The sequence below is a fragment of the Carassius carassius genome, chromosome 3 (genome assembly GCF_963082965.1).
Source record: "Carassius carassius chromosome 3, fCarCar2.1, whole genome shotgun sequence".
Taxonomy (NCBI): domain Eukaryota; kingdom Metazoa; phylum Chordata; class Actinopteri; order Cypriniformes; family Cyprinidae; genus Carassius; species Carassius carassius.
In genome coordinates this window covers 8,549,422-8,610,369 of record NC_081757.1, presented here as the reverse complement: position 1 = coordinate 8,610,369, position 60,948 = coordinate 8,549,422, and the positions used below count along the sequence as shown (strand labels likewise).

Here is a 60,948-nt window from a genome sequence, read left to right as displayed (position 1 = left end):
ACTACCTCTTGGGGTAGGTCACCTAGAACCTCCGCGTCCCCCTGAAGGTAGCGGAGCCTGGTTCGCAACTCCGAGATGGTCATCTTCCCGCAATGGGAACAGGACTCATCCACGAAAGCCACCTCAGCATGCTTAACGCCCAGACACGTGAGGCAGCGATCGTGACCATCACCCGGTGCCAGGAAACGACCGCACCCAGAAACGCACGGGTGAAACGGCATCCTTAAAAGGACGACCCGTCGTCTTTAAAAAGACGCACCCGTGAACCTCTTTTAGAGAAAATTTGCTCTTTTAGGAAATTGCTCTTTTCAGTGCTGAGGCGCACAGGGGAGATGGCCGCTTGCCACACGACAGGGATAGTGCAGCCTGAAGTGTGCAACCCACTCGATACTGGAACGACCGCCGCTGTAGCGCCGTCCCGCCAACACAGAAAGCTTCCCAGAGCGTGCTGAACTCACAGTTCACCGTAGACACAGTTCAAGGTAAGCAGAACGACACTGTCGCTCGGCTTCGAAGCGAAAAGCTGGTATGCATTGCACCTGCTGCTCTCTTATACTCACGCAGTGATCAGCGGCAGCTGGATGCAATAATTGCATGCCAATGTGCATTGGCTCGTTTAGTTTACACTCAAAGTAGATTGGTCTATCGAAGCGATATCCCATATTCGACTGAAAGGGAACTCATTTTACACATCACCCCTCAAACATTATGCCTCAGGTTGTCAGTGGACTCAACCCTTGTTCCTTCATGCATCTCGGTCCAGTTTTACTGCTGACATTCTGATTTATTTCTCTCAACACTGTTCATCACAGCCAATCAAACATTCATGAAGGAGAATTATTTCATAATGATAAATGTTGGTGAAAACCATGCAAGACAGGTCTATCAATCAGTAGTTTCCAAAAAAACAAAAACAAAAAACAAAACATGACTTCGACCTTTGTTGTTATTTTAGGATGGTAACCATTGTTCTTCTGTAATTTATTTTTTTAGAGTTCTGCAGAAACCCTAAATGTGAGTCTTGTAAGAGTTTATCTGGTGGTACCGCTGTAAAGTTTTTGGAAGTGCACAAAAATCAGTATGACAAATTACAGATATCCTGCCGAAATCACAATACTTTTATTTTAAGAAAAAGAAAAAAAGACAAACTATCTTTGATGGCAGATTATTAAAGCCAGCCTAGCCTAAAAAGTTAAAAAGCCTTGAAGTTTGAAAGTTGTAAAGGCCACATGCTGCTTTTAATATTTCAAAATTGTATGGCATAAAAGGGATACTTCACCCAAATATGATTTACTCATCCTCAAGCCACTGACTTTCGTTTGGAAGAATACAGTCAGATTACTGTTAAAAATGTCCTGGCTCTTCCAAGCGTTATAATGGCAGTGAATGGGGGTTGAGATTTTGAAGGCCAAAAAACTGCAGCCATCCACCAAGTTTTAGATGGATAGATAGATGATAGATGTTGAAAAAAAAAAAACATATGCTGTTTAAGTATGTTTTGAAGTATGGCAGCTGGTTTGAGCTACTGGTGCTTATAGTTGGTCCAGAGGAGGAACTAGTTGCTCAGGACCAACTCATAACCATTTTATAACCAGCTTTAACCAGCTGCCATGCTTCAAAACATACATAACCAGCATATAGCTGATGGATGGATAGATAGATAACATAGCATTAGATGGAAGAGTGGATGGATCTATCTGTATATACGGTGCAGTGATCGAATTTTGGATGGATGGATGGATGGATGTAAAGCACTATCTGTATGTGTGTATATATATATATATATATATATATATATATATATATAATATTCAGAGACGGAACATTGGATGAAGGGATGGATGGATTGACTTATGTTGGATAGACTTTGTCATATAATGACAGAACGTTGGATGGATCTATCTGTATAGACTGATACGTTCACGCTATTATTGTGTGGCTGATCAAACTCCAGATGTGAACTTCTGGTTGCTCGGTACGTTCTGCATCATCCAGCTTCACCTGTCAAAGCGTGAATCTCATCCAGCGAGCGTCTTCATTTCACCTTATTAATTTCTTATAATGAGCTGGTGACCGTGCTGTGAGCTGGCATTCCCTCTGATTGATTTTTTTCCCTCCAATGAATCATTCCTTGGAACCTACTGGTTTTGATTAAGCAGGAGGCAGTTTGAGAAGATAAATGCAGCACTGGGCGAGGAAACCTTCTGCTGTAATGAAAGCGTCCTTATATATCGGGGCAAAGAGCAGCTTTATTTTAATCATCACGTCTACTGGGATTTCTCTGCAAATGGCAGACATTCAAAATAAGAAAGTATTACGCAAACACAAAGGGTTTCGCTATTTCTGTCCCTTCCTGACCAGTTAGCCATAAGGTCAATGCTGAATTCAGCGTTTTTTTCTGCTTTGAGCAGCCTGAGGCCTCATCTATAGATGTGAATATATGAATGTACAGTAATGTACAAGGGACCCATGACTCTTTTTTTAATGAATGCTTCAAGTTTTGTGCATGATTCATCACAGCATGCCATAATAAATGATAAAATGCATGGAATTTAGGATCAAATCTAATGCACATGTATTTTAAAGACACTCTATGAATGCACTTTTCAAATGCACTTTCTTGTCTCTATCAAATGGAAGACTGAATAGAGTTTAAAACATTTGTTACATGCTATTGCATATACCTTTTAAAAGGTGGTATACAGTTTATACACTACACTTTGCATTATGACAGTTTTTGAAATTTTTTTGAAATAAATTTCTTATGCTGACCAAGGTTATTGATTGGATCAAAATACAGTTATATTGTGAAATATCATCACAAATTAACTGTTTAATATATTTTAAAATGTCATTTAACCCTGTGAAGCATCAGTGCAGTCTTCAGTGACACACAATCCTTCAGAAATCATTCTAATACATTGATTTGCTGCTCAAAAAACAATTTATTATTATTATCAATGTTGAAAATAGTTGTGCTGCTTCATATTTTAGTGGACATCACATGATACATTTTTTTTCAGGATTGTTTAATAAATGGAATATATTCAAAAGAACAGAAAAATAAGATTTTTTGTAACATGTCGCTTTTTGTTATTTTAATGCATCCTTGCTGAATAGAACTATCAGTTTCTTTCTACAAAATCATACCCCAAACTTTATCATAAATTATGTTATGAATATGGCCTATGTCTTTGGTCGAGACGCATAGGCTACCTAAAAGAAAAAGAAGCAGACAGAAAATTTAGTTTGTTTTTGAAACACAAAACAATCAGAGTTTGATTTTACACACACCAGAATCAGTCTGCATGCACTTAGCTCAGTTTTATGAATTCACTGAGAACAGAACAAGAGTCATTTATGTAAGTGCCTCCCATGATTTTCTCACATTTCTACCTCTTTCATCATCTGAAAAGGACAAAATCAGGCACAATAATGCTTGTTCCTGTAGTCATCATGCAGAACTGCTCTGTAGTACTGCATTTATCTTGTGCTTTGTTCTTTACTGCTGCATCTGATTCCACTGTACTGATTAAACCAAGAAGGGCTCGTTTACATTACAGTGTCTCATAACTATTATAACCTCTCATCTTCCCTCAGTAGTACAGGTGTTGGGAGTGTTTGCTTCATTCTCCCTCTCACGAGTCTCCTGAATTGATTTTATAGAAGCACAATCAAAATGTAGATTTATAATGAATGAAATGCCATAAGCAATGTGGATGTAATGAAATGTATTCAGCTGAACTTAAAGCAAATGTTTTTTGTAGGTTTTTCTTTAAATATCAAAATAATTCTACTCTGACTTATGAAGCGAATGGCATCTGTTTCTTTCCAAAAGCAAGACACAGTGTCTTTTTTCAAATAAGTAACTCCAGTTACTTTGTTTTTCCATGATCTTGACTGACAGCTCTTCTGTCTGGAGTAAGTGCAGAGGTGTTGTGCGCACGGTGTGAACATGTAATTCTAGACTAAATGTGAATATTTATTTACTCATCTCACTTGCACAAAAACAGATTCAGTATTTCTCAAAATGAATAAAAACTGTGAAAAGCAAACTTGGAATATAACGCAAACCTGCAATAATTGAATGCTACAAAAAAAAAAATCCTTTATTTATTTCCTTCAGCCTGAGGCTTATTCATCTTACTTTTGGTGTAAAAGGGCTTTTGCCAAAAATAGAATGTTTTTATATTAAAAACAAACAAGCAGGCCCATCAGATGAGAAAAAGTAACATAGCACAGTACTTTCCAAAAAAGGAACAAAGTAAAAAAAAATTACTTGCTTTTTCATGGAGAAACGATATTGTAATGCATTAAACTTTTAAGGGTAACTTTCCCCAAAACTGCAGAGACAGCACACACAAATAGAAAGTGTAATAAGGCAGATTAAGTAAAACTTTGTAAATTTATAGCCAATGGACAGATGCTTAAGTCATTGTCATTGCAGATTATATTAGAAGCTCTGGAAACATTGACATATAAGCTTTTTAGCACTATTTGAACATAAACAACATTCATGGGATGGTTTATGTAAGATTTTGATGCTGATTTGAAGTGCATAAATATGAGAGTGGCAAGCAGTTTTTTTATTTATTTATTTATTTATTTTTTGTACCACTATACTAATTACAACAGTGGGGGCTCCAAAGTCACAAAACATACACAAAACTATATTTGGTTTCTAAATTCTGTCATTCATTAATTTCATGCATGTCATTTCAAATATGTATAGCTACTGTTATTTCTTTCCATAGAACAGGAAAAAAAAGGTTAATTTGAAGAATCTTAACACGAATGAGGCAATAAAGGATGCAAAATGCAGTTTCTAACAAATTTTATCTTAATGCAAATACACTTAAAAAAATTTTTAAAGTTTTGTTTTTGCCCCATTTTTTATGAGCTGAACTCAAAGATCTAAGACTTTTTCTATGTACACAAAAGGCCTATTTCTCTCAAATATTGTTCAAAATCTGTCTAAATCTGTGTTAGTGAGCACTTCTCCTTTGCCGAGATAATCCATCCATCTCACAGCCATATCAAGATGCTGATATGTTTTCCGTGAATTGAATGTTCATTTTTCTACCATAAGCCATCCCTGTTTGAGGGAAGATGTGTAAAATGAGTCCAGAAAATTTGGCAGTACATTCAACCGACCTCACAACCGCAGACCACGTGTAACCACACCAGCCCAGGACCTCCACATCCAGCATCATCCTCCAAGATCATCTGAGACCAGCCAGCTGGACAGCTGCTGCAACAATCGGTTTCCATAACCAAAAATTTCTGCACAAACTTTCAGAAACCATCTCAAGGAAGCTCATCTGCATGCTCGTCGTCCTCATCGGAGTCTCGACCTGACTGTAGTCCGTCGTCGTAACCGACTTGAGTGGGCAAATGCTCACATTTGATGGCATCTGGCTCTTTAGAGAGGTGTTCTCTTCACGGATAAATCCCGGTTTCACTGTACAGGGCAGATGGCAGACAGCATGTATGGCGTTAGGGCTGCGATTCTGGATAAATTGAGAATCACGATTTTTTTTGGTCTCATTTAGAGATTACGATTCTTTTTTTATTATTATTATTACTATTATCATTATCACAAGTATATAAATTAATACTTTTATTTTGCAAGGATTCTTTAAATTTTTCAAGTGTGACAAAGACATTTATAACAAAATATTTCTATTTTACATAAATGTTGTTCTTCTGAACTTTCTATCAAAAAAAACCTAAAAAAATCTACTCATCTGTTTTCAACATAATAATAATAATTAATGTTTTTTGAACAGTAGATCCTCATATTACAATGATTTGTGAAGATCATGTGACACTGAAGACTGGAGTAATGATGCTGAAAATACAGCTGTGCATCACAGAAATAAATTACTAATTTAAAATACATTCAAGTAGAAAGCAGTTATTTAAAATGGTAAGAAATTCAAAACTTTACTGTTGTTTACTTGGCTGTACTTTGGATCAAATAAATGCAGGTTTGGTGAGCAGAAGAGACTTTAAAAAACATTACACATCTTAATATAAAATATTTAAAACCCCAGTTTTTTATGTTAGAATGATGAAAAAGTTGTTTAAATCACTGATTCAACAACTCACTCATAAACCTACTTCCATTGTTTCATTACTGGATGAATCAGCATTTTTGAACGATTCTCTTGAATGAAAAATTAATTCATTTACAGATACATTAAGTCACTTGTTGCCACCTAGTGGTGAAACAATGCAATCGACACAAACGTTATTTGAAGCGCAGTGCTTTCAAAAGGGAATTGACCTCTATTTTGATCAATGGCTGCCATATATACATCAATGTTTATATCTGAACTATAAACTTTATCCCAGTATTTCGGTGAAGATATAAATGACTGTAAGACAGAAATATTACGGTGTAGTTGAAAAGACAGTTTGTGAAGATGTTTTTTTAACCAAACATGGTAAGAGCTCTCTCTGTGTCAGCGGCAGTGCGAGCACGTATTTGAATGATCCAGTAAGACTTTGTCAAAGGTTTAACAGGCTCGGGGAATCGTTGTCATTTAGAAATGAGATCGAGAGGGTGTCTGAATCGAGATCGCGATCTTTTAACGATTAATCGTGCAGCTATGTGGTTGAGTGGTTTGCTGATGTCAACATTCTGGATTGAGTGGCCCATGGTGGCGGTGGGGTTATGGTATGGGCAGGCATATATTATGGACAACATATACAGGTGCATTTTATTGATGGCATTTTGAATGCACAGAGATACCGTGACGAGATCCTGAGGCTCATTGTTGTGCCATTATTCCAAGACCATCACCTCAACCTGCAGAATGATAATGCACGGCCTCATGTTGCAAGAATCTGTATACAACTCCTGGAAGCTGAAAACTCCCAAGGTCTTCGATGGCCAGCATACTCACCGGACATGTCACTCATTGAGCATGTTTGGGATGCTCTGGATCTGCGTATACGACAGCGTGTTCCAGTTCCTGCCAATATCCAGCAACTTGGCACAGCCATTGAAGAGGAGTGGACCAATATTCCACAGGCCACAATCTACTTTTGATCAATTTACTGTGTCGTTGCCAAAATAAAATATATTATAAAAGTATTCAGTAGGCACATTTTTTGTTTACATTTGTATATTTTATATAAAACTAACCATTAAGTGTTTAAATTTGAGAAGAATACAAGAGAAAGCAAGTAGAATCAGGTATAGATGATCATTTTGAAGCAATCTTTACCCAAAATGCAAATTGTCATTATTCGTTCACTCTCATGTAATTTGCATCCTGCATCTGTCAATTTTCTGTGGAACACAGATTTCAAACTCCAAAAAAGACAAAGAAAACACCAAGAAAAAGTGCCGCAAATGTCTTCTGAATCCTGCCTGAGGAACATACAAATATTTAATTTATTACTGATAGCTTTCTCTCAAAATTCAAATATCTAGAGTTTGAAAACAGTCACTGTAATTTTAGCACATGCTGTAACCAAACATGGGCACGCCAAATCATAAGTGAAGAATCAAATTTCAGAGCTTCAATGGAGGAGTTTTCATTCAATAATGACTTTTCGTTATTCAGTCTGTTCCTCAAACCAAGCTATAGAATGAATTAAGAAGACTATGAATATAGTGCAAAAGTAATAAAGAGCACTTTAATGGTGACAGACATGGTCTCAATGAATTAGGATTAACCATATGAAGATTAAAAAAAAAAATCCCCTTGTGTTTCACAGAAAAATAACGGCATATTTAATATAGCACGAGTGACTAAATTAAGGCCAAATTTCCGTTTTTGAGTGAACTGTTCCTTTAATGTCAGGACAGACTGCATATTTAGCCTTTTGGTAATTCTTATGCTGATACAGAAGCTCTTCTCTGAAAGAAGTCCCCAGACATTATTTGGTTCGAGAATATGGATTGCATCCAAAGAGATTTAATGTATTTCATTCTGAAACGGGATCAGTGTCGTAGGAATCATTTGAATTCAAAAGACTCTGAGCAGCGCTGAAATCAAGGTCTGACTGATGCAGTTCATTCCTCGTCTTCATAGAGGACTTCATCAATAAGAATATCATGTTCCCCCACTGGGACTTCAGCACACAGCTGCTCTTTGAAAGCCAAGGCGATGGTGTATGGCTTTCCCTTTGGGTGCGTCCTACAGAGCTCCAGATACGTGTCGTAGAAACCCTTTCCTCTGCCAAGCCGATTCCCCTTCTTATCAAATCCCAAACCAGGCATGAGGATAAGATCTAGTCCTCCTGTAACAAAATTAGAAAGGAGAGACAGTAATTAAATAAGATTATGTGGATTATGCAGATTTGCTTTTGGAGCTCAATTTACACCATTGCAGCACAATACAGTGAATTTTCAGGCTTCAAAAAAAAAAAAAACCTTGCAGGGAAGCCAAAAATGCTCCGAAATGAAACCCCACTGAGTGGATTTCAGGCAATAGACTGTCATTTAAGAGCTAGAAACAAAAAGCATCTGTGTGCTTACAAAAAAAAGTTACGTGTCTTTTATTGAAGGACATGGACTTTCTGTTCATTTGCAAATATATTCAGGCTATTTATAATGGAAAATATGTCTCATGCATGCTTTTTAATTGATGGATATAATCAATGCATGTCTATTTTGAAATGACAGTAGCTTCTTTTTTTATTTCCGAACACTCTAAATAGTTATTTTTCAAATATTGTTTTCAAATTATTGGACTGTTTTACAAGGAAAAGACACTGTTTTTCTAATCTAAAATTTAACGTTTAATTCAATGTGTCATTTCTTCGTATCCATATGTGAAATTTACTAACATTTCCTGAGAAATTCCTAGAATATTTTTTGAAATGGGATAAGAAAAAAAATCAGTTGTTTGTAAACCCATTTGCATGCAAGATGTTTAGTGCAATGGTGCACTTGTGAATAGATTTTCATTCATGCAGCCAACAAACAAAATCACTCATGAAAAAAAAAAAAACTGAACAAATTGTGTAAAAATCATGGGTAAATAGATTAGTATGCAAATTTTTTAATTTAATGCAAATATTTACGAATGCAGAATTGGTGTAAAATTTACTTTTGCCAGATGATTAAATTAAATATGCTTTATTTAGAAATGGCTAGTAAATTTCATAAATGATAACAAAAATGGCAAGTGACATTTAATTAAACATATAATTTTAAAATGAAGCCTGAAATAGTTTTTTTCTTGTAAAATGTACTGTAATATCTTTATTTATGACATATAAAAAAAATTTTTTACACTGTACAGTCGTGGCCAAAAGTTTTGAGAATTACATAAATATTGGAAATTGGAAAAGTTGCTGCTTAAGTTTTTATAATAGCAATTTGCATATACTCCAGAATGTTATGAAGAGTGATCAGATGAATTGCATAGTCCTTCATTGCCATGAAAATTAACTTAGTCCCAAAAACACCTTTCCACTGCATTTCATTGCTGTCATTAAAGGACCTGCTGAGATCATTTCAGTAATCGTCTTGTTAACTCAGGTGAGAATGTTTACGAGCACAAGGCTGGAGATCATTATGTCAGGCTGATTGGGTTAGAATGGCAGACTTGACATGTTAAAAGGAGGGTGATGCTTGAAATCATTGTTCTTCCATTGTTAACCATGGTGACCTGCAAAGAAACGCGTGCAGCCATCATTGCGTTGCATAAAAATGGCTTCACAGGCAAGGATATTGTGGCTACTAAGATTGCACCTAAATCAACAATTTATAGGATCATCAAGAACTTCAAGGAAAGAGGTTCAATTCTTGTAAAGAAGGCTTCAGGGCATCCAAGAAAGTCCAGCAAGCGCCAGGATCGTCTCCTAAAGAGGATTCAGCTGCGGGATCGGAGTGCCACCAGTGCAGAGCTTGCTCAGGAATGGCTGCAGGCAGGTGTGAGCGCATCTGCACGCACAGTGAGGCCAAGACTTTTGGAAGATGGCCTGGTGTCAAGAAGGGCAGCAAAGAAGCCACTTCTCTCCAAAAAAAACAATCAAGGACAGATTGATCTTCTGCAGAAAGTATAGTGAATGGACTGCTGAGGACTGGGGCAAAGTCATATTCTCAGATGAAGCCCCTTTCCGATTGTTTGGGGCATCTGGAAAAAGGCTTGTCCGGAGAAGAAAAGGTGAGCGCTACCATCAGTCCTGTGTGATGCCAACAGTAAGGCATCCTGACACCATTCATGTGTGGGGTTGCTTCTCATCCAAGGGAGTGGGCTCACTCACAATTCTGCCCAAAAACACAGCCATGAATAAAGAATGGTACCAAAACACCCTCCAACAGCAACTTCTTCCAACAATCCAACAACAGTTTGGTGAAGAACAATGCATTTTCCAGCACGATGGAGCACCGTGCCATAAGGCAAAAGTGATAACTAAGTGGCTCGGGGACCAGAATGTTGAAATTTTGGGTCCATGGTCTGGAAACTCCCCAGATCTTAATCCCATTGAGAACTTGTGGTCAATCCTCAAGAGGCGGGTGGACAAACAAAAACCCACTAATTCTGACAAACTCCAAGAAGTGATTATGAAAGAATGGGTTGCTCAGAACCTTTTAAGCACCTTTATTTACAAGAGTTTAGCCAACAAACACTAAGTTCACAATTTGGGATACAAGAGACATGAGTAGAACACACTTCTAGGTAGACTGTTCATAAACCTCTTGGTTGAAATGCAAGCAGAACCAATTTCTGTGCTTATTTCTGTGCTTTTCATTCGTAAATCCATTAGTATGTAAACTATCACAATTGCACTCAGCTATTTATGTACAAATGGATTTACTTTCTCATGACAAGAAACTGGTTTGCTCATGAAAAGAAACAAACACTACATATTAAATTCACAAAATAACTTTTAAACTATACATAAATTGCTACAGTTTAAAAACCAACAGATTTACATTCCGCTGTTGTAGCCAACAAACACTCTACATTCCTAATGAGTCTGTTGGCTTTCGTTCATGAAAAAATTATTTCTGTAAATGCATTTGTACTTCAACTTATGCACAAATGGATTGCTTAACCCCAATGCTTATAAAGGCCTTACAAGTTTGCCGATTTTGAAGACGAAATGGCCAGACAGTCTGATTTATTGGTTTTCATGAAATCTGTGTTGTAAGTCTGAATTTTAAACACAAGCAAAGCTATTAAATATTGATTTCAATGGTGTGAACGTCTCACAATCACAGTCTGTTCCTGCACCACTTGTTCAATATTTTACTGTCGCCTCTGTTCTAATAAGCCTGTCTTCAACATTCATTAATAATGCATCTACGCAGAACAAGAATATTACATACACATTTTTCAACATGACACGATTGTGTTGGGAAATCATAAGGAGTAGTGGTAGTAGTGTACCACTGTATACGTCAAAATATCCATTTGTTATTAATGATTCTGAACCAATCAGATCACCTCTTCATCATCATTTCTGCAGAACACTTTTATCAGGCTTTCAGACTGAATCTTAGCAGCATCTGGGGCTGTCCAAGATCTCAAATCATCGTTTTGTCCCCAAATTGCTCAAGTTTTCAATCTGAAAGTGCGTCAGTCCTTTGCAGGATTAAAAAAAAATCTTCTCCCGTCTTATCTCTTCATCTCATCTATTTATCTGCCGATCCCAGTTCACAATCCTATGGTGTAAAAGGTGAAGCAAAAAAGATTTTGAAGAAACACAGGCTTTGTGCTGATGGGGATTCCTCAGATTTTTTTGTTACTAGATGAAAAGCACACTTTTATGATTGCTTTCATTTGTTCAATGACAAACCCTCAAGTCATATAATGCTGCTAAAATGTGAAAAGAGGGGGACAAATTGAGATATTTCTACTGTTTTATTCATATTCATATATATATATATATATATATATATATATATATATATTTCTCTCTCTCTCTCTCTCTATATATATATATCTATCTATATAGATCTATATCTATCTATCTATATCCATCTATCTATAGATATATATATATATATATATATATATATATATCTCTCTGTCTATCTATATATATCTATGTCTCTATCTATATATATCTATATATCTATATCTATATATATCTATATATCTATATCTATATATATCTATATATCTATATATATATATATATATGTATGTGTTCTATTCATCAAAGAATCCTGAAAAATAAATGAATTATAGTTTCCATAAAACTATGAAGCGGCACAACGGTTATCAATATATATTGATAATAATCAGAAATGTTTCAGTATATTAGAATTAGTTCTGAAGGATCTTGTGACCCTGAGGACTGGAGTAATGATGCTGAAAATTCAGCTTTGATCACAGAAATAAATGTCATTTTAAAATACAGTACAGACCAAAAGTTTGGACACACCTTCTCATTCAAAGAGTTTTCTTTATTTTCATGACTATGAAAATTGTAGATTCACACTGAAGGCATCAAAACTATGAATTAACACATGTGGAATAATATATGGAATTATATACATAACAGAAAAAGTGTGAAACAACTGAAAATATGTCATATTCTCATCCCTAAACCATCTCGATTGGGTTCAGGTCCGGTGACTGTGGAGGCCAGGTCATCTGGCGCAGCACCCCATCACTCTCCTTCTTGGTCAAATAGCCCTTGATGCCTTCAGTGTGACTCTACAATTTTCATAGTCGTGAAAATAAAGAAAACTCTTTGAATGAGAAGGTGTGTCCAAACTTTTGGTCTGTACTGTATGTTCACAAACAAAACAGATGTTTTAAATTGTAATATTTCAGAATTTGATCAAATAAATGCAGCTTTGATGGGCATAAAAGTGTACTTAAAAAATGATTTTTTTTTTTTTAATAAAAAATAAATACATTTTCAGTTCACTAAAACAGCTGTATTTGGCAGAGACTTATTTCATGTATGGTTAGGCATATACACTACTAACAGCTGCATCTATGAGACGCTTTTCATGCTGCAGCTGGAAATATGAGTCTTTCCATCCAGCCGGCACAGTTCATTAAGTCCAAATGTTTGTTGGAATCATATAAAACTTGTTGATTTACAAGCGGCATGGTTTGACCTTAAAGGAAGACAGTGAGGAATGGAATGTTATTGCAGGATTAAATGCTATCGGAGCACCTCAATCAGACACAGATAGGCAATGAAGTTCACTTCGCTGGATTCAAACCATTCAGTCTTGCTAGCACTTAGTGTCACAGTGATGTACTGCCAATACGAGCACGCAAAGATTGTCCCTCCTTCAAACACACACACACACACACACCTGACAATTTCATCTTATGTTCTTCTTTTTGTTGGCAACAAATGTTAAACTTCTACAATCAAAATATCAACCAAAATGAGCATAATAACCTAAAACAATATCTAAATAGCTATTATAAAATTAATATTATATCAGGGTTATCATCATTAACTAGAACAAACTATTAAAAAAACACAACATTTTTGTTACTAATAAAATAAATTAAAAGCTTAGTTTACGTCAAAGTACTAAATGAACAAACTAATTGATCAAAATGAATAAATAGTAAATAGACCTTTTAAAAAATAGCTAAAACTAAACATAAATAAAAATGTATAAATATTATATAGACAATTTGTTTTTACAAAAACACAACATAACTAAAACTAAGTAAAATTCAGTGAAAACAGAAACAAAAACTAATTCATAGTATTTATATTATTTACAATATATTAAATTATAATGGTGTATCAGTGATACTAAACTAACACCTATTATAACTAAAACTAATAAACAAAAAATAAAAATCAGTTAATAAATACCATTAAGCCATTTAAAAATGAAAACCTAAAAGACCTTGAGAAAATTAAAGTAAAAACAGAAAAATTCAAATTTAATCAAACTATATCAATGACACTGAAATAACTATATGTAAAAAACTAAAACTATAATAAGATAAAACTAATAAATAAAAATGACAAAAAAAAGACAAAAAAAACCATCAAAAATACTATGGAAATAAAATACAAATTAAAATTCATAATCATAATTATAATCTAATTCATATCAATAATACTAAAAGTAGTATTACTGTATATAAAGGATAGTTGTTTCAGAGGTGAAACAAATTATAACATTAATGTTAGCTTTAAAATACCAACATTTTAAATGCTGCGTGCACTGAATTATCTACAACAAGTCCAGAAATCAGAAATCATATAAACGTAGAAATGTTTGTTTCATGTTGTCTTTAAAGGCGAGAGAAAGCTGCAGGACGTCCTGAGCTCAAGGTGACGGTTTAACTCTGCGGGAACAAACTGCACAAAAACAGCCCCCCTCCTCTCTCACACCGGGACAGTTGAGCACGATTACACCCCTCCTCATGTGTGGTTCTCTTCCCTCTCTCTAATGCACATATACACAAACACCCCATCAAATCTGGGGCTAAAACTCACAGACTTTAATCTCCGAGTTATTACTTTACTCCACAGGGATCTGGCGTCTTGTAACACCTGCCTAGTTTATATTCTCCACCACACAGCTGATTTCTTTCCTATCTGCTTTAGAAAACAAGGCATTCTGCTAGAATGTGGGGTTTACTTAAGCTTTAATTAGCCTGATGATAAATGATAGAGATTAGGTAAACTGTATAGATAGTAAATTAGGATGATTAGATGAAAAGCACATCTTTGATATCCATAAACAGCCCACAGTCACAAAACCCATAAATACTGGCATTATGCAGGCAATGCCATGATTTATGAGTCATAATTCACTTACTGCAAATTAATATGGGGGGAATACATTAAATATGACGGTTAGTTCATGACTCAGGCAGTATAAACAAAATCTACTGCAGAGTCTAACAGTTACTAAATTACACAATAATGAAGAAATAGCCCCTGCTAATGCATGGTTTTCTTTTTATTTATTGGAAAATATTATTGCACAGTAACACATAAAGCACCTCCAACCTTTGACTTGCTTCTGTTGACACCTACTTTTACTGTAAGTGAACATGAAGCCAAATGTAACTGTGGGATGAGAGCACCCTCTAATGGTACAATATTTCCTTTTACCCTTAATACCTGCTCTTCTCATATTATAAAAGTAATAATAATAACTTATATAATATTATTATTCATTTTATTAGCTAAGAACTCTGTGAATATGTGCAGCAGAATTTATTTAGTATATTTTGTTACAAGTAAATTTAATAAATTCAGCCTTATGGAATCATTTCTCCTCCTCTGTGATTTTTCAATGCTGTGATTGCAATGCATTTTTGTTTGTTTGTTTTTAAAGCTTGTTGGAAATTGTGTGATTATAAATCAATATGACTATAATAATTAATAATAATAATATTTTTTTATATTAAACAAAAACTAAAATCTAGTACGGTATTTAAGATTTCCTTTTTTTTTTTACACAATTCAACTTTTTTATTGTTTATTATTGCTATTGCAATAATTGCGAAACCTAGTATTTAAGAAACACTACAATTTTAAAGTGTAAAATTACAATATAAATATATTTATAGCTGACTGACTTTCTGACTGACTGCTGTTCAAGTGGATCTGAGACAAACACCAGATCATGAGCTACTCGCATGTAAATGATTTACTCTAAATCTTACTGCTTATACTGTAGCTGCAGCCTCTGTGATTTGATAAGCCATAATGTGCAACTTATTTATTTATTTTATTTTATTTATTTGATTTCTTTGATACTATAACACTAGACAACAACACCACAATATATGGCTAAATATGCAGCACTCAGCTGTATTTCAATTACTTTTTAACATGTACTTTATTCATATTTATTTGACCTGTAATCTAAATTTAAAAAAGAGAAAGATTTGTCAGAGGATAGTGTCTAGAGTCTATCTCACCTGTGGCCAGGGCTTCCTCTCTGTCGCAGTCGTCGTCTGCTGGCTGCTGGATGTTCCAGGTCGTGAGGGGCAGCGTCTTCACCTCCTCCATGTCTCGGAGTCGTAACATGTCCATATGACTGCTCTGGGTGAAGTATCTGGGAATGAAGCAGGCTTTACCCCTCTTGAAGATGTCCTGCAGGATGTCGTGTGTGCGCACCTCGTCATGCATGTTCAGGAAGACAGCGACACGCTGGCTGGACAGGTATTTGGGATGCCTGAACAACTAGGCGTAAGTTTAGATAGTCATTACTAAACACTGATTATATTGTTTGTAGTTTATTTGTAACATGATTAACATAAACTGCAAGAATTACGATTACGCAGTCAAATATTGGTTAATCTAGGATATGCAATTACGTTTTTGTAATCAACAAAAACACCTCAATATGAAACAAGTATATTGGTATTTTCTTAGCTGATTAGGAGTCAAAACATAACCAAAGTACTTTCCACACACCTGTGATTGCAAACCGTTTTGGGATTAAGAGCATGAACATTCACACATGAGGGTTAATGATCTCTAAAGCAGGGCTTTCAATCTTTTATATGCCATGGATTAATACATATCATAATCATGCAGGGGATACCCATCCTTAAATTTCAGAGGAATCTATATAGTTTCTTGTATAAAGACAGTTTATACTCTAAAAAATAATAATACAAATCTGTAACTTATTTTAAATGGCAAATATTTATTTTGTATTGTAGCATTTCTTTTCCCTACTCGTTGCTGTACTGTTAATATAATATTATGTATCTGTTGAGTTATTTAAATATCACTTTAATCCTTTTACTTATGTCAATATTAATTGTTAATTTTTGTATATATAAATAAATGTGTACACTGTTTTTCCTGTTCTTATTGTTGCATTATTAGATTGTTTTTACACTCTACTTGACTGTTGCATGTATTGTATTATAATTATATATTAAGTACCTGTTGACTTAAATATACATTTTATTTATCCACTTCTATTTTTATTATTTGCTTATTTTAATACTGTTTTGGTTAATCATTTTATTTTATTTTATTTTTTGCATTTCTGTTTTCCTTACAGAAATGCAAAAATAGAAAAAGAGACCAGGATGTAAAACGCTCCCAAATATAGGGCAGAAAATATTCTGTCTTTTTATATAAAAAATCTTTAAAAGAAATGTGCAAATAGAGAATCTGAAATTAATAAACCATTCTAAATAATAAACGTTAATGTATGTGGGCATATTTTCTGTGATGCAACAAACAACACGTATTAAGTGGTTAAGAAATGATCTCAGTACCTTGAGACCACAAAATCAACAAAAATTTTAATGCGGGTTGCTAGGTTAACGTTACTGGGCTAACGTCCCGTGCCCAGCTCAAGATTTTTGGTTCTATGGGTTCTTCTTTAAGTAAATAGAACGTTAGTTTCCTGATCATTCTCATAAGATCTTTACTCCGACATTAAGTTATATGTATGCAAGTATAATCTAACTGCTGTCCCATGTTTCAAGGCCAGTGAACTCGTTCCTCTCAGCTGGCATGTCAGTGACATTTACCTTTTGAGAGACAACTCGAGACTGTCTCAGTTTCTCCTGATCACTCACTGCCGCCACTCGACCCTTGATTTCTCTTCTCAAAGCTTGTTTTGCTGCACGCAGAGCTGCCATAATGAATCCGCGCGCCACAAACCCAGTCAGAATGCAAAAAAACACGTAAAATCAGTGACATCTGTGATCATCGCAGCAGCTCAGTTAATGATCAACTCGTGAGAAAGTGATAACATAACATCAGTGTAGTCTGCACGTGTGCGTGTGATTAGAACACGATAGATTAGTTTTCCTGAGTGGGCGGGGCTAGTTTAAAATGGATTAGTCGTCCTGAGTGGGCGGAGTCAGTTTACGTGCCCTTTGAGGAAAGGTAAACATTCCAGGGAATAGCCTTAAAGGGACAGTCTTTTGAAAACTTGCTCATTTATTGCAAACTCGATTGACACTTTTTATTCCGTGGGACGGAATATTTTTTGAGTTGCCCTCTTTTTAGTAACCTATTAAAGCGACTGATTAAGAAAAACCTAATTTTTCTTAAACTTTTGGCATTAAAAAGTGATATGAGAAAATCTTACTTTGTTTCATTAACATAATCATAATACAAAGCTTTTTTTAGAGGCAATGTTTGCTTGTTATTCAACTAAAATACCTTTTGCATTCAATTTTGCATATTAAGTATTAGAACGCATATTTTACTCATAGTTTTTTATTACATACTTTAATGTTTCAAATAACTTTTGTGAAAATAACATGTCAAAATATGGGTGAAATAACGTTCCATCGGCATTCAGATATATTTATGTAAAAATAAAACAATATGTATTCTGACCTCAACAAAATGTAAAAGAGTAAGTCATTCTATATTTTGTTGTATTTTAGTTTATTAAAATGTATTGTTGACAAATGGGTACATCATACATTTAATGTCATCTAATGATCCTTGTTTTAAATATGTCTGACAATATTTTTTGGGGGGAGGGGGGGGGGTATTTGAACTATTGTTACACTGAAAGACTAGAATTTGTGATTGCGAGCCACCAATAAAAAACGAGTAAGAAGAACGACTAGAATTTAACAAACAAAATGTAATAGTAAAAGTGTTAAATTCTAGTCATTCAGTAAATGTAATGCATTATTATTATTAAATATTATTATTATTAATACAAATAATAATTCATGTAGAAACTACAATCAGGTTAAAATTGTGAATTGTTTGGATATTATAGTTTGGTTTACAAAATAGTAACTTTAAAATTCTAAAAGTCACTTTAAAAAAATTTAAAGAATAAAAGAATAATATGTAATTAGTCTATTCAATTAAACATATTTTTAGAAACAACCAGTCCAAAAATAAAGTTGCTCCCTGTGTGAGTGTGTGTGTATAAAATAAAATAAAAATATGTAAATTAAATATATAAAACGATGATAAGGCACAAAACGTCAAAGTCCCTTGGTGAGGTCACCGGGGCTGGAGTGTCAAAACTATGGGGTTAGAATTGTTGCTTTATTCCAAATAAATAGATTATGATCCACAAATAAATGTAACAAGATTCACAAAAATATATCAAATTCACAAATAAATGTACAGAGTTTCACAAAAAAATATAAAACTCACAAATAAATAAAATGAGATTTGCAAATAAGAAAAAAATATATTTACAAATGTGTTTAATGTCACAAACACAACTCTACCTGGTATTTATTTGTGAACCGCTGTCTGTGCATTTGTAAATCACTGCACGCATTTGTGGATCGGTTCCTGTGCATTTGTGGATTTGAAACACTTCTAGCGTCGACGTGCAGATAAATCCACAAATAAGTGGACTCCACCCACCGTTTACTCAAGCCAATCAAATAACGGCCACATTGAGCTGACCAATCGTAGCACGTTATCGCTTCAACCAATCACGTTTTGGCTTAAATCCGGGGGGGCGTCTTGCCTGATCGGCCATGTTGTGCGTACTTGTCTGTAACGTTACTTGTGGACTTGTGAAATGTCATCAGTCGCTGCCCAAGTACTGTTTCCCTTTTCAAAGTTCACATCTAGCCAAGTCCAGTTCAAATCCCCGGATGTGTTCTTGCTCCGCTCCTTTTACCGAGGATGCATGGAGAGGTGACTTGTGCGGACTTGATACGGGCCATAACCCAGAATTCAGCTCGAACCAGGTTAGCATCAATGGCGGAGGAGAAAACTCACAACTGTAAGTTATACATTTCGAAATACTATTGTTGTTTTATCACAAAATGTAACGTAGTTCTAAGAGCTTTGATGCCAGAATGTTGTTTAAACTTCAAAGCTACCGTCGAATTTTAAGGAACTATTTGAAAATTTGCTCAGACGATTTCTTTACGAGTTGAAAAGTAGCCTAACCCTCGGCAAGTCCTCCTAAAAAGTAGCTAGGCCCTGTAACATTTCTGTAGTGGATAAACATTTGATATATTTTGCTTTGGGTATATCTAATGGGCAATTGTTTTGCCTGAGGGAAAAGTTTCCTAACTAACGTTTGCCTAACGATACTTATATCAAATGCAAACCTTATTTTAGAGTGCTCTTGTCATTTTAACCAAATAGTTTGCTTGTCTTTATTTACATTTTTTTTACAAATTCTTTTATAATTGTATTATTTTTCATCAACTTAAATTAAGCATTATTTTTTATCAAGGGACTGCTGAGGAAACTCGGGCCTTGATAGAGTGGCGGGCGGCCAACGAAAGGCTTTTCACCGGGAGGCGCAATTCCTCCAAAAGTTGATGGGAGTGAGTATTCATTTTGAGTGCTTGTATAATTCCCTGCATGTCTGAAGGTTTGGAGCTAGATTTGGACAGTCTTCATCCATAAGAATGAATACGTTATTGAAGTGGAATCATGTAAATCTTTATGGGTTTGTTTTGCCTATAGGCATTTTGTTCCACTTCTGGTTTGGCCATAACTGCCAAACAGGCAAAGAAAAAATTGAATAACCTAAAAGATAAATACAAGGTAATCTGCCTGTTTCTCTACTTTCTGTTACTGAAAGAGGCTTACCAAGATGTGTGTAAAGACTTTCCGGTCATATTTGAAACCTAACATAGATGCATTGGCCCTTACATTTTATTTTGTAAAATGTAGTTTACTCCGTTTACATTGTTTACTCTGAGACTGTAAAAAGAATAGTTCACCCCAAAATGAACATTCTGCCATTCACCTACAATTTTAAGTTGTTTCACACCTGTATACACTATTTATTTATTCTTTTTTTTTTTTTTTTTGCTTTACACAAAGGAAGAATATTTGTAACCTAAGAGTTCTGGGGCACCACTGACATGTGTAATTTTTTGGTGCCTCAAACTGTTAGGTTACAAAAATTCTTAAGAATATCTTCCTCTGTGTAGAGCAAAAATAAAAAATGTCTAAAAGTGTGGAACAACGTGAGGTGAGAACATGACAGCATTTTGCTTTATTTCAGGAGCTTAGGGACCCACCCACAGGAAAAGGGGTAGAGGCCGGTAGTGTGACTGCTGCCACCTGGCAGTGGTACACTGCAATGGATGCTGCACTCCAGGGGCAGCACTCGAGTTGTTGCATCAAACCCACTGCCACTACAGGTGGCTCAGTCAGCACACCAGGTTCAGCCCCTTCTGTGGAAGCCAGGAGTAGCCAGCAGTCAAGAAAGAGGCGACGGGACAGCCAGGCTCTTCTTTAGTTTCTAAAAGAACAGGCAGAGAGGGAAGAGGAGAGGGAGAGAGAAGCATTGGCGAGAGAAGAGGAGAGAGAGAGGGCAGCAACAGCCAGAGCAGAGACATATTTCTCTTTTAGAAAAACTTAATAAATTCTAAATTAATGTTGTATTTAATGATAAATGATTTTATATAGATTATTTGAATAAAAAAAACAAAAATGAATGTTTCAATTTCAACCCTGGCAAATCATTGTTATAGCAACAGTGTATTCTTTATATTTACAACAAAAACACAAATAATATAAAATAATGTAATATCCAATGTCTATAGTGGTATACAATTATTTACAATCATGCAGTTAAATCTCAAGAAGAACATACCAACATTAAGAAAACGTATAAATGTATCTATACCCATCTACTTGCACATTTATTCATACCTATCTTTCTAATTAATGTCATAGCTATTTCAACTGTTTATGTTGCTCTTTTAATGAACATGACAACATCTGGAAAGGTTTACTGTCTAGATGTAGTACTGTTCAGTTAGACACCCAGGCAGTTCCACGGGAGAAGAAAGCTGAGCAGCCAGACGTCCTCGGAGATGGTTCCCTGATAGGTCCCTCTCACCCACTGCTGCATTCTCACCATCCTCGCTGTCTTCTTGTCCTTGGCTTTCCTCCTCCTCCTCCAAGAGATCACCTCCCATCACACAGATGTTGTGGAGGATACAACAGGCACCAATCACCTTTGGGGCGAACAGTGGCCTGATCTCTAGGGCCCGCAAGAAAATTGCACGCCAGTGAGTTTTTAACATCCCAAAAGTGCGCTCGATGATGTTCCGTGCTTGTGCATAATGCCTGTTGTATCGGGCTTCAACTTGGCCTGTTAATCAAAAATCGTGTAGAAAATGTGTAGTGTATTGCAAATTCATAACAGTAAAAATTTGGTTTATCGTGTGTGTGTGTCTGTCTGTCTGACATAAAAAAGTGTTCTTACTTGCGACAGGCTGGCGGTATGGGGTCATGATTGCAATAGGATGCTGCAAGCAAGGGTATCCCCCATCTCCCAAAAGATAGTATCCAGCTGGTGAATACAAAGCCTGCTGGTACATTGGTGATCTGTGCAGCACAAGGGCATCCTGTACAGAGCCTGGATTGCCAATATACACATCTATAAATATGCCTTTAGCATCACAGGTGCCCTGTAGAATGATGGAAGGGAAGATCTTTCTATTTATGTAGCATCTTTTTTGTGGCATTGCAGGAGGAACAATCCTGATGTGGCACCAGCAGCACAGCGGAATGCCTCATGGCCAGCAAGGCCCCCCACCTCATCCATTTCCTCTGCTTTTGGAAAATGAATAATTTTGTGGAGGATGGTCATCATCTCCACAACATTGTGAACAGTCCTACAAACTGTTGAAAGTGGCATGCTGAAGTCATCTGATGTGACCCTGTAGGATGCTCAACAGGCAAGCCAATAAACCGTAACAAGTACTTCAATTTCACGGCTCCATCCATGGGCTTTTTGACGGGGCAGCATCTGTACCAGCATGTTGATGCTGTTCCTGGAGAGCCTGAAAGCTGGCTTTAAATCCTCTCCAGAAAAAAACTTGACCAGGATTGGTACCTGGTCATTGATCTGTGAATACCTGCGAGTGGGACTTTGTTCCTGTTAAAATATATAGATAATATATTAAGAATGTTTTTACTTTTGTTGTATTATGTATTTGTTATATGTATTGCTTTTAAAAAGTTGTTACTATATGTACTGTCGTTGCATTGTATTTATTATATTTTTGGATTTAATATAAGCTATATACTCAGTTGTTTTAAGGATTTTGTCTAAAATTTACTAAAATCTGCCATAATTAAATCTCCCTCTAACATTTGCTCTTTTCGTGAAGTATTTCTTTATACTCTATTTCGGTTTCATTCATTTATTGATAAGCTCTAGCACAACATTCATCCCAGAGTCTAAAAGTTGTAGCCTATATGATTATTATAGATATTAAATTGTCCTGTTTGTGTTAATGCAGTAATATGATGTGCACCTAGCTATATAAAGATGATAAACTATAAACTTATTTGAGCACCACAAAGACAAATAAAAGGTGTGTGAAGTGTAAGCTAGTTAATTTAAATGTTATCAACTGTCAAACCTATTGTTCTTGTCAGTTTATTTGGTATACTGAAAAATCTAATGTTGTCTCATTACATCCCTGCAATAGTTTACATAACTTTTTGTGAGATAGTACTTTGTAGTCTGTTGATAGGGTGCCTATATGATACATTATAATAAATTTTTATTATGACTTTTCATTTGGATATACCTAACTAAGTCCACATAAGTATATGGGCAGTTTATGAAGAAAGAATCATTAGAAAAACGTACAATGCTAGAGAGACATGCTAATATGGCACGTCTCTTCGCCATCCTCCGCTGCATCCTGGCTTTTCTTTGAAGGATTCGTCTCCTCCGTTCGGCAGCCTCCTCTTCAGCATCTTGATAAATAGCAATTGCAATGGCAATCCTAAGCTGTTCCATTTTGATTTACACTTATTTACAATTGATTTACACTTTTCAACCGTATTATTTAAATTGTAGCTGAGTGGGTTTATTGCTAGATTGTTCTTAATGAAAAGAGGCAGTTGTTTCCATATATTTTATTTATTTTGAACGACGTAAATATAATCACAGTATTAATGTTACCTGAACCACATATTAATGTTTAATAGTTTTTAAAATAAAAAAGAGACAGTCGTTTAATATTATATTCAATTTCATTATAAATATAAAGTGAAAATAATCAGAGTAGGTAAATATTAGTTTTTTAATACTAATATATTTAATATATTGAAAATAAAAAAGAAGTTAATTCAAGTAAAACATGCATGCTGAGTGAAGCTATCAAGTACGCTGCCGTTCCATTTGTAGAATGACTGGACTCGCGTCCTCCCGTCCTCGAGAGTTCGTTCTTCTGAGTCCAACTTGGCATGTCCAAACTCGGAAGGACGGAAGTCCAGACTCTGCGAACTTGGTATTGAGAAATGCCCTGACTGTCTGTTGTTGGTCTCAAGTTCGGTGTCTATTCCCGCAGTTCCCCTGGCTGTAAGCCAAAACGTGATTGGTTGAAGCGATAACGTGCTACGATTGGTCAGCTCAATGTGGCCGTTATTTGATTGGCTTGAGTAAACGGTGGGTGGAGTCCACTTATTTGTGGATTTATCTGCACGTCGACGCTAGAAGTGTTTCAAATCCACAAATGCACAGGAACCGATCCACAAATGCGTGCAGTGATTTACAAATGCACAGACAGCGGTTCACAAATAAATACCAGGTAGAGATGTGTTTGTGACATTAAACACATTTGTAAATATATTTTTTTTTATTTGCAAATCTCATTTTATTTATTTGTGAGTTTTAATTTTTTTTGTGAAACTCTTTATATTCATTTGTGAATTTGATATATTTTTGTGAATCTCGTTACATTTATTTGTGGATCATAATCTATTTATTTGGAATAATGCAACAATTCTAACCCCATACAAAACTAACAAACAGGCTGTTACTCGGTGGGGGAAGGGAAGCTGGCCAACGCCGAACACACTTCTCAAACATTGTGATACTGCAAGACAATAGAGCAAAGTCTTTTAATCGACCGACATCGATACACTATTCGTCAGGAGTGCGGAGGTAAGTTTATAAGCCGGGGTTATCAGTTGAATCAGTAAAACCGCTGCGTCGGTTTGTGATCTGTTAGCCAAACTGACATGAGCAAAACCTGTTGTTTTAAGTAAGTTAAATTATTTGGTCGCGTAACAAAAGCTTACCAAACAGCTATAAACTTGCCTTAAACTTACTTAACAGTTATTTATGTGTTTGTACCAGAGCGAATAGCCTTTAGTGTGGAAAACGAGCATGCTAGCTGTGTAATTAGCAGGCTAATAGCGAGATAATTAAGGGAGTTGGAAAAGTAAACAGTGGTGAAAAAGCAGCTAAGTACGTTGTTAATTTGGACTATATTGCTTTTTAGTTTGCAGTGTGTGTGAGTATGTGCGAAGATTCGTTGTCTATTAGATAGAAAAAACATATGCCAGCTGTTAAAACTAACACAGTTTGTGTCTTGGGAAGTGTGTGATGTTAATACATTTAAAAGAATCTGATATATTGTAAGCAGTCGCTGCAAATAATGATCGTAAAATCGGACTTAAATCAAAGCTGTATCGCTTCATCTTTGTTTCATTTAAACACGTGTAATATAAAGAGAAAAGCGATGATCTGGGAACGAATCGTTCTTTAGAGTCAAATCTTCGGTTGTTAAATGAATCGTTTAAACTGGTTCACAAAAACGGTTCGTTTCACATCAGAAATTATTAGAAGACGAACTGTTCAAAGGAGCCGATTCGCGAAAATGAATCGGTTCGTGATGCTCGTGGGCGTGGCTTATAGCATCCGACCAATTGCGTTTCAGTGGGCGTGTACGTAAACCGTTCTATTATTACTCAGTGTTTTACGATGTTCAGCTTTCATTTAAATAGCTAGCGACGTTACGCACAAGATAAGCAGAGAGGTGCTCACTATAAACCATTTACCAGGTAAGGAAGGCAAACGTATGGATATATAGGCGACATATTACGATGAAATCTGCTTTTAGTCGGTGTTGCCATTGTTATTATATGATCGCTTAAACAAAAGACAGTGTAAATAGTGCAAGTTGCCGTGGAAACCTGATTATCTTAGTGCTCAGATCCACCTGCTACAAGTTCTGGTTGCAGTCAGTCTGTTTAATTTATAAGGAAACAGACTCATTGTGATTTAAGAGGAGTGTAGGTGTACTTCTATTTCTTTGTCCTAAACAGTGACCCCATAATTAGTGACGTGTCACTGATAGAGTATTTGTGTTGTGTGAAGATGTGATCTGGTTATTTATTAAGGGAACTACCACACAAGCACTTCTTTATCCCGCTGTGATTGTTTTTTCCCCATAAGTTAATGACACTGTCAGCCCTATCAGCAATGCCATCTAAAAGCACTGAAGAGCTTTATTACACTCCTCCCGTTTCCAAATGGTTTTAGATTCTGGAACCTAATAGAACAAATGGGGAAGAAGTCATAATTTGTACTCCAGACATTTTTTTTTGCTATAAAAAAAAGCTGGTATGTGAGGTGAAAATATTACTCCCTAATATAAAGTGTTAAATAATCTGTTAAAATTAAAATTCAAACCTGTTATGTATTCACATTTGCTTCTGAATGTTTGAATAATCCAATTACAAAGAAATTTGACCCTGGCTTTAATTTAATGTGACTGGATCACCCGAGACAGATGTCAGTTCCTGGTGTGATTGAGAGAAGTTTCTGACCTTAGGAAATGAAATTCAGTCCACTTCCCCATTCCCACTGTAAAGAACAAGTAAAGCCTCATCATTTCAAATGTGGGACAAGTTACATCCCAAAGTTTAATACTTGAGCTTAGCAGTTTATTCATATCGATTCTAGAGCTTGAGCAGTAGTAATTATTTTTGATGCAGTATTCTGCATGCTTTCCTTTGTTTTTGTCATATCTCTATATCATGATTGTGCAGTTCTCTGCTGTATTTGTTAAATCAAATTCAAAAGTTAAATATAAATACATATATATATAGTGTTTTTTCAATGTAGGAAACCATCAGCTTGGGGATTTATCTCAAACACAAGACCCTTTAAGGACAGCTTTAAAAATGCTTTCCTAAAAGTATTCATTTCCAAATGATTATTATTATTATTTTTTAATGGACTTCAGCAAATCGTTATTCTTATTTAATAATATTGTGATGCTTAAATGGACTGTAATGCTTTGAAATTATCTATTTGTTTACCAAATACACATAATTTCCAGCTATTTTCATAATTTCCCAGGTATTATTTTTGAAACTATCTTTGGTACCATAAGTAGTGTTTGTCAAGATGTTCTGTAATGGTAGCATGTTTTCTTGGTCTTTCTTGGCCAGTGTCTTCAGTGATCCTGATGCTTTTGTTGGAGAGATACTGAGTGTCTTTATCTGAGCTGTTCTGTATCTGATCCAGTGCAGGGCCTGTCACAGGGCAACACATGTGATCACAGAGGCTTACTGTACACTAGCCAGACAGTTTAGGTTTGTGTGCACAGCCTTTTGATAAGTATGTTCTGAAGAAACTTTGATTGAGTTTTTATGGTTCACATCAGAACTATGCACTTTCTCTTTCTCATCAGCACTTGGGCCATCTTAAACCTGTTTGTAAGTTGATTTAAAGCTGCTGGTTGGCTTAAACATTGACTGAGAACACTGATATGTGTTTGGATTCATTCTTTGGAGTGTTTATGTAATGATAAAGTCAACATGATGGAAGCAGTACTGACTGTCTTTCTCTCATTGCTGTATTGGGTGAAATGCAGAAAATGTATATTTAAGAACATCATTGAAATCTAATTTGAATAAAAATTACAAATGAAATGGCATTTGTGGCATTACTAATTTTAAATCTAGGTAGGACCAAGTTGTTTTTTACAAGGTGTCTTTTAGGTCGTACATAGGGATGGGACGGTATGAAAATTTAATATCACGATTATAGTGACTAAAATTATCACGATTATCAATATTATCACGGTTTTGTTGAAACGAGATGAAAGTGTTCAAAAATAGTTGATGCTCACACTGAAAACATTTCAGCAAGTTTTATATTTAATAATCAACAAACAACTAATAAAACAAGCAACTCTATGCACTTAATTTAAAGAAAGATTAAATTCTGTGGCATTTCCTTCCTTACAATGAAAAGTGTAGAAGCATAGAAAAGCATAGAAAAGTCACTGACTCTGCATTCCTTCTCGAAAAAAAACAAAAAAAACATTGTGCGCTGCGCTTGCGTCAGACTGTTGCTGGCTGGACATGATTTAATAGTGAGTTATTAAAACCGCGATAATCAAACACGGTTTTAATGATAATTCATTTTTAAACGATATTACTAACCTTCAGCACATTTTATCACGGTTATCAATAAAACCGGTTATCGTCCCATCCCTAGTCGTACATGATTTACACATGGATATTTATAAAAGGTCCCGTTTTTCGTGCTTTTTTGAAGCTTTGATTGTGTTTACAGTGTGCAATATAACGTGTTCATGTTTCACATGTAAAAAAACAGTATTTTTCACACAATTCACCTACCTGTATACCGCTGTTTTCACTGTCATAAAAACGGGCTGATGACCCCCTTTGCCTATGAAGTCCCTCCTTCAGAAATACGTAGCGAGTTCTGATTGTGCCAGCGGTTCCTGTGTTGTGATTCGACACCAGCTTAGAGCACGCTGCCCTCCTGGAAACGCGATTGGGCTAGTATTGAGAAGCAAGTGGGCAGGATTTGTTTTGAAAACTGCTGGAGATGTACTTATCACTGAGATGCGCATGAAAATCGCATTTGATTTTTTTGCACAGCCCTAACATCTAGTTAACAAAGCTAAACAGCGTTGCCCTTTGTGTAATAAGTTACAGAAACTGTTAAACGCACCAACTTAAATAATAAAATACACTTACCGGTTGTGATCCATAAACAACGCCTTCTCCAGACAAAGAGGGAACTGCTCCATCTTTCAAGAATAATCTTTGTGCGAATCCGGCATTAAACTGATTGAGATTGAGGAAGATCGCTGTCCTCAGCAAAATGTGCTGCACATAGTTTTACATGTGGATTATAATTTTCGGGAACCGAGTTAAACATAAATTGTAACCATTAATCTCCAAGTACAGCGTCCCTGGGAAGCCCAAACAAAGATGATTGGACTCCGAGATGAATAAAACCGCGTTCCGACGACATTGCGACAAACACAAACGCAGCCCTTCCTCTTCTCCGTGGGAGCACAACAAGACCACGCCCCCTTTTTGTGTATTCCTGTGGGCGGAGGTTAGTCAAAAAACTGTTTTAGTGACGTTATTACTGCAGGAACTAGAGGGATGTAGTCCAAACGGGTCGTTTTTTGTAGGCGAATTCTGATCTTGCTTGGCATTGAATTTTGAGCTTTAGAATTTTACAGATATTATTTATACCCTAACAACAACATTACACGCTAACTAAAGTTTAAAACATGGGATCACGAAGAACGGGACCTTTAAATGATTTAGTTATAAATATATCACCTGGATGCATTTTAGAATTTTTGTCTAGTGCACATCTGAAATGTCTTTTCTAACATTTTGGTAATAGTATATTCCTTGTATAATTTATTCAGAGATCGGCATGAAAATATTCTTGATGCTGGCATGGCGTTAAAAAGTGAATCGATAAATTTTTTTTATTTTTATAAATGTCTTGTCTGTCTGTGTTTTTGCATATGTTTATTTATTTTATTTTTTAAGGTGTATTTGCCATTTTCTTCCATCTTTTAGCACAGCGAGGACACTTCTTTTACAGTATGAATGTGAGACAGCCGCACAGGTAGTCTGAGAGAGACAGGTGCAGAGACAGTTAGAACATGTCAGAGGAAGATCAGATAAGTGTCTTATTCACTCAAACATCAGCACAAAGCCTAATTCAGCCGTACACTCAGTATTCAAAGCACAGATCGTAGACTCTGAGCTCTTTTAAGCTGAAATGGACCATGAAAAGGATCTCATGTATGCTTTTAGGTCTGTTATTTAGCCTCTAAATTTTTTAATGGTGATCTCTCTCTCTCTCTCTCTCTCTCTCTCTCTATTCTGTCCACAAGAGAGGGATATGGCTCAGGAGACCAATCAGACACAAGTGCTCTGTTCCAATGGTTGTGGGTTTTACGGGAACCCACGTAATAACGGCATGTGCTCGGTGTGCTACAAAGACTCCTTACAACGACAGAACAACAGCGGCAGGTCCAGCGATGCAGGTCAGTCAGATGTATCACAGAAAGAGCCATTTCCAATGCTTCTGTGTTGGCAATTGCTATTTTATGGTCAGAATTTAACGGTATTTGATCACATCAGGAGTTTGCATTGATTGGTTTTCAAAGTCAACCCAAAATGCTGTGCCTAGATTCTTTTACTTTGTTAATGTAACATTTCTGAGTTACATGGGTTGCAAAAGTAAGAGTGGGTTGGGATTAAAAGTAACGTCTTTTTTTAAAGATGGAAGTTATGTTTTCATGATGGACTGTAAGACGTTTTTTTTTTTTTTTTTTTTTTATTCATGATAAGATCCTAATCATGTTTTAAGAAAGTAAAAGTTTTTGCCATGAAAATAGCCTGAGATGCTGACATGGCATTAAATAAAAATATACTACTACTAATACTAAGAATGTAACAAGGGATGATAATGGCAAGATAAATTGCTGCTCGATTTTGTGCTACCACCCAAAAGTCAAGGCTACATTTGTTTGTTCAAAAATACAGTAAAATTTGTAATTGTGTGAATTATTACTATTATTACAGTTTAAGTTAACTTCTTAATTAATATATATTTCAAATGTCAGTTATTTGTGTGATCAAAGCTGAATTCTCAGCATCATTACTCCAGTCTTCAGTGTCACATGATCCTTCAGAAATCATTCTAATATACTGATTTGAAGCTCAAGAAACATTTATGGTTATTAATGTTGAAAACGGTATTTTTTTGTGTGTGTGGAAAACCTGTAACTTGTTTTTTAATGTGTTTTTTTTTGTTTGATGAAGTTCAAAAGAATAGAATTTATTTACAATCTTTTTCCCACTTTTAATAAATTTAATGCGTCCTTGCTGAATACGTGTTAATTTATTTAAAAAAAATAATCTTGCTGATCCTAAACTACTTTTTTTTTTTTTTTTCATTTACTTTTTTGTATTATAGCACCGCCCACAGGAACATCTCATCGGTCCACATCCATTTTTAAATTAAATAAGCTCTAATTTCATTACAGCATTTAACCTTCGTTCAGGGATGCAAAAAGTTCCTGCCACTGGAAACTTGTCTGGTTGTTCCAGCATGCCTGGTTTGAAACCAGGAACTTCTCAAAAAGCAAACCCTCACTTGTTCTGTTGCTTGCATCAACTTCTGAAGAATAAGGAGAATTTCAAATGAAAGTGTTGACATTTTGGGTTTCCTGCTCTTTCATTGCCTGCAGTGTCTTCCAGCCTTAGCAGTAAAGGAGAATCTATGACTGTACAATCGACGTCACAGCATGAACAAAACAGGTACAACATCTTCCTCTTTACCACACTTTCATCATTACTCATAACAGTTGTTTAAGTCATTTCAATTGCAAAGGATGTAGTTTGTTTGTGCAACTCTCACGTGGGAAGTCGTGGCCTAATGGTTAGAGAGTCGGACTCCCAATCGAAAGGTTGTGAGTTCGAGTCCCGGGCTGGCAGGAATTGTGGGTGGGGGGAGTGCATGTACAGTTCTCTCTCCACCTTCAATACCACGACTTAGGTGCCCTTGAGCAAGGCATCGAACCCCCAACTGCTCCCCGGGCGCCGCAGCATAAATGGCTGCCCACTGCTCCGGGTGTGTGCTCACAGTGTGTGTGTGTGTGTTCACTGCTCTGTGTGTGTGCATTTCGGATGGGTTAAATGCAGAGCACAAATTCTGAGTATGGGTCACCATACTTGGCTGAATGTCACTTCACTTTTTAAAAGGGCATGAAAATGCCCCTTTCTTATTGAAAAGTAAACTTATTTTAGGACTGAGTGGTTTGACCCTAAATATAGTAGAAGTGTATCAGCAGGCTCTGCACTGCCATATATATATATATGTATATGTATGTATATATATATATATATATATATATATACATACATACATACATACATACATACATACATACATACATACGTGTGTGTGTGTGTGCGTGTGTTTGTTTATGACTATCAGTGGGCTGTACTGTTATTCTTGTTTTTGTTTTTTAAACTCAGGTGTTACATATATTATATAATGTCTAGTTGTTTTGTGCTGATGGCAGAATAATTTATGAATAGTTTTTTTATTTTTTTATCCAAGTTCCATCAATAAGTGTGTATGTAGTTTTGTATTATAGTTTTGTGTACATAGGTTTAGCAATTTCTTTTGGTTGTTGTTGTTGTCCATCTTATGTTTAAATGTTTTTTACTTATTTAATTTGAGTTTTAGTTATTTTAGTATCTTGTTAAACCAAATAAAACTGAGAAATGTTTCCTTGGCAGCTAGCTGAAATAAACCAAATTAAAAAATATATTTTTCAAAATTATTTCAATAAATTTGTTGTTTCTTTATGGTTAATTCACTATTATTTAGTGGTGTATTTAATATATTGGTTTATCCGCAAATAGACATTGCAGTATGGTTATTATATGAACAATTTACTTTCCAGCAGTGATATAAAATTACTCTTACTGTGATATAAGGTTTATAACTCCCACTTTTGAGTTTCAAACAACTGGTATCTTTTCTCATCATCCTCTCCAGTCAGTGTTTTTCAATGCCAACGCCAGCAGCAGCAGTTACACATGAAGAAGGTGCTTCAGCAGTAGCTCAATCAAGCCTGAAAACACCAGGTGTGTTCCCTTTTTCACTTTCTACCCATTTATGATGTCATCCCCTGCTCCAAAACCAGACACGGAGCAGATTACCATGACACAAAAAGAGAAAATGCTCTGGCAAACTCCATAGAAACAGCCAGACATCATCTGTTTGCTTTGAGAGCAGACCAATAAGTGATCACTTGTTACATTTGATTAAAGCCCTGTTTTCTTCTTTTTCCAGGGCTCAGCATACTTGCATTAGTATATCTACTGATTTCACTGATCATAAGGCTCTTGTTTGTTAGTTAGGTATAATTGTTTATAAGATGGAGGTTAATGATAAAGGGTATTAAATAACAAATGTTGATTGAAAACCAAGCACAGGTTTAGTCATATTGCTTTATTTTCTCTCAATAATGAGCTTTACACAACTAGTATTACCTTACAGGCAAAGAAAGCCAGTAAATTTTGTTTTTAGAAATGTGTATTTATATAAACATTTTGCATGCACACTGCATTAGTTTGTATATAATATATACTACCGGAAGTTTGGGTTCAGTCGGTTTTTATTATTATTATTATTAATAATTTTATTCAGCAAGGTTTTGTTAAATTGAAAAAAAAAAATAGTGATTGTAAACAAAAAGATTAATGTTCTTTTAAACTCCCCCCCCCCCCCCCCAAAAAAAACAATATTAATCAACACCAAAAAAAAATATTTCCAACATCGAAAATAAAACGGCATATTCGACTGATTTCTGAAGGATCATGTGATTCTGAAGACTGGAGTAATGATGCTGAAAATTCAGCTTTGATCACAGAAATTATTGCTATTTTCACTATTTTCAAGTATCTATCCACCTTATTTTTCCTGTTAGAGTAAGTTCAGCCATTTGTGATTTGAATGTGTATGGCTTCCGGTGTCATCTCTTCTACAAAACAGCTCATTTTGCTGCTTGATTTTGCACATTAGTGTGTCTTACCATATTCTTTTAATGCATTATCTTGATTATGAACACACTGGTTTGTAGTGCAAACAGTTTTACCGTTTCCTGCATGTTGTTATTCTTCTCGTTATTTCCCTATAGCAGCTAATCAACCGGAAGTCTCTCACATTCACAGAAAGGTCTTACTTCCACATTGAAAAACAAGGTGGATATTAAAACCATGGTTTGAAAACCATTATTGTAAAATGTGATAACATTTCATGATATTACTTAATTCAGTGTATATTTGATTAAATTAACGCAAACTTGGTGAGCATGAGCAACATCTTTAAACAAAAAAAAGTTAATCTTACTGATCCCAAACTTTTGAGCAGTCATATCTTTCAATAACCATGTCTATGTCTTGGTGGATAAAAAAAAAAAAAAGTGTTAACTCTTCAAAGTGCAACAGCCTAGCTAGTGATTAATGCACAATTGCTGGTTTAAAATAACTATAAAATTGTCTCTGTTTGCTTGTATAGAAGAATTGTCGTGTAGTAAATTGGCGAGAAACTTCCAGGAGCCCAAGGCAGGCAGCTCATCAGCGGAGGACTGCATATCGAGAGGAAAGAGGAAGCTTGATGAAACCTGTCAACCCATAGAGAGAGAGACTGGTGAGTATCAGGATCAGAAAGTTCATCTTTGTAATGCTTTTCAAATTTTTTTCAGAATGTTTTGCTCAATAATATCTGAGGAAACGTTTTAGGCTCAAACCGGATGCCGACAAATAATTTTTGATGTACAGAATGCCATTTGAAATGTTCATGATAACAGCATTTCTAAAAATCTTTGACACCTGTATTAAACTCTTGGCCTCAGAGCAAACCTCAGATGTACCAGAGCAACCCAGACCCAAGAAGAACCGCTGCTTCACTTGCCGCAAGAAAGTCGGGCTCACTGGTATGCAAAACTATGCTATAGGTGTGTGTGTGTATTTGATAAATCTGGACTTTATTGAGCTAATTTTGCTTTTGTTTCTGTATGACAGGCTTCGGCTGCCGGTGTGGACACTTGTTTTGCAGCATCCACCGATACTCAGATGTTCACAACTGTAGCTTTGATTACAAGGCTGATGCAGCTGAGAAAATAAGGAAAGAAAACCCACTAATCGTTGGCGAGAAAATCAAGAAGATTTGAGTTTTTTACCATCTTTTCCTTGAAACCTTCAATTGTGCATGCTACAATGAAACACATACGCAAATTTATTTTGTCCCTTTGTTTCATTTGACCTCTCAAGTTTATTTACTTAAAAATACTGTGGTGTGTATACCGTGAAATATTTATATAATTAGTAATTTAATTTACATTAATAAATGGGTTTTAGTTCTCACATGCTGAGATGACTCGGGTGACCGTGTATTTCTGGTTATCAACAAAGCTTGCATGTTAAAGCCATTGCCAGATTTTTTTTTTTCTTTTTTTTCAATAACGATTGTAAGCAAGAAAATTACATTATTTACGTAATATAAAAAAAGATAAAGTTTTATTATCAATTACTGTGTTTGCTTCATCTTTAGTTAAAAAAAATTAAGAAGTTTATATTTCATTTAAAATAAACAAATTGTTTGCGACTCCTGTCTCTGGTTTAACAGGTTTTTTTGCACTTCATTACAGACTGTGATTTACATTTTCCTCATATTTCATTTATTAGAGTGAGTGGAGGTTGCGAGTGGTTTTATTTATGTTTGTGTATTCACTGCATTCATGTTCAATAAAGTTTTACACGTCACACTGTAGCAAGCGCTCTAGTGACTCCGTTTAGCCAAATATACAGTCTCCCTAGTTTGTTTAATAACATTATATGTGTTTATGCTATTAATATTGAAATACACAACTGGCAACACTGCTGCAAAAATCTTGCCATTAATATTTTGGTGAACTTAAAAGGTACCAATCATTTAAGTGGTTCGCAAACCGATTATACCTTAATTCATTCTTATTATGATACAATACTTGCCTTTCAAGTTCTATAAATTATCTTTAACATAACCCTGACTTATATTTATGAACCAGGAAACCTTAATGTCAGAGAAAAAAAAAGTATGTGTGTTGTGTTCTGGAAAACGAATTAGGCTACGTAAAGACGACCTTGTTATTAGGTTATTACAACAACAAAAAATGCTAAAAAAAAAAAAAAAGCTAAATTAATGTCAGAAAATTGTGAAATATGGAGAACTGTAAAAATAATGCAGTACATGATCTGCAAATTATCACTATTAAACAAATATAAATTTCCACACTATGCTTATCTATGGCTTTGGTAAAACTATAGAAGTAACGTTCTTAAGATGTTAGAAATTTGAAAAACGACGTAAGCAGAACATAGCATACGTTATGTGTGGAAAATATGATTATTCAGTTTTGTCCAACAAAAAACTCCCTTTTTATTAGGTTGTCACAATAAAATACAAAGAATAAAAACACAAATACATTTATGGTTGCATAAAAACCTTCCTAGAACATTCGTAATTAGTTAAAGTAATGGGAACCATCCCCTAACGTTAAGATCTCGTTCTGTGGTTGGTGCTTTTCTGCTGAGTCACGTCGAATAGACGAAGTGTACTTGACGTAGGGAGGATGGAAGGGCGCGTCTCTGATTGGCTCGCTGCTTAGACACGGGAGGCGGTAACGTTCATATGTCTCCAGTCCAGTGAACATCTGGAAGAGGTTCCTCGCGCTGCTGTTTAAAGAATCGACTGTGACTTCAAAATGTCTTTCGTAAAAGTGGAGGAGAAAAGTGACTTTTCTTATCACAACTTGCCTTACGGAGTTTTCTCCACACCGGATATTGTGAGTAACTTTATTTACTCCTGGGAGGGAAAGCATGTTTGACTGAATTACGGAAGTCTTGTTGTGTAACTAATAAGATCGACAAAATGACTAAATGATGTTATTACTTCCACTGCAATTCTGTGTGCACACAAGGTTTCGAAGGTCAGCATGCACATTGAAAATCTGCATTCTGAATTTAAGGTCAATTCTTTATTTGACTTCCAAGCTTTATTGGCACGATTGTCAACGTTTATAATACTGACAAAGCATATAGTATTTAAAGTATTTAATACGTCAATATACATTTTTGGAACATGCTGGGAGAACACGATCTGTCATAAAAGCAAAGGAAATCCAAAGACATTCCGAAGTCCATGCAACATTTTAAAATCAGCAAGATACTTTTTAACTCGTATAAAATGTTTGGATATAACAGCCCAGGCACAGAATTGGTGTTGCCATTGGAGACCAGATTTTGGACCTCAGTGTTATCAAGCATCTTTTCAATGGACCAGCTCTTGTGCATCATCAGGATGTTTTTGAACAGGTGAGCTCCATATAGTTTTGTATTAAACATTATGGATTATTTTGCTTCCTTATGCTTTTTTTCCCCCACTTCTTCATCAAAGCCCACACTCAATGCTTTTATGGCTCTGGGTTATGATGCTTGGAGGGAAGCAAGAAAGTGCCTCCAGATGCTTCTGGCCGCAGATGAGACCACGCTACGTGATGATGTCAGTTTAAGAAACCGGTAAATGTCCCTCATAAAATATGGATATTTCATTTAGTTAGTGTACTTATTACTGCATATTACTAGGTATCCACTGTATGTGGATATGTAGAACACTTCATATGCAACATTTTAAATAGTGTTATGCAACTATGCATTTATTATTTTTATTTATCATTATGTATTTATTAATAATAAAATAATTCAATAGTAATATTTTTATTGGTTTTTATCTTATATTATTAGTTGATTGATTTATCGAATGTAAAAGCAAAAGCTGAAGGAATGTATTAATTATTATTATTTTATTCATTAATTCATATTAATTTATTTTAAACCAGGAAGCTGAAAAAAAGTTTTTTTATTTATTTATTACTTAAAACTAGGAAGCTGAAGAAAGGTTAATTATGGCATCTCGTGTGTGTGTGTGTGTGTGATTTGTGATCTCCAGGGCATTTGTTCAGCAGATTTCTGCAGTGATGCATCTCCCAGCTGAGATCGGTGAGTGTGAAAGTCAAACAGATGTTTTCATATCACAGGACCATATTTCATGTACAACTCATGTTTCAACTCTTTTCCTAAATATAGATTTAAAGTTAACAGTGCCTTTTGTTACAAATTTGAATTAAACTGTAAATACATCTAGAAATTATTTTACCTTATTATTATTTTATTATTTTAAGGGATTGATTGGATCATGAAAAGTGGTGTTATACAGCAGGATTAAGACTGGGGGGGAAGACAGATCACTGTCTGCCAAATGCAAAGTGGTGGCCGAGCAGGTTATTACATTTTGATAAAAGATTATAAAGACAAACATTTTTCATTGGTAAAACATGCACTGGTCAATAATACATACATCAACACTCTGAAGGTGTCTTTAAAGCAGTCAGTGCTTTCTGAATTTGACTAGTGTCTTTAAAATGGTCCTTTTGAGACAGAACGCATGATTCTGTTTCATGATGACCACTAGAGTGCACTATTCCCTAACTATCACTATCAGAGCCATTCAGAAACCCTCTCATGCCTTGAAAAAGATTACAGTCTTCTCTTAGTTCTGCATTATGAGTGTTGATGTTTTTCTGTTTTTTTATGCCCTTTTTCTCTAGTAGGACAGCACTGATTTAAAAAACAAGCAAGCAAACACACATTTTTATACTTTTATTAAAACCTCATCTTGTTAGCAGTGAATTACCTCACTAACTCATGCAGTTACTTTAGCATTTATTTGTATTTTATAACTATTTCAATGCTTATTTATGACAGTTATTATTTATTTGAATACTGAATTCTTGATTGGTCTTTCTTGCTCTTGAGCATGTAATTTTGCATGTAATTGTGTTATGAGGATACTTAATAAATAAGGACAGATAAAATACAAGTTAAAAACCTGGTGATTCTTGAAGGAATGTTTCGGCGCTGAACAATTTTTTCAAGATGGTGAAAATCTGGAGATTTCTTTGAAAGGTGTTTTTTTTATAGTGTCTTGGTGGAGTTACAGGGACAGTATATCCCAAAATTAAATGTATTGTTATACTACCAGACAAACGTTTGGAATAATTAATTGTGAATTAAATAAATATTGAGTAATGTATATACAGGTGTATCTCAATAAATTAGAATTTCATGGAAAAGTTCATTTATTTCAGTAATTCAACTCAAATTGTGAAACTTGTGTATTAAATAAATTTACTGTGTGTGTATATATATATATATATATATATATATATATATATATATATATATATTTGAACACAGTATGTTATGCTCATCAAAGCTGCATGTATTTGATAAAAACATTAAATATTATTACAGTTCAAAATAACTGTTTTCTATTTGAGGATATTGAAAAATGTAATTTATTTCTGTGATGCAAAGCTGAAATTTCAGCATCATTACTCCAGTATTTAGTGTCACATGATCCCTCAGAAATGCTGATTTGCGGCTGTATTATTATCATTGATGCTAAATTATTAAAAATGTTTCTGATTATTTTGTTTGCTATATTTAAATAGAAAGCTGTCATTAAAAAAAAAAGTAATATGTCACTGTTTTTACTGTATTTTTAATCAAATAAATGCAGCCTTTATGAGCGGAAGATACTTATTTCAAAAACATAAGAAAAATGGTAATTATACCAAACTTTTGAATAGTAGTGTATATATTTATTTTTATATAAAAAATTAGATTTTTTTTTATTTTGTCTGGTCATTCCAACACTATTACTTTCTTTTTCCATGACACATAAAAGCAATAATATTCCTCTCTTCCAGACCCCAAAAATCACTTGCGTCAGATTTAGCATAATTTCTACCAAATGTCATTAAATATCAGCTGTCACATGACCAATTAAAAAATGAAAATTTCGATTGAGATTTGAGAGCAACAGCAGAGGTGGCGCTTATCAGTGAATAACTCAATAAATGGAAAGTTTCAGTCATAAATGTATAATAGTTTTTCTCACACAAAGCAGGAGGATTAGTTATTGATGACAGAACTTTCATTTCTGGTTGAGATGTTTCCTTAATGTACTGCACCAGAAACTGAACTGAATAAACCTGAGCAGAAGTCTGACACATAGGGATAAGACAAACTGTGATTTTGTACATGTGTTTAGTCCTCATTAGCCTCCCTGTTTTTTTCCATCTTTTATTCTTCCTTCTCTGCAACAGGCGACTACACAGACTTTTACTCATCGAGAGATCATGCCACCAACGTTGGAATAATGTTCCGTGGAAAAGAAAATGCCTTGATGCCCAACTGGTATGTGACAGCCTATTAATATTCCTCACCCTCTTAAATACTAACATCCAAAGCAAGCATGCATCCGAATCACTCCATCACCGGCTCCTGCTGACTTCACATTTCACTCATCTTTTGAGTTACTAACCATATATGAATGAGTTTTAAAGAGCCAGCAAAGTTCCTTTAAGTTATTCCCGTAAACACTCGCTTTATTCTTTCCCGGCGTACGCCTGTCAGGCTAAATAATGCACCTGCACATTTTCCAGCTCGCTGTGAAAAACGTCTTTTAGCAATAACTCTTCCCTCCGAAACAGAACTGTATTTCTTGTCATATTTTCACTTACAAAGCCCAGGAAGGGAGTCATTCGCCCGGAGACAGAACAAGGACTTTTTAGAAATGTAATTTCATCAGCTCGCCTATCTGAAGTTCCCCTCGGCTCAGTCAGTCTGTCAGCGGGCCTTTCCAAACGTGTGTCACTTCATCAGGAAAGAATGAGAATTAGTCTGGAGGAAAATCTATAGTTGGGTGTGATTTCTGGAGTAGGATTATTTGAAGTGAAATGTTAAAGAAGTAGGTCGCACAGAAGTGTAAGTTCTGTCAATATTTACTCACTCTCATGTTGCTTCAAACCTACATGCTGTTATTTTTTTAAGGGAGAATTTTTGGACATTCTTTTGGACAATTTTTGAAGAGTCTTTTTACTTTTTGCTCTTTCTAAAGTAAAATAGTTAGGTTGAGAAAGACAATGAAGATATTAAGCGTGTAATATAGTGAAATGTGTATTATTATATTATGATATTATGCGTGTCTAATATAGTGAAATTATTAAATTATTAAATTATAAAATATTATACATATATACACGTTAATTTGGAACGATCGTGCATAAAATCATCTTAAATTCAAGTATTATTCTAGCCAGAAGTACTTTAAAAAACAATGACAATGATTTACATTTACCTCCATTAAAAAGCATATCTGAAACATTATTTTGTAAAGAAATGGCATCAGTGAATAGGTAGAGAACCAATGTTTTGATTATTATTTTTTATGTGATAAATGCTTAATATTTTTATTCCTCTGTTATAAATAGTCAAATAATTTACAAATTTTAAAGAGTTTTATTTCGAAGCCTAAATGCACAATGCGATGACTGATGAATGTATGTACTGTATAGTCCAGTGCCTGTATATATTAGTGCTGAGCAATGAATGATTAATCACATTCAAATTAATAGTTTATATAATATATGTGTGTGTACTGTGTATATTTATTTTTAAAGACACGCACATACAGTATATGTTTATCACGATTAATTGTTGCCCAGCGTATGTGTATGTGTCTGTGTGTGTGAATAATGAGATTTTTACAGTAAATAGAAAGAAAGTCATGCAGGCTTGGGTTGGGACAACATGAGGAGGAGTAAATGATGACAGAAATGCCATTTATGGACCTCTTAAAGGATGCAAAGTCCTCCATATAAAGCACTTCTGGAAAGTTATCATGTGATGTGACAAAGGGAATGATATATTATCATGTCCTCTAGGCTTCGACTGCCAGTGGGGTATCATGGGAGAGCTTCATCTGTGGTGGTCTCTGGAACACCAATCAGAAGACCTCGAGGACAGATGAGACCAGATGCAGGTAAACAAAAGATGATGGATAAACCACAGACCCATCAACACAAGAAGTTCCTCTGCTGTAAATTTAGAATTTATAAAACAAAAAATAAACTGTATTGTTTCTGTTTTATTGTTCTTAAAGGAATAGTTCACCAAAAATGAAATTTTGCTAAAAATGTACTCACCGTCAAGCCATCCAAGATATACCGTATTTTTCGGACTATAAGTCGCACCTGAGTATAAGTCGCATTAGTCCAAAAATACTTCATGATGAGGGAAAAAACAAATATAAGTCGCACTGGACTATAAGTCGCATTTATTTAGAACCAAGAGAAAACATTACCATCTAAAGCCACGAGAGGGCGCTCTATGTCTTCAGTGTAGACTACAGGAGCACTGAGCAGCATAGAGCGCCCTCTCGTGGCTGGAGACGGTAATGTTTTCTATTGGTTAATTCCTCTTGGTTCATTTCTCTCGGTTCATGTCAAATTAATTTTGATAAATAAGTCGCACCTGACTATAAGTCGCAGGACCAGCCAAACTATGAAAAAAAGTGCGACTTATAGTCCGGAAAATACGGTAGATGAGTTTGTTTCACGCCATGCTCAAAAAAACTTTCTAAAACTTGTACAAAACCGTAAGTAGTGTATTTGGCTCAGAAAAACTCCATTCTGCATCCAAATCGTTTTTTTTTTAAACTTTGGCCATGTTTAGCATGAGAATCCAACTCTTTAACAGTGTAAATAACTCAACATGCATGAAATAGCATTAGGAGTTAAAATGTTTGTCTCTTACAAACAGTGTTTGGAATAACGGCGTTTAAAAGAACGGCGTTAGGTAACGACGTTATTTTTTCAGTTACGGGGTAATCTAACTAATTACTTTTCCCGTCGTTACAACGCCGTTAATGTTACTGAACGTTAAATGCGGCGCGTTACTATGCATTGATTTAATATGCAATCCGAACGCACCCCTGGCTCACACAGCGAGTGAGCAGGTGGGTTAATAACGAGATAAGCGATTATGATTGGCTAAGGCAGAGTCATGTGTTTCATTGTAGCCAATCAGAGCCAGTGTTTTTACACACACGCGCCAGCGGCGCCAAACACACACAGTCACACACACGCAACAGCTACACAGAGATTCGCAGCAGCAGGAGAAATGGCGAGTCAGGAGCAATCCGATAAGAAGTTGGCATTTTCAAGGTGGAGATATAAGCACTACTTCAAATTCATTGTAGTCAAAGGCAAGGACGTGCATGTAATGTGTGCATGTAATGTGTGACACGCATCTACAAAGCTAGTGGCCAAAAACACTTTTCTTACAAAGAGTGCAGGATAAAACTCTTGCTGTCTGTTGACGTGCAATAAATCTCGAAAATTATGTACGAACACCTGTCTGTTCTACTTATTTCAACTGACTTGTGAAAACTGCAAAAAAATATATATATATTTGACATATAGCAACTTTGTTTTTTTTTGTTTTTTTTTTACAGTAACGCAAATAGTTACTTTCCCTGGTAACGAGTTACTTTTATTATAGAGTAATTCAGTTACTAACTCAGTTACTTTTTGGAACAAGTAGTGAGTAACTATAACTAATTACTTTTTTAAAGTAACGTTCCCAACACTGCTTACAAACAAGCAGCTTTTCACTTCAGAAGACATTAACTGATGGACTGGAGTGGTGTGGATTACTTGTGGATTATTGTGATGTTTTTATCAGCTGTTTGGGAAAAAAAATGTCATAATTAAAAGAACTACATAATTTGAAGTATACTAATTATTTTGAAGTATAAATATGTTTATAATGTACAAATTTATAAATATTAGTGTTTGTATTGATAAATATATATTTAAATGCCTGTATTTTGAAGTTTATTTTAGCAGTTAAGTGCACATTGCAGTGTTCTCGGTGTGAATAGCGTGTTGTGCATTAACATATGGCACGGTCAGCACATTGTCCAAGAAAAACGATACGTGCATTTGCTTATTTTGCTTCCTTTGGACATCATAGCAGTGGCAGGCTGATTAATGGAATCATGTTTCATGAAAAACCTCCATGTGGCTTGGAATGATCAGGCTGTTATGATATTTTCCGATACGTTAAATGATTGCTTTCACTGGTCAGCAAACCCGCTCCGTTCATTATAACAGCCTCACTTGTAATGAACTCTGCTGCTAAATCCATCAAAACAGCAGTAAATCTGGGTTTGTTTCATAACTATATTTCTCTTTCAGCTCAGCCGCCCATCTTTGGACCTAGCAAGCAGCTGGATATAGAGTTAGAGATGGTGAGTTTATGTCTTATGTGATGCAGTTCATTCAGATTTAACACCTATTTGATAAATATTTAATAATTTTAATTAATGTGCAATCATAAAACAATAAAATAAAAAAAATGCATTTAGATGCATCAAGCCAGCTTTGTTTTTTTTTCCCTATAACCTTTCCCTCCATGAATAAAGTATTCGGTGGCTTTGAAATAACCAGAATTTATTAATGTAATTTATTTTTCACTTTCAGAAAAACCACTTAGGCTTAATGTAATGAACTTATGAGTGGTGCGAGCCTCTCTGTTATTTACTCATGCATTTATGTGCTACTTGGATAACAATGTTGTTAGGCAAGGTGCCACAGAGATGAAATAATACTTGAACTAACATTCTGTTTGCTTCTGCAGATACTTGTCTCAAAATATAGTGCAGTATTCTAATATTGAATATGGCATTTGTCTTTCAGGCGTTCTTCGTGGGAAAAGGGAACAAACTTGGAGAGCCCATCCCAGTGGAGAAGGCTCACGAACACATCTTTGGCATGGTGCTTATGAACGACTGGAGTGGTGAGAGCTAACTTTTGCAATGCATGTTCTTCAAAATCAGCTCATAAGATGTTATATAAGCTATATATTGCAAAATAAGTGTGAAAAAGAGTTCCATCCAGTAGAGTTATCATGTATCTATACTGGTATGAAGGACTTCTGTAAAGAAGATGATGTCATTAAACCATATTAAGTACTTTACACTTTACAAGAACACCGCATTTAACACAACCCATCTTAAAAAATAAATAAAAATAAAATCATCTGCTTTTCATTTGTCTTGTCGTCTATGAACTAAAACAGTGAAACATTAATATAAATCTCAGTTTACAAATCATGCCACAACTCGGCTTCACTTGAGAGAATTTAAATCATATTTTGCAAGGTTTCTTCAACTGTTCAGAGAAGCCTTCCTCTGTCTGAGTCTGACGTGGCGTGATTTATCAGTGTTTCCTGGTCAGGCAAGCGTGCCATTTCTGAGCAACAACCGCTGTTAATTCTTTTCATTATCCAACTATCTCTTCTTAAACCAGCAATGTCTCCTTCTTGAGCACACTAAACAAATTGCATTTTTATGAGCCGTTGAGCAGACTTGGGAAATGAGAAACACTTTTTGGGGCAAGGAGGCAGAGGCTGATGCTTAGTGAAGTGTGCATGCCAAGCTACATCCGTTTACACAGCATCTGCTTAGCTGTTCAGTTTCCTTGGACAGAATGCTGTGTTTTTGAGTAAAATATAAGTATTTTGAATTTTAATGGTTTGTGCCAATCAAAAAATGTAGTCTGTGAAGTGAAATATTGGCTGACATTAGTAAGAAAACATAAAAAGTTCAAGAAATGTTTGGAAACCAGTATTGTTTCATCAGAATTGTTGCAAATTAATTCATTTACTTGTGTACTTTTTTTTTATTTACATAAATGCATGGGAATTATTTTAAACACGCAGTACTGTTTTGCTCTGCTTTGCTGCATAATTTTAAAAATGCAAAGAAAAGTTACAATAATATATTAAAAACTTAATTCAATGCTAAAATGCATTAATGAGTTCTAATTCAAAATGTTATTTGTCATTTAAAATCACTATTTGAAATGTAAAAATTATAAATTTTGCAATTTCCGTTATTTTGCATTTGCATTACTGTCCTGCTTTGTTGCAAAACTTAGTGAACTACATTGCATTGTATGTGTGACATATAAATTGATAGAATATTTTTAATATATTAAAACATTTTCATCACTTGTTCAATAATAAAAAGCATCACTAAACAATTTAAATGTGTATTATTTTACCCAATATTTTTGTGTATTTATTTGTAACCTAGAGCACAAAACCAGTCTTAAGTCGCTAGGGTATATTTGTAGCAATAGCCAAAAAAACATTGTATGGGTCAAAATGATCGATTACTAATATGCATTGTTAAGAATTCATTTTGACAACTTTAAAGATGATTTCTTCAATATTTAGATTTTTTCTGCACCCTCAGATTCCAGATTTTCAAATAGTTGTATCTTGGCTAAATATTGTCCGATCCTAATAAACCATACATCAATGGAAAGCTGATTTATTACAGATAGATCTCTGTATAATTACACTTAAGACTGGTTTTGTGGTCCAGGCTTACATTTGCTTTTGCATTTCTATGTATTTTATATTGCCATTATTTTGGATTTGCATTTGTGTTTTTATTTCAATGACACACTGTCTCATAAAACACTTATGGCATGTGTTAATGCCACTTCCTTCCAGATTTTACTTTACATTCAGTGTTTTCGCTCTTGCTTTTCTTTAGAAGACTTCTCTTTCTCTTCCAAACTTCCTTCCTCACCAGAAGCGAGTCCTAGTTCTCATTTGATACACGTTCCTCAGAAATGCTTCATGTCTTCTAGCGAGAGTCTGTCAGAATTATGCAGAGGGTAGATATCTGTATGTAATACGAGTACATCTCCAGAATGTCTTGTGCTGTTTGAAGCAGATACTAGTACACTGTAAAATCCAATAGGTTACCTTACTTAGATTTAATTAGTTATCTTTACTTAGTCGTTATACTTACTAGGTTTTATTAAGTTTTAGCTACTTTCAAGGCAAATAAAATAATTTACTTACTGTTTTGAGTGACACTTACTTAAAATATTCAAGTAGCCACAAAGGAACCAACGACATTAATAAACCAGTGAGAGGCAGCAGTGCACTAATATGTTGCTATTTGCCGTATTTTTTTTTTAGCTCACCATTATAGTGATTAGCGTTCCCTTTGTTTGGGCACTTGAAACTTCATTTATGTTACTATAATTTTCTCTCTATTAATGGAGAAATGCATCATGAAATCAGAGTTATTTGATATCAAAGAAAAGTAATAAAAAGGTTGCTTTTATAAAATGACCTATTTTTTTAATTAAAGCATTTTTATGTATGTGTTTAATAATGACCTTGTTGAGATTTTATTTTTCATAAATACCTTGATATGCTTTTTATATAATCCTTAAATAGTGAGTGGTAATATGCTGAAGTCACACACAGACTTAAACATTCATCACGTGAATCACAACAATGGTAACAATTAAATTTAATTTGTTTTCATTAATTGTAACAATAGCCATTTTATTTGCTCTTTTTGTTGTGCTACTGCTGACACAAGACAGCAAATAAAATCGGCAAATAAAAACAACAACTTTAAAAAAAACTGCATAATTTATTCTGCGCAATGCATTCTGGGAGTCAGTGAGTAGCTATACTAAGTCATGAGTAAACCTAAATGAAAGGATCAAGTACCCCCTATAGTTCTTTTTTAGTTACTAGAACTCTTGTGTAAGTTAACTATACTAACTAAGCATTTGTCAGTACAACATACTATTCCTATTTCACTTTACTTAGTTTTTTCAAGGCAATCAGTTTGCATGCTTTTTTTAAGTAAGCCCAACTTATTAGATTTTACAGTGTAGTCTGTCTGCGTCCATGCAGAGAGATGACGTCTTGATGATGTGCATTGGCATCTCTTTGGCATCTTTTCTGCTTAATGCTGCGAGAAATACTCCTATGCATCAGTCTGGAAGGGATTTCTAGATATATGAATGGATTTAAAACACAATGAATAAATAAAGACACGTGACGGCTAAAGAATATTCATTGTTGTGAGGATGCAGACTTTATGAAAGCTTGCGCTTTCAAATTCAATTATGTCTCCTTAATTTGACCGGATTTATTTGTCTGGACAAAAGCTTTATAGGTCTTATTTTGCCAGCACATTTTGGTTTGGAAAATGTAATTATATTGCAGTGTAATGTATTATGGTGAAGTGTGGGAATTTACACTGCAGCAAATTATTCCGTAGATAAATCAAATCTCGCACTGTTGCAAAACCAAGTGAACTACCTAGTAAGCATTGTAAGAGGTCATATGCACATGTCCACTGCACAGGCTGTTCCAGATTCAGGCAAACAGCAGAGGAGATAAAGCATGACTTATACATTGTCTTTTTTCTCTTTTATGTTGCAGCTCGGGATATCCAGGCTTGGGAGTATGTTCCATTAGGGCCGTTCCTGGGCAAGAATTTTGGGACCACTATCTCGCCCTGGGTCGTTCCCATGGAAGCACTGATGCCCTTTGTAGAACCCAATCCGCTCCAGGTAAATTGGGTCGATTTTAAATGTAAGAGTGTGAATAGTTTGGGAATTGGATGACACTATAAATTCACACACTGCATTCCTAAAAATGTGTTAAAAAAACAACTTTTCATAAAAAATTTCCATCTTTTTTTTTGTGTGTGTGTGTATCAGTATCCTCCTACATTGGATGTTTTCTAGTTTCCTGTTTATTTTAAGATCATAATCTAGCACTTCATTACTGTATGTGATGCCTTTCATTCTCTATATGCTGTTTGAGAAGACTTAGTTTCTCAGGTTTTGGCCTTTTTAACATTATATATTTGGTTGCACTTTCACTTGTTTTTAGATCATACTGTAGCATTTCATAGGGACAGATTATGGTAAATTATAGAGAAATGTATTGTTTTGAGAGCACCTTTTCTTTAAACGCACAAGACAAATATTTTTTCCATATACAATTTTAAAGGCCATGACAGCTCTTTGGGACTCTGCAATATTGGTGCATTTCTAATTTGACATACACTACAGTTTGGTTTTTTTTTTTTTTTAAGATGCATTCAAGTGATAAAAAATAAGAATAAAGACTTTTGTTACAAAAAATTATATTTCATATGAATGTTGTTCTTTTGAACATTCTGTTGAGGGAATCCTTTAAAAAGCACAAAAATATGAAGCAGCACAACTGCATTCAATATTGATAATAATCAGAAATGTTTCTTAAGCAGCAAATCAGCATATTAGAATGATTTCTGAAGGATCATGTGACACTGAAGACTGGAGTAATGATGCTGAAAATTCAGTGCTGCGTCACAGGAATAAATTACATTTTAAAACATGTTCAAATAGAAAACAGTAAGTGAAATTTTAATAATATATAAAAAAAATAAAATCCAGTTTTACTGTGGTGTTGATCAAATAAATGCAGCCTAAACATTTCATAAACCTTAGAAAAAAATCTTACCAACACCAAAACTTTGAATGCAAGTGTATAGTATCAGTATAGTATTTTTTTTTAACCTGCTGTCTGTTACATACTGTATATAGGCAGCATCCAGAAATAAAACATTGTAAGTGAATGATTTGGATCTCTCTACACAGGCAGCAGCTCCATGTATCACACAAATAGCCTTTCTTCATGCTAAATGGATGGGTGCCTTTAGAAGGCAACATAATCATGCCTACCTTTGGTAGAAGCTCTTTGGTGCCTTTAAAACGCTGCCTCCTTAGGCTTTGGACAAAGTATCCGATTAGCACCTCAGGAGCAGCCATTGCAGACACATTAACTTTAAAAATGATGGTCAGAGTGCAAATTTTTTCAACTTTACAGCTCTGTGGAATGAACTCTTCATCATCAAAGACGGCAGAGTGCAGACTTTGCATATAAGTGGGAAATGAGACGTGCTAAAGGCCGTTCTTTGAGTTACTGCTTCACTCTTACTCGAGCGAAAGAGACAAAACACATCTTTATTATTTTACACATTCATTTGTTGGATCAGTGATTGTCATTTTTCTTTTTTTCTTTTGATGATTAGAGCTTACAGTTCATGAAAGTCAAAAATTAATTATCTCAAAATATTAGAATATTTCCTAAGGTCAACCCCTCCACCATATAAGTATTACATAACAAAATATATTGAGAGCCATCAAAATAAATATCGTGCATAGGTAAAACAGGTGATATTTTTATTTATTTTGATTTACACTTTAATGGCTTTTTGACCTGCATGGATAACTATGTAGCTCCAGCATCTCTTACCTGAAGCTATGTGAACCTGACAAACCCTGACCTCTTGATGCAAATTTTGAGTTCAGATGTGCCTTTCTGCACCCGAGAAGACTTGATTTTCAGGGTTTGGCTGAGATGTGCACTTAATGTCTGGTGAGGTTTTCCTAATGTTATTTTGTTGTCATTTCAGGACCCTGCGCCTCTTCCATACTTGCGTCACGATGAGCCTTACACGTTCAACATCAACCTGTTTGTCGCTGTGAAAGGTGTGTGTCACTGTCTGTAACATCTGTCTGTCATTATGCATACACTGCATGTTACATTTACATTTATTCATTTAGCTGACGCTTTTTATCCAAAGCGACTTACAATTGCTATATATGTCAGAGGTCGCACGCCTCTGGAGCAACTAGGGGTTAAGTGTCTTGCTCAGGGACACCTTGGTGTCTCACAGTGGATTCGAACCGGGTCTCTCACACCAAGTGCATTTGTCTTATCCACTGCGCCATCATCACCCCATCGAGCGTTAAAGCGCTCAGTCTCGTTTGTTTCTCATCTGTCCAGGTGAGGGGATGCAAGAGGCAGCCACCATTTGCAAGTCCAATTTTAAGGTATGGGATAGATTTGCATTTGTTTTGCATTTGCACACTGCTGTTTCAGAAATAACTCGTCGTGACAATGTACTGTACCCATTTGATTATACATGATTTTCCCTGGAAAAACTCCAGAATGAACCAGATATGGATCAGAAAAGATAAGACATCTATGATTGCACAGAGGAAGGCAATGATAAACATACTCTGCACAATTATGCAGAATTGCTGGCCAAAATATTGTATGTGTTTGGTCACACTGTGACAAGAAACAACAAAATACTGAGAAATTTGGCCAAATAAAAATGTAAAAATATTTTCTGATTACCCTTTGACCCCAATAGAGATTATTTTATCCTCAATTGGAATTATTTTGTGCTGTTTTCTGTGCATAAATACACACTCTTGCTGTTTATATGTGGTCTGTTTGCCCCGTGCAAGTTTAGATTTGCAACTTAATGCAATTACCTAATTTGCATAATTCCATTAGTGAATCGGGCACTAAACAACACAGACTGTGCAGAGCAAATAAACAAAGCTATTCATTCTCAATGCCTCTGCGTTGGGCTTGTGTTATCGGTTCTGGGAGAAACTCATTCCATTTCCAGCCTTTCTGGATCGTCACATGCAGAGAAAGCCATTCTTGTTTAGTAACGGACAGCAGGCATGTGTAACGTGTTGTGTGTCTTCTCAGTACATGTACTGGTCCATGAAACAGCAGCTGGCACACCACACAGTCAACGGCTGCAACGTCAGACGGGGAGACCTGCTGGCATCAGGCACCATCAGCGGACCGGTGTGTGAGAGAGAAATAGTCCGAGAAATAGTTCACTCAAAAAAGAGAACTCTTCCATCTTGTGATTTAGAACAAGGCCTAACGAGTCAGTCAAGTTCTGAAACCTTAAAAAAAGAATCATTAGAATTTTTATTAATGCAAGTTCATGGAATCCACATTTGTATTTTATTTGATTGTAATTCAATGTTAGTGTTAGTAAGTAATATGATTAATATAACATATATAAGAAATATTAATATACAACCCGAATTCCGGAAAAGTTGGGACGTTTTTTTAATTTTAATAAAATGAAAACTAAAAGACTTTCAAATCACATGAGCCAATATTTTATTCACAATAGAACATAGATAACGTAGCAAATGTTTAAACTGAGAAAGTTTACAATTTTATCCACAAAATGAGCTCATATCAATTTTGATTTCTGCTACAGGTCTCAAAATAGTTGGGACGGGGCATGTTTACCATGGTGTAGCATCTCCTTTTCTTTTCAAAACAGTTTGAAGACGTCTGGGCATTGAGGCTATGAGTTGCTGGAGTTTTGCTGTTGGAATTTGGTCCCATTCTTGCCTTATATAGATTTCCAGCTGCTGAAGAGTTTGTGGTCGTCTTTGGCGTATTTTTCGTTTAATGATGCGCCAAATGTTCTCTATAGGTGAAAGATCTGGACTGCAGGCAGGCCAGGTTAGCACCCGGACTCTTCTACGACGAAGCCATGCTGTTGTTATAGCTGCAGTATGTGGTTTTGCATTGTCCTGCTGAAATAAACAAGGCCTTCCCTGAAATAGATGTTGTTTGGAGGGAAGCATATGTTGCTCTAAAAGCTTTATATACCTTTCAGCATTCACAGAGCCTTCCAAAACATGCAAGCTGCCCATACCGTATGCACTTATGCACCCCCATACCATCAGAGATGCTGGCTTTTGAACTGAACGCTGATAACATGCTGGAAGGTCTCCCTCCTCTTTAGCCCGGAGGACACGGCGTCCGTGATTTCCAACAAGAATGTCAAATTTGGACTCGTCTGACCATAAAACACTATTCCACTTTGAAATAGTCCATTTTAAATGAGCCTTGGCCCACAGGACACGACGGCGCTTCTGGACCATGTTCACATATGGCTTCCTTTTTGCATGATAGAGCTTTAGTTGGCATCTGCTGATGGCACGGCGGATTGTGTTTACCGACAGTGGTTTCTGAAAGTATTCCTGGGCCCATTTAGTAATGTCATTGACACAATCATGCCGATGAGTGATGCAGTGTCGTCTGAGAGCCCGAAGACCACGGGCATCCAATAAAGGTCTCCGGCCTTGTCCCTTACGCACAGAGATTTCTCCAGTTTCTCTGAATCTTTTGATGATGTTATGCACTGTAGATGATGAGATTTGCAAAGCCTTTGCAATTTGACGTTGAGGAACATTGTTTTTAAAGTTTTCCACAATTTTTTTACGCAGTCTTTCACAGATTGGAGAGCCTCTGCCCATCTTTACTTCTGAGAGACTCTGCTTCTCTAAGACAAAGCTTTTCTAGCTAATCATGTTACAGACCTGATATCAATTAACTTAATTAATCACTAGATGTTCTCCCAGCTGAATCTTTTCAAAACTGCTTGCTTTTTTAGCCATTTGTTGCCCCCGTGCCAACTTTTTTGAGACCTGTAGCAGGCATTAAATTTTAAATGAGCTAATTAAGTGGATAAAAGTGTAAAATTTCTCAGTTTAAACATTTGCTACGTTATCTATGTTCTATTGTGAATAAAATATTGGCTCATGTGATTTGAAATTCCTTTAGTTTTCATTTTATTAAAATTTAAAAAACGTCCCAACTTTTCCGGAATTCGGGTTGTAATACATGTAATTGTAATTATTAATAATAGTTTATATATATAATTTTATTTTTATTTTAGGTTAATACATTGGAAGCCATTTTTACATTTAAAAATTTCAATCTGTTAAATGCAGTAAATGATATAATGAATAACTTTTAATTATTACATTAAACTATAATTATTCAAAATAATTTTCAAAAAAATGATTTCGTAAAAGTACACTGGAAGTCATGTGTTTTTTTGTTTAATTTCAATCTATATATTCTGTAAATAATATAATAATTACTATTAAACTATAAAATATAACTATAATTATTAAATATAAAAAGATTTAAGTAAATGCACTGGAAGGCATTTATATTTTTATATTATTATTATTAGTAGTAGTAGTAATAAAGATAAAAAAGTAAGTAAATGAACTGGAAGACACATTTACATTTTGATATTTGAACTGTTAAATCTAGTAAATAATATAATAATTAACTTAAATGATTAATTTCGTCTACAATCAGTAAGATTAATAATAATCATAAAATATTGCAAATAATTAAGAAATGTTTGTCAAAAAAACAACAATGAATTACGAAAATAAAATTTATATTCTTTAAATGATATAACATTTAACTTTATTAAATTGTAATTATTAATTATACAAATATAAATAGTTATACACGGGAGGACACATTTATATTTTACCATTATTTCAATCTGATAAATTCAGTAAATAACATAATTAACTTTAATTATTACATTTAACTTTAATTAATAATGTTTTTAAAAGGCAATTCAAGAAAATACAATGGAAGCTACAATAGAATAATTCACTTTAATTATTAATTGTAAAAAAAAGTTAAAGTAATTATTTTTAATAAATGCACTGGAAGACATATTTACATTTTTATATAATTTCAATCAGTTAAATTGAGTAAATAATATTATAATTGACATTATTAATTTTTTACTAATAGTAATTACTAATAAAAAATATATGAAGAAATATATTAAGAAAAAGCAATTTTCTCAAACATTTGTCTGTACAGAGCTGTATGAAAGGGTTCTGACTCTGTATCTGTGTGCATGAAGGATCCCGAGAGTTTTGGCTCCATGCTGGAGCTCTCATGGAGGGGATCCAAGACTATTGACCTCGGCGAGGGAGAGACAAGGACCTTCCTGAAGGACGGGGACCAGGTCACTCTCTCAGGTGGGCCTCTAGACTCTGTGTGTGCTGATGGAAATGTGATCTCTGTGATAAGGGTTATGTCTCTCTCTGTGCAGGTCATTGTGAGGGCAGGGGTTACAGAGTGGGCTTCGGTCTGTGTGAGGGGAAGATCCTTCCTGCCCTGCAACAGTGACACAGCTCTCTGTCTGTAAGCCAGACACAACAGCCATGAACAAATGCAGTATTATTCATGATCTAATACTCAGGTCTTTTCAAAATAACGTAAAACACTTTTTACGTTCATAATCTGGAGCATTTCTGAGTTAAACAGGATATAATGTGGAATAATGTGGGGTGGAACTTGATTTTATCCATCTGGATTGTGCAGATTGGTCATTAAATATCATTAAATATGAAGGAAAACATAAAAGAACGTGTTTCTTTAGATAACCTTTGTGATCTTAGGAAAATATGTAGGTAAGATAGTAATGCATCATTATGGGCCTCCACATGCTTGAAAATGGTCATTCATTTCTGCAATTGAACTAGTTTTTGCAGAAATGACACACTTGAATTGCTTTGTCACTCTGTGTTACTGAAAAAAAAAATCAATAAAGTTACTCATTGTTTTTAAACTGTTTTAAGTCATGTTTTTTTATTTACTTTTGATTTAAACACATTTTATATTATAATTTTTATGTCCATAAAATGTTTGCCCATTGCATGTTGTTTAGCTAATAATTCAATATGATAAAACTGCATACTACCACAAAGATTGGGGAAAAAAGTACATTTATAAATACTAATAATTTTTGCTTTTCAGTATTGAATGAATATAATTATGAGAATTTTTCTCACTTCATCTTGGATGGATTTATTTTCATGCACATTTATATATTAATAATGCAATTATTATTTTTTAATTAACATTTTACCACCATGTGTTTTTTTCCCCCCAACACATTACTACTACCTTTGTTATTCCGCATGTTTATGCAATATTTTATTTTATTTTATTTTGCTAACGTAGTGTTTTAATATCTTTTTGCTTGTTTTATTTGTTTATTTATTTATTTAGCTATTTTTACTTGACTTTATTTACTTCACTGCACTGCATTTTGGGAATGAGAAGGATGAAGAAAGCATCGCAAAGGTGATAAAACTGAACCAAAAAGAAACTTGAAACTTTGTATGTAAGCAAAATGACGTTTTATAACATAAAAAATTGCTATATCTCCTGCGCTGCTAACAGATGGTGCGTTTGGAGCCGTGTGGTGGAGATCACGAGTCATCCGAGGTCAGATGGTCCATCCACGACTCCTTCAGCGTAAGTGTGATCATGTGAGTGCTCGTGTTGTCTGCAGACAGAGATGGAAGGATCTCACTTTCACTCTTACTGTGTGTTTCTCCCCCTCTGTGATCAGACTTTTATTCATGAATCTTGGCGGCCTCACAGATGGACCTCTAATGTTACTGAAGGAGGAAAGCAGGTGATAAATCTCTGAATACAGTGTGTGCTACCAATAAAAGTGTGGTGCTGTCAGCTCCATTTAACATAATTAACCCCTGGCAGACTGACTAATTAACCCTTCTACTGAATGAAACAGATTAACTAGTACCAAACTAATACAAAGATCTGCTGATTTGAATCAGCTTTTATTGTTATATTTATTTGTTTCATTTCATATATGGGGTTGATTACTAAGAACAGTGTGTGTGTGTGTGTGTGTGTGTGTGTGTGTGTGTGTGTGTGTGTGCGTGCGTGCGTGCGTGCGTGCGTGCGTGCGTGCGCACTGCTTTATTCAGAAAGGGTCTGTCCAGAGTGTTATAAATGAAATCCATAGGAGATGCATTTAATCAATGCTGAGGTACTTTACAAATGCAAATGTACAAAACGTGAAACTTTTTTATCTCACACTCAAAGCACAGGCCAAAAACAGGCTATACAGTCTACACAGATCCTAACAAAGAGACTATTACTATTACCGGTATATATTTAATTATTATATTTTTAAAAAAGCTGACTTTTTTTACTTTTATTGAAGAATGCATGTGAAATGTTTCATGATCAGTAAATCAGCATATTAGTATGATTTCTGAAGGATCGTGTGACACTGGAGACTGGAGTAATGATGCTGAAAATTCCTGCTTTGATCACAGGAATAAATTACATTTGAAAATATATTCAAATGTAAAATGGTTGTTTTAAATTTGTAATAATATTTCTCAATATTTCAGTTTTTACTGTATTTTTGATCAATTAAATGCAGCTTTGGTGAGCGAATAAGAGACCTGTTCTCTTGTATGTTAGTGTACATCGCCCACAACAGCAGCACCTCATTACTGTTAGCATAATTCAGTTTGCGCTGTGGAGAGCTTTTATCCTGCTGCCCCTCAGGAATTATGAGCCCAAAGTTACTGTGCCTCTGAGTTAATATAAGTATTGATTTGTGTGAGTTGTGAGGCAGTGCTGTTATACTGTGTGTGTGTGTGTGTGTGTGTGTGTGTGTGTGTGTGTGTGTGTGTGTGTGTGTGTGTGTGTGTGTGTGTGTGTGTGTGTGTGTGTGTGTGAAGGTTCAGTTAGCAGCACACAGCTAATTTCAGAGCTTTCAAACAAATGCCAGAACACCGATGTAAACACATTAACACTGATTGGAAATGAAATAATTCAACTTTTAACAGATTTTACACTTGGTGACACATAATGCAAACTCGACTTGTTTTGGATGCACTGTGCAGTACATTGTCTTATTACATTTTCATGTTTCTGTCAGTTTTATAGAGATTGAGATCACATTTTACCACAATATCCGTTTAATATTTTTGTGTTTTAATGGAAAACCAATTCATAGGTCTTTCCTGTGTCCTCGACTTCACTTTCCATCACTTTCACTTCGCTTGAATTTTAATGTAGTTAATTTATTTGACTATTTTTTATTAGTATAAGAAATTTGAAGATACAGTAAGGGGGGTACACTGGGCTAAACAGAAAAAAAAATAAAATAAAATCATTACAATTATAATAATTAGCACATTTTACAGATTTCTTTTTTTTTTTTTTTACTTAAAATTAAAATTATTGTTTTAGATATTATGAAAATTCTGCCTCAAAATTCTACCAAAAATTCTTGGAGGGAAAACAGAAGTATAAGAGTATAAATTTGATGAATTCTGAGATGTTCTGTGGTAGTTGGACCGTCATTTTGACATTACAAAAATATGTGTAATGCCAAAGTATGGTTGCAAACATACAATAATGAACTTAATGTAACTCCCATTCTTTCAGAGAGCGATTATATGGCCAAATCCAGCTCATAACTTCATCCTTCATTTTCTCACCATTTCACACATCATCAAGTCATAATTAAGAAAGTTAAATGTCTGAGTTTGACCAAGGTATATTCCTGAAAGTCTGGTACATGCTTTCACAGAAATACTTCCTAAAATTACAATTCAAGTGTATTCTTTTTTTGCAGGTTAGACTTTAAAAGGTTCTGAAGAACAGGAATGACCGGAGGACGGGTTAGATAATCTGAATTAGGCTGCAGAAAAGGAGTCTGAGAAGCTCTGACAGAGCGTTTGATGGATGGGAATCTGTTGAATCTGTTTGGAGGGTGTGGAAAGAGCATAGTCAGCTTGACATCGAGTAGGGATGCAGTAAACGGGATGTTAGAAAACAGAAACAGAGCAGCCTTTGAAATATATATATATGTCTCTAGTTATTATTCGAATACTTTTAGTTATATAGCTCTTCAAGTTAACTAAAAGATAAAAAGGATATTAAAAATGTTGCCTTGTCGACTAGCTGAAATAATACACACACACACACACATATATATATATATATATATAAATGTATTTATTTATTTACATTTAAATATTTATTAATATATATTAATATATATTTATTTAAATTTATTTTTATAGTGTTATATTTTTAACTATTTAACTTTTTAAATAATTCCTCCTGGTCTTATTATGCAAAATCTATCAGTGCATGTCCAAAAAAGTAAAAAGTGCATTTTATGTATATCATTTTAGGCTATAAAATCCATGTCTAATGCATTAGATACGTGTTGAAGTACAATGTGAACAAATCCCAAAACAAAAACAACAACTCATTTGATTATTTAATGTTCCATTAGTTTCATACTGGAAGTTAATCATTGTTGTGAAAAAAATGGTAAGCAAAACATTTCTGGGCTACATTTGATGAATAATTCCAAATGCAAATGCAAATGCACTCTTATATTAAAATAATTGTACTGAACATAATTGAACCCTTGAAAGTGCTGCTTGATCATTTAAAAAAATGTACTTTCCATCATGAACCACCTGGCCTAGAGTAGTAGTAATGTCTTTCTGCAGTATTTCAAATCAGGAGCTCTTTTATTCTTTGTGTCTGGACTCTACAAACTAACTAACTAACTAAAAGAAAGAGTTTGTTTTCAAAAAGCCTCTTAACCATTTATAATGCAAACCTTGATAAGAGTTAAGTAAAATGTTGGCCACACTGCCAGGAAAATGATTTGTAGCATATAAATGAATTGAATAGCAAATGAAAAGCTGAAGGGTTGATCGATCGCGCTGCACTGTGGAAAAAAATACTCGTGTTGAGAGGAGGGGAACTTGTGGTTCTTATGATGGACAACAAATGCTTTTGCTGTGCTGAATCATCGGCTCATTTTAAGAGCTGTTTCCTCTGAGTGTATGAGATAAAGGAGGGAGTGATCAGAGGAAAAACAATCTATTTTTAATGAAAGTGATAACTTTCTGTCAAGCTCCTCAGTAGTACTGTCTTTGAATTTAGAGCATGTACAATTTGTCACTGTAATGCTTTTTTGTCATTACCTTTAAATTCTTTTTTAAATACTTCAGGTTGCGGAGATAAGACCTTCTTGACAGGTAAAGGATTTGAGATGTTCTAAGAACTTTGATTCGCTGTGTCAGTGAGGCTTTCTATCAGTGGATGATTGTAAACAAATGAATCTGTTCTTTGGAATTCATTCAAGCAGATGGTTTCGATGACTCTGCTTGTGTTAAAGAATGGTCATGAACTGAGAAATCAAAATTCCCTTGATCTTTTCACATAAAAGAGGTCATTGTACCATAAAAACATGTTTCAGAACTCAAAAATTTTGTCGTTAGTCTAAAAACAGCTTATATTGAAGGCAGTTTGCCAAAACAACAGCTGATGTAATAGTGAGGATAAGCGCCGCCTCCACAGAAGAAGATCAACATTACTGCCTGTTTAGCCCCACCCACCCATTCACGCATGTAGTGTAAATAATGAAAGGTGAAGGCGAAGGTCTACACATAAACCAAATGATAAAGATGCTCTGAAGACAACAAAAATGCTGCACAGAGCCAAGTTGTGAAAAACAAACAAAAAAAAAACAGTATGAATGTTTTAAATGGGTTATATGACTTTGCTAAAAAGAACATTATTTTGTGTATTTGGTGTAATTAAATGTGTTTTTGTGGTTTAAGGTTAAAAAAACATTACTTTCCACATACTGTACATTATTGTTTCTCCTCTATGCCCCGCTTTTCTGAAACTCATCTATTTTTACAAAGCTCATCATTCTGAAAAGCGATGTGTGCTCTGATTGGCCAGCTATCCAGTACCTTGTGATTGGTTGAATACCTCTGCTTACCATACTGTGATGCTGTCTCCCGGCACGACGAGACAAACCCAATAAAACCCATTACATATGAGGCATTTGTTGCATCCAGTGGGGACATAATTACTGATTATAATGACTATACTGTCTTTTTACATGTTGCAGTGTGTATCGCACAGCGTAAACATAAAACAATGTCTGGAGAAACTACAAACAACAGGCGCTACTTTAAACTGATCAAAACGTGCTTGAATGGCAAAATCCTTTACATATGTAAACATACTTACAGACTGTGAGTGAGGAGCACCAGACTGTCCTTGCAAAGTTAGAGTTGCCCCACTTTACAGAAACAGACACCGGCATTGTAGGCTACTCTCACAGGAAACAGTCCTCGTCCTGAAATGCGCTGCACACATCTGAATATTTGGGTTGAACTGTTCTGGAACAGTGTTGTAAATACAAATTAACCACTGACTTCTAGTTGTGTCCTCTTTTGGAAGGCCAAGCAAAATAATTTAGATTTTCACAACGAAACAGCGTCTTCACAACATGGCGGCAGCAGCATCAATGAGAATCAAAAATTACACCTTCTTTCTTTGCTGAACATTTTGATGGCGTTATGCAGATCTTCACACATCATGACGTAGACATGTGGGGGCATGTTAGATCAAGCCGTTTTAGGATGGCGTGGTTGATGCTTAACTTTTATAAAGAATATCCCTTTGGGTTTGAGACTTTAGTCTTTGAAACTTTACAGATCTTCTGTATGCACCAAGAGCTTTTAACACTCCAAAGAGAAAGGAAAAATTTTAATCGCATCATATGACCCCTTTAAAGAAGACCCAGACTCATTAAGAACTCAGTCCTTTGTTCACTTCATTTTACCATGGATTCGTTTACAAACAAGGCACAATTTGCACAAAATTATTTGAAAAAAAGACTGAAAATAAATAACAATGCTGTGCCAAGTGTATTGGATCATACAGTAATGTCACAACACACAAGTGCGTGTAACTGTTTTTATTACGTGATCACTATTGCTTTCTGTTAAACAGGTAGTTTGATCTGTATTGAGTTATTTATGGATTTTTAACCTGAAACACAACAGCACACCTATGAAGGACATTGGCTGTCAAACATACACAACTGATAGCCAATCACAGCAGTGAGCCATTTATTGGTTCAATGAGTCAGTAAATTGTATATTCGACTTGTTTCGAGTCGGGTAATACTAGGTACGTTTGAAAGTAGTGGTTCTCGTTTTAAAGCATTGGGAGTTGTTCATTTGAGAATCGCTCGTCGTGTAGTGATTCATGAATGACGGATAATGTATGGGCAAACAAATGTGTTCTTTTGAATTCTTTCAAATAGATGGTTTTGATGATCTGCTTCGTATTTGTGTAGTTATA

At 35.0% G+C, this 60,948-nt stretch overlaps 3 protein-coding genes across 6 annotated transcripts; 2 read left to right on the top strand and 1 right to left on the bottom strand.

The window, feature by feature from the left end:
* Positions 1 to 7,787: 7,787 nt before the first annotated feature.
* On the bottom strand, positions 7,788 to 17,706 carry mthfs (5,10-methenyltetrahydrofolate synthetase (5-formyltetrahydrofolate cyclo-ligase)). Its single transcript, XM_059527434.1, has 3 exons — positions 17,424 to 17,706; positions 15,846 to 16,110; positions 7,788 to 8,256 (listed from the first exon to the last, which is right to left on the bottom strand). The coding sequence occupies exons 1-3, from the start codon at positions 17,532 to 17,534 to the stop codon at positions 8,030 to 8,032; spliced, it is 603 nt and encodes a 200-aa protein (XP_059383417.1). The 5' UTR covers positions 17,535 to 17,706; the 3' UTR covers positions 7,788 to 8,029.
* Positions 17,707 to 24,630: 6,924 nt separating this feature from the next.
* Positions 24,631 to 35,260, top strand: zfand6 (zinc finger, AN1-type domain 6). 4 transcript variants are annotated; one of them, XM_059527404.1, is made up of 8 exons: positions 24,631 to 24,772; positions 29,482 to 29,585; positions 29,801 to 29,954; positions 31,164 to 31,233; positions 32,483 to 32,571; positions 34,007 to 34,138; positions 34,344 to 34,424; positions 34,513 to 35,260. In XM_059527404.1, exons 2-8 carry the CDS (start codon positions 29,568 to 29,570, stop codon positions 34,659 to 34,661), a joined length of 693 nt encoding a protein of 230 aa, XP_059383387.1. In that variant the 5' UTR covers positions 24,631 to 24,772; positions 29,482 to 29,567; the 3' UTR covers positions 34,662 to 35,260. The 4 variants fall into 4 exon arrangements, with proteins under 4 accessions (XP_059383387.1, XP_059383397.1, XP_059383405.1 ...); XM_059527394.1 differs by lacking the exon at positions 24,631 to 24,772 and adding an exon at positions 25,557 to 25,674; XM_059527414.1 differs by lacking the exon at positions 29,482 to 29,585 and having other exon boundaries at positions 29,802 to 29,954.
* An 895-nt stretch (positions 35,261 to 36,155) lies between these two features.
* LOC132113945 (fumarylacetoacetase-like) lies at positions 36,156 to 54,231 on the top strand. The gene is made up of 14 exons (XM_059522011.1): positions 36,156 to 36,314; positions 36,733 to 36,843; positions 36,926 to 37,047; positions 37,478 to 37,527; positions 39,699 to 39,789; positions 41,319 to 41,416; positions 43,635 to 43,687; positions 44,136 to 44,235; positions 47,707 to 47,837; positions 49,733 to 49,808; positions 50,107 to 50,153; positions 50,830 to 50,931; positions 53,840 to 53,957; positions 54,032 to 54,231. Exons 1-14 carry the CDS (start codon positions 36,234 to 36,236, stop codon positions 54,106 to 54,108), a joined length of 1,257 nt encoding a protein of 418 aa, XP_059377994.1. The 5' UTR covers positions 36,156 to 36,233; the 3' UTR covers positions 54,109 to 54,231.
* Positions 54,232 to 60,948: the final 6,717 nt, after the last annotated feature.

Coding starts and splice junctions, on each gene's coding strand:
- mthfs (XM_059527434.1), bottom strand. CDS start 17,534: ATGGCAGCTCTGCGTGCAGCAAAACAAGCTTTGAGAAGAGAAATCAAG. Junction 16,111..17,423: donor CTCGAGTTGTCTCTCAAAAG/GTAAATGTCACT, acceptor ACTTACGCCTAG/TTGTTCAGGCATCCCAAATA. Junction 8,257..15,845: donor AGAGGAAGCCCTGGCCACAG/GTGAGATAGACT, acceptor ATTTTGTTACAG/GAGGACTAGATCTTATCCTC.
- LOC132113945 (XM_059522011.1), top strand. CDS start 36,234: ATGTCTTTCGTAAAAGTGGAGGAGAAAAGTGACTTTTCTTATCACAAC. Junction 36,315..36,732: donor TTTTCTCCACACCGGATATT/GTGAGTAACTTT, acceptor TGGATATAACAG/CCCAGGCACAGAATTGGTGT. Junction 43,688..44,135: donor TGGATATAGAGTTAGAGATG/GTGAGTTTATGT, acceptor TTTGTCTTTCAG/GCGTTCTTCGTGGGAAAAGG.
- zfand6 (XM_059527404.1), top strand. Junction 29,955..31,163: donor CGGCAGGTCCAGCGATGCAG/GTCAGTCAGATG, acceptor CATTGCCTGCAG/TGTCTTCCAGCCTTAGCAGT. Junction 31,234..32,482: donor TCACAGCATGAACAAAACAG/GTACAACATCTT, acceptor CATCCTCTCCAG/TCAGTGTTTTTCAATGCCAA.